The sequence below is a fragment of the Trichosurus vulpecula genome, chromosome 3 (assembly GCF_011100635.1).
Source record: "Trichosurus vulpecula isolate mTriVul1 chromosome 3, mTriVul1.pri, whole genome shotgun sequence".
NCBI lineage: Eukaryota > Metazoa > Chordata > Mammalia > Diprotodontia > Phalangeridae > Trichosurus > Trichosurus vulpecula.
The window spans coordinates 378,278,356-378,350,444 of record NC_050575.1 but is presented as its reverse complement, the minus strand read 5'-3'; the positions used below and the strand labels follow the sequence as shown (position 1 = coordinate 378,350,444).

The 72,089-nt window shown below is 41.6% G+C and overlaps 1 protein-coding gene across 1 annotated transcript; it reads right to left on the bottom strand.

Annotated features, from left to right (window-relative positions):
* Positions 1 to 36,588: 36,588 nt before the first annotated feature.
* LOC118842644 (cocaine esterase-like) lies at positions 36,589 to 70,644 on the bottom strand. Its single transcript, XM_036750053.1, has 9 exons — positions 70,575 to 70,644; positions 66,866 to 67,070; positions 60,784 to 60,922; positions 56,061 to 56,194; positions 50,625 to 50,778; positions 41,060 to 41,207; positions 39,591 to 39,713; positions 37,607 to 37,685; positions 36,589 to 36,733 (listed from the first exon to the last, which is right to left on the bottom strand). The coding sequence occupies exons 1-9, from the start codon at positions 70,642 to 70,644 to the stop codon at positions 36,589 to 36,591; spliced, it is 1,197 nt and encodes a 398-aa protein (XP_036605948.1).
* Positions 70,645 to 72,089: the final 1,445 nt, after the last annotated feature.

Genomic DNA, 72,089 nt, shown 5'->3' with positions numbered 1-72,089 from the left:
TTGCACTATCTAATTGCTTGATTATGCAAAGAAAGATATTTAAACATCTATACCTTTTGAACCAAAGGTTAAAGCTGTGCTAGGAGGCTGAAGGGTTAGCAAGGAGTCAGGAAGTAGCTCGAGGACTGTTTTTGGATTGTAGCTAGGTTAGAGACCTGGCTGGGTATACACTGAGGTGCTTATCCATAGTTAGAGTGACTTATGCTGGGGGAAGAGAGAAAGAGTAACACTGGGAGGAGATTTTGAGTATGAGAGGATGGAATAAAGCATGATGGTAGCTGGCATTTACATGGTGCTTTAAGGAGTGCAAGGCACTTTATAAACATGATCTCATTTGAGCCTCAAAGCAATGCTGGGAGGTATAAGGTATTATTATTAACCACATTTTACAGATGAGGAAACTGGGGTAGACAGAGGACACATGCCTTCTCAGGGTCACACAGCTACTGGCTGAGGACCAGATACGAGATCAATTCTTCCTGATTCCAAGCCCATCACTTTATCCACTGCTCCACCAGTTCCCTTCATGTGAGTGTATGGGAGAGAGTGTGGAAGGAACAGTTCTGGTTATGGTTGCTGCAGCAGCACAGAGAGCTGAGAATTATTCAGCCTGACCACCAAAATCCTCCTGGATCCAGCTACCCTATGGCACTTTCCAGTCCAGCTGCCTGCTAGAATTTCCTGTTGTATAACTCTCCGACTCCTGCCTCGGAGATTTTGGCAGGTGTTTCTCCATACTCAGAGAGTGTTCCCTTCTCACCCTTCTCGGCAGAGACTTTAACTTTTTTGAAGAGTACAGCTTGGATTCTCCCTTGTACCTGGGACCATCCCTGCTCCCCCTACCTGTTGATGCTCTGTCTCTGCCTCTACCTCTTTGTCTGCCTGTCTGTCTGTGTCTCTATCTCTGTATCTGTGTGCCTCTGTCTTGATCAATCTTACTTTGCGTATATTTTGTATTTACTTTCATATATACTGTGTCATCCCAATCCCCTTAGAACAGGGAGTATTTCATTCTCTTCCTTCATTCTTTTCTGTCTTCCTTCTTTTTTCCTTTCTTCTTTTTCATTTATTTTTTTCTTTCATTCTCTGCCTTTCTTTGCTTCCTTCTTTCCTTCCTTCCTTCCGTCCTTCCTTCCTTCCTTCCTTTCTTCCTTCCTTCCTACCTTTCTTCCTTCCTTCCTTTTTCTCTTCCTTCTTTCCTCTCTTCCTTCCTCTTCTTGTTTCTCTTTTTTCTTGCTTTCTTCATCTTTTTCTTTCTTTCTCCTCTTCCTTCCTTCTTTCTTTTTTGTTTCTCTTTCTTATTTCTTCCTCTCTTTCTCCTTATTCTTTCTGTCCTTTTTCTTCTTTATTTCTTTATTCCTCTCTTTTTTCTCTTCTTGATTTCCTCTTCCTTCCTTTATCCCTCCTCCTTCCTCCCTCCCTCCTCCTCCTCCTCCCCCTCCTTCTCCTCCTCCTTCTTGTTTTTCTTGTTGTTGTTGTTGTTCTTCTTCTTCTTCTTCTTCTTCTTCTTCTTCTCTCTCTCTCTCTCTCTCTCTCTCTCTCTCTCTCTCTCTCTCTCTCTCTCTCCCTCTCTCTCTCCCTCCCTCTCTCTCATTGTATTCCCAGCTCCTAGCTCAATGCCCTGCATGTAGTGGATTGTTCAATAAATATTTCTTGCAGTGAAGTGCATTAAATTGTATGGGGGCAAATGACAACAAACTTCTTCCTGCCTAGGATTTGACGATTGGTATTGAGCAGGTCAAAGAAGAGGAAGGGAACTTCCCTGAAGGTGTTTGAGTTCCTCTGTACAGGTGCCCAAACCAGAGTGGAAAAGTTGGCCAAAACCATCCATCCCCATCTAATAGGATATGTTATAGTGAGCACTGCTGGTTTCATATTTATTCTCTTCATGTATTATATAAATACTTATTAATTTCTCCATTAGGACACGAACTCCTGGAAAATCAGGTTCGCTTCATTCTTTGTATTTGCATTCTAGCTCCTGGCATAGTATCTACCACATAGTAGATGTTTAATACATGTTTTTGTTTGTTCAATATCTATAATGGCAACCACACTGGCATACCCAGGATGGCGGCTAGTGCAGGTTCTTTTATCTGCTTTACTAAGGAAAACAATTTAAAAGGAGTAAATGATCTTCTTTAATTACATAGAAAAAATACAAAGAGAAATAAAGACCAACAGACAGTGCTCTACTGCCTGAATCATAACTTTACACCCACCACTGAATGGAGAGAGCTTTTACCTCTGAGGAGTCTGGGCGGGTGGTGGTGGTGGTGGTGGTGGTGGTGGTTCTGAACATAGAGCCCCTCAGAGTCTTGACCAGAGAATCACAACATTGTTCTCATAATAAAGCCCCCAAAGCAAAGGCTCACCTCTCACAATATATACTCTTTGAGATAATAGGCTCAGAGCCAGAAGACATCACAACTTGACTCAGTGCCTAATTAGCTTATTAACAAAATGTGTGTAAGCCTTCCTACAATCAAGCAAGCTTCCCTTAATGGGATCCACATGAGGCCTCTTGATGGGCAGGGAAGATCTTACTCCCTCCATTAACATTACAATATCCTACTCCTTCCCCCCTCCATTAGACTGTAAGCTCCTTGAGGGAAAATGCATCTCACCCAATTTTGTATGTCTTCCACCATCCATCATAATCCTCCGCACATAGTTGACATGATACACCTTTGGAGTATTTTGCCACACCACTGAGAAGTAACAGGCAGTCCCAGAGAAAGAGGGCTGGTCTTGAAGTCAAGGTAGACCTGGGTTTATAACCCTACTCTCTCATGTACTAGGTGGGGGCACATCTCCATTCATCCTGATCTATATCTTGACACTGGACCCAGATGGCTCTGGAGGAGAGAGTGAGGCTGGTGACTTTGCACAGCCCTGCCTCACTTAAATCCAATTTACTTGCAAGTCATGGCATCACCATCCTGATGTCATGGTTCTCTTTGAGAATGAAGGACAAACAATGACAACTGAATAAGATTCTTGTTTCGTTAGAGGTTGGACTCATGATCTCTGTGGACCCTTCCAATTCTGCAATTCTATGACCTTGCCATTCTTAGGAGCTGCCAATGTGATGTCTTAAGTAAACAAATGATATGGCTCTCAGAACCTTCCCTGGGTTGTTTGCTTTCCATTGACATCATGCCAAGAATTGGCCCCAGGGCAGTAGGAGCCTGTTTCAATAGCTGTTTCAGGAACTGGGACTGTATGCCCTTAAATAAAGGCAGCTTAACCAGTTTCTTCCAAGCTGAAATGTAGCTAGAACTTCATCTGGATGGAAAGAGAAAAGAGGCCTTTCCAGGAGACTTCAGTTTCTGTGGTACAGCAGGTGAATGGGCACTGGACTTAGAATGAGAAGACCTGAGTTCAAATGCTTACTCAGACACTTGGTTGGTTGGCTGCTGTCCTTTGTTCTCAAAGAGGATCAAAATGACTTTACTATGTTGAAGTCAAAGTACAGTGTGTCTGTCTGTGGCTGAGCAGACCAACATGAGCTCAGAAGGCTCTACCACATGTCAGGCACAAGTAATCTGTATGAACATTTGGAGTGGAGATGTCTCTAAATCTGTGTATTTCACATTGCTTTTGAACTACTGCAATTCTGCTTCACTCATAGAGCACAGGGTCTTCTTTGACATGGCATGCCATGCTGGGCAGTCCTTCGCTAGTGTCTATCATGTCATGCAATCAATTCCAAAGTTCTTAAGAGAGACCTTGAGAGTGTCATTGTATCACTTTTTCTGACCTCCATGTGAGCACTTGCCTTCCATGAGTTCTCCAAAAAAATAGTCTTAGGAAGACAAACATTTGCCTTTTGGACAACATTGCCAGCTAGCTATATGACTCTGGGCATGTCACTTAACCTCTGTCTACCCTCACAGGGTTAGTGTGATGATCAAATGTGGTAATAGAAGTAAAACACACAGTATAGTGGTTGGTACATAGTAGGCACTATATATATATATGCTAGTTATTGTTATTGTTAACTATAGTTAATAAACGTCCATTCAAACAGGATACAAAAGATAGAGCCTTCTTCACAGATAAGCATTGTTATTCTATTTTCCCAGTTAACTACAATATTCTTGCAATGATGATGTTGCTTAATTCGGGAGATAGTGAGGCCAGATTCAGATGTTATATTCAAGAGTGAAGGACTTGGAGCCTAAAAATCTGAGATGGAGCCTCAGAACAATCTCTTCTCAGCTGTGTGACTTAGGGGGAAGCACACTTTTGGGATCCTTGAGTCCTTTTTGGTTCAATGAGTAGGTTGAATCAGACATGATTTTTTTCTTTTTAAGCAATTGAATTCACACACCTCATAAGTGTGTGAGGCTGGATTTGAACACAGGTCCTCCTGACTCCATGGCTGGTGCCTATCCACTGTGCCACCTAGCTGCCCCTTTAAGCTTTTGTCTAGCTTGGATACTCTTCAGTGCTCCCAATAACTCTAGGAGATCAGTGGTGCATTTTTATTACTTCTGCTGAATTCATAAGGAAAAAGACATGCCAACAGACAAAGGGACTTTGCTGATGCTATATAGCTGGTGGGAGACAAGTCAAGTATTTATGAAGGGCACACCATACACCAGGCACTCAAGCACTGGGGGTGCAAAGAGAGGTAAAAATCTGTCCTCATGGAGTTCATAATCTAATGAAGGGAGACAAGGTACAAACACCTATGGATAAGCAACATATATACAAGGCAAATTGGAGATGATCAATAACAAGAAGGCACCAGCATTAAGGAGCCCTCAGCAAACGCTCCTTGCAAAAGGAGAGATTTTAGCTGAGACTTGAAGGAGGCCAGGAGGTGCAGATGAGGAGGGAGAGGGTTCCAGGTATGGGGGCAGCCAGAGAATATGCCCAGAGCCAAGAGATGGAGTGTCTTGTTCCAGGAACTCCAAGAAGGCTGTTGTCACTGGATCAAAGAGCACAGGAGAGAGACAGTAAAGTGGAAGAAAAGGTAGGTGGGTCTGAATTGTGAAGGTCTTTAAAAGCCAGACAAGGGGTTTAATACTTGATCATAGAAGTAAAGGGAATCACTAGAGTTTAAAACTTAAGAGGTGATATCATCAGATTTGAGTGGAGGATGGGCTGGAGTGAGAAGAAAACTGGGGCAAGGGAAACTGGACCAGAGGCTATTTTAAAGGGCCAGATGTGAGGTGACCCAGCCACCTAGCTACTATTATACTCTATGTCACCTGTAACCTGCCTTGATTGTCTGAACCCCATATCCACTATGTCTTTTTTTAACCAGCAGCTTCTTAGTGACAAAAGATTTTAACAGCTCAATATTTGAATTTTGTTAATGAAGAGAATGTTCTGCTACCATATATCCCTGTATCCCAGGGATCTGCCAGAGTCAACTTGTACCAGAGCTGGTTGTGAAATTTTCATCTTGAGCATTTACACCTCAGAATTGATATGTACTACACATTAGCATTCGGGTCATTGCTTTGTTGATTTCTAAACTTAAGAAAGTGAGTGAGAAAATGTGAATGATATAACTTAAAAGTATGTCTTGTAGGTTTTTCGGAGAGGTGATTGTTAAATATTGACCAGCACACTCCTGCATGTATCCTGTTAGTAAAATGTATTGTTATTGTGAACTATCTTGGTAGCATAACCAACCAGAATAGAAGAAGCATTTCCTTTGATTTTGCTATTTTTTCCCTTGTAAAAGAAACCCTGTAGAAGAACCATAGTGAGTTCAGGCTCAGAGATACACTTGTCTCTTTGCTGCTCCTTTGCAAGTAAAGAGTCCCTTTACTTGTTGGATTTTCATGGAGTTTTGTTTTTGGGACCTTCAGGGTACCACATGGTCTCCTCACAAAGATGCTTGCCAATTGATAAAGCAGCACAGAGATATCTGACATTTTCTTCAGTCCCTGGCAGCAGCTTAGTATACTAAGAAGAGCCTTAGATTTGGAGTCAGAGGACCTGGTGCATTTTTAACTAAGGTGGGACTTTCTTACTGTTTTAGAATGATAAATTAATTAAGTCTCTTCAATTGAGCCTTATTAGGTGCAAAGCCCCAGGCCCAAATCCCTAATTACTAGGTGTTAAGCCTATGTGGGCATGAAGCCCTCAGGGTCCTAAGGGGAGTTGCTGAGATCAGAGCCAATAGTAGGAGCTTAAGTTCTGGTCACTCAGATGATGTTTGATGATGGCTAAAGAGTGTATAAAAATAGAAAACAGAGCTATTTTCTTGGTGGCTCTGAGGAGGAGTGGCACATGACTCTGGGTCAGCCGTTGTTATGGCTCCCCAGCTCTTGAACTCAGATGTTGATTTCTTGGTAATTATGAATTGTGTTTGGTCTGTTTATAATGTATGTTTGTAATTTGTTTGTATTTGCTCTGAAGTTCAGGGTGCTGGCTTTTCCCCCTAAACTAAGTGAATAATATTTGTATATCAGATTTAAATAAGATTGTTAACCCCTTAACGTTGCTTTCATTAGTAAAGCAGATCAAAATAACCTGTGCTGGCAGCGTTCTTGTTGGGCTTGTGTTGGTCTTTCACCCCCACAGCAGCTGCTAGCTGAATTGTTGCAATATCTGGCTGCAAGTTGTCTATGTCACCTTGGACAAGTCTTCCACCTTCTCTGTTCCTTGGTGTTCATTCTTGATCAATGATTTCTAATATCCCTTCCAGATCTAAATCAATCCTTCAGTCAATCATTAAGCATTAATTCTTTCCCTACCAAGTTCCCTAGACATACGATGATAGAAAATGAAACTATCTCCACTGCAATTCTAAGAAATGTAATAGGTGTTTTTTCCCTCTAGGAACAGGATGGACTGGCTGCTCTCATCAGATTCCCACTCTCTCAGAGTTGGAAGGTCCCTTTCAAATGAGATGATATTGGTAAGTGTTTCCCCTGTATGGTGGTTGACACATAGTAGGCCCTATGTTAATGATATTTTTCCTTCTGGATATCATTTACATTCTTCTCCCATAGCAGTAATGAGTAGGAGTCAAAGTATTTCCCTGAAAACTGCACTATACTTAAGTCCAGAGCAAGGAACTACTCAAAGCAAAAGATTGGGTGTAATTGGTCTGTAACAACTATAAAAGCAGTTATGCTTAGAGATCACAACTCCACCCGTGCTTTTTCAGGCTGTGATTCCTTCATCTTCTGAGGCAAGGTCTTGGTCCAGAACTCCTTAACCCTCTTCAGGCTCTTTCCCACAAACGACTGCAAGTTTAGTGGCATTTACTCTTCCTTCTGGTCATAGACTGGCCAATGAATAAGGTCTGCACCGTTTGGGTCCCTGGGAGGAAAAACCAAACATTTAGAACCTGAAAGGGGCCACTGCATTGACAAGTTTAGCAATCCACCATCAGCTCAGCCTGAGAGCCAAGGAAGGGGCCCCAAGGGATGGATCAGCTGACAGTGGTAGCACCCATAGAGAGACTTGTTCACCCATCCTTAAGCAGTTTGGCCTTCATCTTTCATGTTGCACCTTTCTAATGTACACATGGTGGAAGGTCCAAAGAGTGAAAGCACTCACATAGGGAATAAGTAGCCAAATTAGGATTTAATTTCATATCATTAAACTTTATTTCACTGGAGCTGCTAGCTGCTGCAGTGGATGAAGCTAGACCTGGAGTCAGAAAGACTTGAACTCAAATACAACCTTAGACACTAGCTCGGTGACCCTGTTTTCCTCTGTTTCTCTGTATATAGAATGAGCTGGAGAAGGAAATGTCAAACCACTCCAGCATCTCTTCCAAGAAAATTCCAGATGAGGTCACAAAGAATCAAACACAATAACATTGGACTCTGAATCCAAGGCTCTTGCCACTACCAGCAGACCTAATGCTTCCCAAGGGGGACGAGATGTCACTGACGCTTCAGAGTGATGGTGTGGGTCAAGAGAGTTGCTGATCTTTTTTGTTTTCCATTCAAGATGCTCATGTGTAGGGTGAGTCTGCCAGAGAAACAACCTCCTCCCCCCGCCAACCCCAGCCATGATCTTGGGGAAGGGCTACAATGTTCAGCAGACCTTGCCTCTAGGTTGAATTAACTTTTTCCCCCTGAACAAATTTCAATCAAGTAACTTCTATGTAAGGGGGAAATCTTTATATTCCTAGGAATAGGCACTACCCCACAGGGAAACCATTGGGAGGGAAAGGGCCTGGGGCTTTGCACGTAATAAGGCTCAGTCGAAGATACTTAATTAATTTATTATTCTAAAACAGTAAGAAAATCCCACCTTAGTTACCATTGCACCAGGTCCTCTGACTGCAAATCTAAGTCACCCGTGACTTGCAAAGTTTGCCCAGTAGCTCATTATCCTATGACTCAAGAGTTTTTCCTCTTCTGTTCCCTTACCCAAAACTAGGAAGAGAAAAAAAAATACTTGATTAAGGTCAAAATGCAGACCCAAAAGCCTCCTTTCTTCTATTCCCCAGTCCCAAACACCCAGTCAATCCTGCTCTGGCCACTGAGCTCATCTTCCTTCAATAGTTTCCTTCATGTCTCTCCCCTCCTAGAAGACCTCCCAGGGCTTGTGTTGGCCTACTCTGTCTGACTTCATAACTTAATCTCTCCCCAAAAAACAAAGTGGTGCAGTTAGATTGGAAATCAAGAAGACCTGAGTTCTAATCCAGCCTCAGACACTGACTAGAGGAGTGACCCTGGGCAAGTCACTTAACCTCTGTCTGCCTTTGGTTTCTTTATTTTAAAAATGGAGATAATAATAAGAACTGCACCCCAGGGTTGTTGGGAGAGTAAAAAAAAGAGAGATCGTATTTACAGAGCACTATATAAAACTTATAAAAGTATTACATAAATAACAGTTATCATTATTATATTTATATTATTATATACTTAACATAAAATATATATTATAATAAGTTAATTAGGTATACAATTATATGTATTGTATTATAATTGTATAATAGTACATATTATTATATGTAATTATAATAATGGCATGATTATTATAAAAGTTATTTCTAGTAATAATTATTATAGATATAATTTATAATAATAGTTATTATTATTCTTAGCTACAACAGCATGGCACAAGCTCTGGTAGCTCTAAAGGCTTTGCATATGGCGCCTACTCCAGACAGTGCCTGCCATTCTACCCCTGCCTGAGAGAGTGCAGACAGGCTCAGCAGCAGCAGCTGGCCCATAAGGTAATGATTTTACTTGCCATGGCCAGTCATGGCACAGGTAAATGGATAAACTTGCCTTCCAGGCCTGCCAGGACAGGAGCAGGGAGGTGAAAACAAGGATAAAAGAGATCTAAAAGCACCAATTTGGGACCATCTACAAACATTAATTCCAAAGATTGCTAAATGTGAGACATTGTCTGACAATCAGCAAATGGATGCACTGCTGCAGAAAATGCATCAAGAATAACTAGAGAAAAGGGAGGGAGGGAGGAAAAAAGAGAAGGGAGAGAGGGAGGGAGCAAAGAAAAGAGCAAGGGAGGGAGGGAAAGGCAGACGGGGAGAGAAAAGGTAGAAAAGGAGGGAGGGAGAGAAGGCTTCTGGCACCTTGGACAGATCCTCCGTGCAGGCTTTATGGAAGCACAAACAAGGACAAAAATCACCCAGGGTGAGATGCTGTGACAGGTTAGGGTCTAAATCAGAGGAGCGGATAAGGGCATTGCTGAGGTCACCAGTCCACTGACATATGGAAATATGTTTTTTTGCATTTGTACCTTATCTTCCCTTCTGAGGAATAAATGCCAGGAAGTCACAGACTATGTCTTATTTATGTTTGTGCCTTCCCCAGAGATGAACAGAGGGCTCTGCATGTTGGATGTGCTTCATCATGTAACCTAATTAAACAGAATAGCTGATTCAATGTCCTGATTCAGTTCACCTGAACAATCAAGGGGACTTCCAAAGCTGACACCTTAATCTCCAGTCACTCAGTGGAACAGTTATTGTTTATAGTTATTCATTGCCTCCTCTATCCCTAGCACTATGCCAAGGGTTGGAGATACAAATACAAAGAACAAAAAAAAAAAAAACAAAAACCCTTCCCAGGCAGCTGGGCCCCTATTCAGTGCCCCCTAATGGAACCTGGTAGGGCAGAAGGAACACTGGATTTGGGGTTAAACCTGCTAACTCTGTGATATTTGATAAGGCCATTCCTCTCTCTGAACTTCAGTTTCCTCTTCTGTACAAAAGACACAATCCTTCTCTTCCTCTCACCCCCATCCACAGCTTCCTGCTCCATCCTGTCTCCCTTGCTTACGAGATGCTCCAAAGATGAAATGCAGCTCATCACTATGGTCTGCCTTCACAAAATCCGGTTTGACGTCCTTAAGGATGCTTGGGCAGTGCTGAAATTCATAAAAGTAGACTGGAGAGCAGGACTTAGGCAAACATAAGAAATAGCCATGGTTATTGACACACTGAACACAGAGCAAGGCCACATGCCAGGGGCCCCTGGCCTGATTAACTCCTTTGGGTTGGGGGCTGATGGTAGCTGGCCATTAAGAAACAAGCTCCTAGAGGGCAGCCCCTTAACAAATACTGTCTGAGAGTTATGCTTTGAGGCAGGACAGGTATTGCATTCCAGTGTAACAGGACCTGGAGTGTAATCCTGGCCCTGCTATTGACCAATGACAAGACCTTGGGGGAAGCTTTTTACTTCTCTGATGTTGATTTTCCAACTGGCAGGTGGAGAAAATAATGTCTGGCCTGAGGTGTAGGAAGGGAATAAGCATTTGTTGTTCAGGTGTTTGTCAGTTGTTTTTGACTCTATGCGATCTCATTTGGGGTTTACTTGGCAGAAATACTAGAGAGGTTTGCAATTTCCCTCTCTGGCTCCTTTTACAAATGAGGAAACTGAGGCAAAGAGAGTGAAGTGACTTGCCCAAGGTCACACAGCTAGTAAGTGTCTGATGCTAGATTTGAAGAGGAGTAATCCTGATTCTAGTCCCAGCACTCTATCTAGTGTGCCACCTCACTGCCCTATTAATAAGCATTTATAGAGCACCTACTTTGTGCCAGACATTTGCTAAGTGCTTTATAAATATTATCTCATTGGAGCCTCACAACAACTCTGTGACAGAGGTTCTATTATTATTATTATTATTCCCATTTTATAGTTGAGGAAACTGCAACAAACAGAGGTTAGTGACTTCCTCAGGATCACACAGCTAGGAGGTATCTGAGTCTGGATTTGAACTCAGGTATTTCTGATACCAGGTCCAATGTTCTATCCACTGGGAAGAGAGTATCGAATAATGGATGTGAAGTGTTTTAGAAAAACAGCAGGGGTTCTTGGATTTATTTTTAGTTGAGCACTTTGATGACTCAATTTCAGCATCATTGGTTTTCTGTGATATGTGTTTTATTTTATACATTTAAAAACGTTACTCTGGAAGGAATCTTTACCTATCCCTGGACTGCCAAAGGAGTCTATGATACATACCCACAAAAATGTTGACAACATTTGATTATAGAAATGTGCATTATTATTGATTTTTATTGTTTTTATTTGAAGAGCCTGGTCATTTAGTTCATGCCAGCTGTGGTTAAGAGGAAAGAAGAAGGATGGTTGAATGGTAGGTTTAACCAATCTGGAGGCGTGTGTGTGTGATGCACACACATTGCCCCTTGAGATGAGACATTCTTCCACTGATTCTGAAAATGGTCCATGCCATACTCACCATGTTGACATTTGGCCAATTTGAGGGAAGGAATAACAAACATTAAATTCCCCCAAATTTCAGTGAATTGAGCTTGATATTCTCCAAGGTCCTCGGTATCTCTTAAATACACTTCCATCATCAAATGCCCAAGCTCAGGAGGAATACCTTATAGGAGAACCAGGAAGAGAGAGAGAGTAACGGAAAAATGAACTTACTTGGCAGTGGATTGTTTGGGGATGTTTGTTAATTGTAGGGAATGAGCAAGGGAGTTGCATGGCACAGTAGATAAAGTGCTGGCCCTAGAGTCTGGAGGACCTGGGTTCAGATCTACCGTCTGACATATATTAGCTATGTGATCCTGGGAAAGTTACTTAACCTTGTTTGCCTCAGTTCCTCATCTGTAAAATGAGCTTGAGAAGGAAAGGGCAAATCATTCCAGTACCTTTGCCAAGAAAACCCCAAAAGGGGTCACAAAGAGTTAGACACAACTCATCCACTCAACACCCGGAAGGAATAAGCCTACTCTTCATAGGTCCCAGGTCTCATTAGATCCCATTACCACCTTCCCACCAGGGCCTGCTCTTCCTGGGTTAAATTCCTCAAGAATAGACTAGACAACAAGTTGTTGGGCCTGGAGTAGAAGGGATGTGGGACTCAAGGAAAGGACAGAGCTACACAGGATCTCTAGGGTCCTTTCCCGTCTGTGACCATGAAAGAAGAAAGTTAGAAGGTGGAAGAACTTTCATTGGCTCTCTCCTAGACTGTTTCAATGGCCTCCTGATTGGTCCCTGGACCTGAGATCTCTACCCACTCCAATCTATCCTCCACTCATCTTCCAAAGTGATTTTCCAAGCACAGATCTGACCATTTTACTCCCTTGCCCCAACTAAGTAAATCCTAGTGGATGCCATGACTCCTAGGATTAAATACAAACTCTTCTGTTTGTTATTTAGAGCTTTTAACAACATGGCCCCATCCAGTCTTCTTCTACATTATTACTTCCTCCCACTCTGTGGTCTAGGTGTCAATCTTCAGGCTCCTCTCACTTCCCATTTCATCTCCCATCTCAGTGCCTTTGCAATGCTGAGACTCAGCTCAGACAACGTCTTCTATCCCTTTCTTGGCTCCTCCCTCCTCCAGCTGCTAGGGCATTACCCCTCCCCCAAGATTTGCTTTGTGTGGGTTTTCCATCTATCTCTGGATGAGCAGGTTATCTCCTCATAGAATGTAAGTTCCTGGAGGGCAGGCACTATTTCGCTTTGTCCTTGTGCCAAAACTGGTGCCTGATATGTAGTAGGTGCTTATTAAAAAAAAAGCATGATTAACTGGTATCTCACCAAAAGTGGACTTAACATTGATGATTGAATATTTTCTTTATCCATTTTTTCCTTTAATCCAGGAATGCCCATTCCCTGTTTAGAGAAAAATAGCACACTGTGAATAGTCTTATGAACGTAATGAAATTTATGTATTTTTAAACAAATTTCATTCAAGGAAGGTATTTTACTGTTTAAAGAGGAACTGGTACCATAGATTTGTTTAGGGATCATTTAATAACACCAAATACACACTAACAATGCTCAAGGTATTTTGCAAAATGGCCAGCAAAATGGTGGGTAATGCCCAGTACACAATAAACAGTGGTCATGATTAATTCATAATGACTAGTGCCTTTAGACAATGATTGATGCTTCCTATAATATATTATGCTAGAAATGATGCAGGTAGAATTCTATTTTTCTGACTAGGGTAAATAGACTGACAAATGGTCGTCAATATTATGCCATAGTTGAAATTAATTTCAATCCAGTGGCCTTTAGATATGATGACCTGAAATCTGTAGGACAGAGGCCTGGTCTCACATCAGGAGGCCCAGGGTTTAGTCCTAGATGTGACTTGGGTTAAATAAGTTCCTTAATGGGAGCCTCAGTTTTATACTTTCCAATATGGGGATAAACATGTTAGTGTCATGAACATCAAAGCAGGTACTATAAATAAAGATTTGTGTAAACTTTAAAGTGCTGTGTTCACGTCAGCTAGTATTATTCACTCTTCATTAAAAATAAAGAGACTTGAGGCAGTTAGATGACATAGTGAATAGAGCATAGGACCTGGAGCCAGGAGGACCTGAGTTCAAATCTGTCTTCATATACTAACTAGCTACATGGCCCTAGGCAAGTCACTTAACCCCAATTGCCTCCAAAAACTAAAAAAAAGAAAAACAAATAGAGACTTGTAGAGGATGTTTTTTTAACCAAAGAGAATGAGACCTTCCTTGGCCTTCTCTTCCTAAACATCTGAGCAGATTTGTAATGAAATGACTCATCCATAGAGGAAATAACCAAAGATGGAATCATTGCTCATTCTTCCAAGGATGCCTGTTCAGGGTAACTTCTGATTTTAGAAAAGGCAAATTTACAGATGACACAAAGTCAGGAGGGCTAGCTACCATATGGATCAGAGTCAGGATCCAAAAAAGGAATTGTTGAGCTAGAATGTTTGACTGAACACAGTCATTAGGATCAAACTTAATGGAGACAAAGTCTTGCAAATCTCAAGGTGAGAAAGGCACAGTTAAACAGCAATTTATTTGGAAAAAGATCTAGGGATTATGGTGAACCACATGGTCATAATGAGTCAACAGTGTATTATGGCCACCTAAAAAGTGACCTGATGTTGAACAGCATTAAGAGAGGGACAGATTCCAGAATAAGAAGGTGAGAGTCCCTTTGTGCTCTGCCCCTGGGAGGCTACAGTTATGCCTTCCACATCATGACTTTCCTCATCATTATTTTAATATATTTCGAGTAGGTGTAAGAAATTATAATGGGAATTTTTGGGAGTTTTGCTGAAGCAGCAGATGACAGGTGAAGAGCAGCAGATGATATAGAAAAAGTTTAGAAGTTCAGGAATGTATAAAATATATAGGATTATGCAATGTCAACATATTCATGTTTTATACCATAATAATTCAATCTTTTTCTCTGATATGAAAGGTGAGACAAAAAAATTTACATGGATTTTCCAGATGGTGAGGGTGCTGCACCCCCAATTCTGGAATGACTGTATATCTGGAATCTTTTGTTCAGTTCTAGGTACCACATTTGAGGCAGAAAATCGAGAAGCAGAAAAGGGACTCATGGTTTTGCCAAATAGAGATTGGTTGAAGGAATGTGTTTTGCTGGCCAAAGAAAAAAATTAGGGCAGAGCCAGACATGATAGTTTTCTTTAATGGTCTGGTGGATGGTTACTTGGAAAAGGCATTAGCTAGGAACAACAGGTAGAAGTTGAAAAAGAAGTAAATTTCCACTAGATGTCTTGATGCTCTGTCCAACCTTGAGAGCTGCCCAAAAATGGAAGAAGCTGCCTCAGGAGGCGGTAGGTTTTCCCTCCTTTGGGGTCTTCAAGAACAGGCTGGATTTCCATTTGTCTAGCAAGTTATAGAAGGGATTCTCCTTCTACTCTGGGTTAGACTCCGTGGCCACCATGGTCCTGACCAACTTGGAAAGTTTGTAAGAGAAGCAGAAACCTTCGTGATCAGAAAGAAGCTGGCACAGAATAAGAAATCCTAGAATCTCACCACAGTAATAATCCAGCCAAATTCATGGTTGTTGACACTGATGATGGAAGGGACATGGTGGAACTCTCCTGCAGCCAGAAGCTCTTCAGGATGTTTGGGGAAGAATTGCCCACCAAAAAAAAGAAGCAGGAAGAAAAATAAAGGCAAGTCTGTTTTCACAATTTCCCTTCTATGTATCACTTTCTCATCATTCTCATTGTTAACAAACTGTTTTAGACACTTTTTTTCACTTGCCTGGACTCCTTTTTTTTTCTTTTTCAGAGGCAATGAGGTTAAGTGACTCACCCAGGGTCAAACATCTAGTAAGTGGCTGAGGCCAGATTTGAGGTCAGGTCCTCCTGATTCTAGGGCTGGCGGCAAGTGGCGCCAGAACAAGAGACCCTGAGGCAGATGGTTTGGGAGAACAGAGGCTCTGAAAGAGTGAGTCTCCCATGGAGAGGCCCTGACAAAAACGGAGCTGTGGTTGGCAAACACAGTCGACTAAGGTAAGGGAGACAATCTTTTTTCCTTTCAATTTTCTTTTCTAAGTATCACCAGGCTCATATAGGGATTAAAGAGATGGGACAAATACAATCAGGGGAAAGAGACCAAGAATATCATATGAAAGTTCTGAAGAGGCTAGTAAGGGAAAGAGGTGTCTTAATAACATCTGGAAGTGAAGGGCACATTTCCCCTACAGCTGAGGATCTGCCCCAGGTCATCTTAAAAAGCACAGTCTCCAAGACCCCAATAAAGCATGGCAATTGGCCTCTGTCACATTCCTGAGGGCCTAGCAATTTGTGTAAAGAATCCAAAAAATCCTCTCTGTGTCTCTGTGTCTGTGTTCTGTATCTGGGTTTCTGTGTGGAGTTTATAATCTGACACTCTGTAATACCCATTATCTCTGTCTTGCTCTCCCTCCCTGACTCCAGTCTCTTCAGAGAAGCAGGAGGGCAGGGGAGAGAGAAAGAGAGAGAAAAAATGTTTTCTTGTTTAGGTTTTGTTATGGAAAAGGCAAGTTGGAGAAGTATCAGGTCAAAATTAGAAAGGAATAAGGTTTGGAAACCTTGGGGAAGTAGCTGGAAAAATGCTCTTTCTTTCTCCCTCCATTCCAATTCTGGCCAAATTTGGAATGTGAAAAGAGATAAGAAGGAAAGTGGAAAACATTTCCCTTGAATTTAAGTGAAATGTGTTACTCCTAACTTGGAGTCAGAATTTGTTATACTATTTGGCACTGAGGCAAATTGGGAAAATGCATAGATCTCAAAAAGAGACACTTTGAGTCTCCCAGTAAAAGGAGAAGGGACAAGGCACCACTGGATCCTTTCCAGAGTCCCACTCACCTTGACAGGAGGATTCAAAGTTCTCACTCTCAAAAAGTTTTTAGGGAGTGAACACAAAAGTGAAATCTACTTGAGTAAAAGTTATAATTATGTTATCTTACTAGGCAATCTAATATTATTTTTATCTAGAACTAGAGAATGTACAGAGAAACTATACAACCTGCTTAAGACTCATGTTAAGATGTTCGCTTTGTTTTAAAGGATTCTAAGAGCAGCAGTATTTTTTAAATAAATTCTTATTTGTTTAATTAATATTTTTAGTTTTCAGCATTGATTTTCTTTTTTTTTAAATTTATTTATTTGTTTAATATATTTAGTTTTCAGCATTAATTTTCACAAGAGTTTGAATTACAAATTTTCTCCCCATTTCTACTCTCCCCCCACTCCAAGATGGCATACACTCTGATTGCCTCATTTCCCAGTCAGTGCTCCCTTCTGTCACCCCACTCCCCCCATCCCCCTTTCCCTAAATTTCTTGGAGGGCAAGATAGATTTCTATGCCCCATTCCTTATATATCTTATTTCTCAGCTGCATGCAAAAACTTTTTTTTGAAAATCTGCTTTGAAAACTTTGAGTTCCAAATTCTCTCCCCTCTTCCCTTCCCAACCATCCTCCCTAAGAAGATAAGCAATTCAGCATAGGCCACATGTGTATCACTATGCAAAACTCTTTCACAATACTCATGTTGTGAAAGACTAACTATATTTGGCTCCTTCCTATCCTATCCTATCCCCCTTTATTCAATTTTCTCCCTTGACACTATCCCTTTTCTAAAGTGTTTGCTTTTACTTACCTCCTCCCCCATCAGCCCTCCCTTCTATCATCTCCACTTTTTAGCTCCTTCCTTATTCTTTCCTGTGGGGTAAGATACCCAATTGAGTGTGTATGGCATTCCCTCCTCAGGTCAAATCTGATGAGAGCAAGACACACTCATTTCCCCCTCACCTGCCCCCTCTTCCTTCCTACAGAAATGCTTTTTCTTGCCACTTCTATGGGAGATAATTTACCCCATTCTATCTCTCCCTTTCTCCCTCTCTCAGTATATTCCTCTCTCATCCCCTAATTTGTTTTTATTTTTTAGATATCATCCCTTCATATTCAACTCACCCTGTGCCCTCTGTCTCTCTGTATATGTATATTTCATCTACCTTAATGTTGAGGTCTCAAGAATTATACACATCATCCTTCCAAATAGGAATGTAAACAAAACAGTTCAACTTTAGTAAGTCCCTTAAGATTTCTCTTTCTTGTTTACTTTTTCATGCTTCTCTTGATTCTTGTGTTTGAAAGTCAAATTTTCTATTCACCTCTGGTCTTTTCACTGAGAAAACTTGAATGTCCTCTATTTTATTGAAAATCCATATTTTGCCTTGGAGCATGATACTCAGTTTTGCTGGGTAGGTGATTCTCGGTTTTAATCCTAGCTCATTGACATCCAGAATATCATATTCCAAGCCCTTCAATCCCTTAATGTAGAGGCTGCTAGATCTTGTGTTATCCTTATTGTGTTTCCACAGTACTCATATTGTTTCTTTCTGGTTCCTTGCAGTATTTTCTCCTTGATTTGGAGCTCTAGAATTTGGTGACAATATTCCCAGGAGTTTTCTTTCTGAGGTCTTTTTCAGGAGGCAATAAGTGGATTCTTTCAATTTCTATTTTACCCTCTGGATCTAGAATATCAGCGCAGTTCTCCTTGATAATTTCTTGAAAGATGATATCTAGGGTCTTTTTGATCATGGCTTTCAGGTAGTCCAATACTTTTTACATTTTCTCTGCTGGATCTATTTTCCAGGTTAGTGGTTTTTACAATGAGATATTTCACATTGTCTTCCATTTTTTCATTCCTTTGGTTCTGTTTTGTAACATCTTGATTTCTCATAAAGTCACTAGCTTCCACTTGCTCCAATCTCATTTTTAAGGTAGTATTTTCTTCAGTGGTCTTTTGGATCTCCTTTTCCATTTGGCTAATTCTGCCTTTCCAGGCATTCTTCTCCTCATTGGCTTCTTAGAGCTCTTTTGCCATTTGAGTTAGTCTATTTTTTAAGGTGTTGTTTTCTTCAGTACTTTTTTCAGTATTTTTTGTGTCTCCTTTAGCAAGTCATTGACTTGTTTTTCATGGTTTTCTCACATCACTCTCATTTCTCTTCCCACTTTTTCCTCTACTTCTCTAACTTGCTTTTCTAAATCCTTTTTGAGCTCTTTTCTGGCCTGAGACCAGTTCATGTTTTTCTTGGAGGCTTTTGTGTAGGCTGTTTGAATTTGTTGGTTTCTTCTGGCTGTGTGTTTTGGTCTTTTTTGTCACCAAAGAAAGATTCCAAAGTTTGAGTCTGAATCTGAGTCCGTTTTCGCTGCCTGGTCATGTTCCCTTGACCCTTGAGTTTTTGTCAGGGTATGACTGTTTGTAGAGTATAGAGTACTTTGTCCAAAGTTTGAGGGGCTGCGCTGTTGTTTTCAGAGCTTTTTCTACACAGCAATGTCTGCCACACTAGCACTCTTCCTCCCCCAAGAACCACCAACCTAGATCGCGACTCCGATCTAAGCAAGCTCTGCACTCCTGCTCTGATCCAGCAGTTCTAGAATTTGTTTAGAGCCATTTTATGGGTGTTTGGAGGGTCCTGGGGGAGAGCTTTAAGCAGGTCCCTGCTTTCCAGCCACCATTTTGGCTCCACCCCAGAGCAGCAGTATTTTTCCTGTGATCAGTCTCCTACTGTTACCAATGTGAGATTCTATTACAACACCTTTTTGACTAGGAAACTTTGTGATATCTATGAATTCTGCAGTAACTAGAACCTTTGTTTATTGTGGAATTTTTGTTACTTAAGGACTTTATCACTAACTTAGTAAAGCTTTATAAACAACGGTAGAAATGCATGCCAGCCTCTTTGGGCTCACTTTGTAAATATTCCTTAAGCAATGTGAGAATGTTATTTTGTTATTTGATTTGTATCATGCTTATCTAAAGTTTTGTTGAAATTAATGATGCTAGAAAGAGAAATGGTTTATGCTTTATTTTATAAATGCCATCAAAAAGATACGGTATTGCTAAAAGGTTAGGATTCTATATGCATTGTGCTGAGATCACTCTTGTAGGAGAATGGGGGGAAAGCTGGTTCCTACAAGAAGGGGAGAAGAAGAAGAAGAAGAAGAAGAAGAAGAAGAAGAAGAAGAAGAAGAAGAAGAAGAAGAAGAAGCAGCAGCTGAGATGCAGTGCTGGAGATGGCTGAACAGATACTAAGGGCCAGAGGATTTCGCTGACAATGTTCCCTGCCAGACAGCTGTATAAGAAAGATCTTTTTGGATCTTAAAGAGACAACTGCATTTTTATTTCTTTTTGACTTTCTGTATCTATACTCAGAAAGGGGACTGCCCCCTTTTATTTGTCAATGCATCGATCCATCCTTCCCATACTTAGTTAAAATGGGATTACTATGTACAAGCTTGTTTCCCATATCCCTATTTCTTCGTTTCTACAAACTTACGGCACGAGATGTAAGTGATTTAGAAGTTATCATCCACCTAATTGAACACAGCAAAGCCCCAGGAATTGATCCTGAAGGCATTACCAACGAGTCATTGCAACTTCTAAAACAAGTCAACCAGTTAAGCAATATTGTTGCCCTTTTTATTCCACTTTCCTCCCTTGCTTGCCTTCCTAACACTGTTGTGTCTCATAGGTCCCTGTCATCTATGAGTCATTATTTGACTCATCATTAGCTTAAGCTCCATCATAAAAGAATAGGGGATATGTAGAGGGCCAGCTCTAGGAAAGTCCATTCTGGGATAAAATAGAAGACAGGCTTTTACCGAAGCCTCTTCTTGCCCTTGAGCTGATAACTCAGGTTGTGGGCTCTCCTAACCCCCTTTGCACACACATGTGCTAAACACCATCTGTGGGCTGTTAACACAGTATTGTTATGGCAAAAGGGAACAAAGCACGAGGAAGTCATGCAATTGACAAAATGTTTCGCACAAGAACTTGTTGATCTGCTTGCCTAAAAAGTATATAAGCCCTTTCCCTCGGTTCAACAGATGAAGCTGTGCTATACTCTCCCACCTGGCCCGTGTCTTCTTTTCACTCTCCATGGCTTTCAGCCATCTCTGGCCATTCTGTACCATAGCTGCTGGTGGCAGTCATTCAGTTGTGTCCAACTCTTCTTGACCCCATTGACCATAGCACACCAATACTATCCATGGGGCTATTTTTTTGGCAAAGATACTGGAGTGATTCACCATTTTCTTCTCCAGTAGATTAAGGCAAACATAGGTTAAGTGATTTGCCCAGGGTCATACAGCTATGTGTCTGAGACTGGATTTGAAGTCAGGTCTTCCTGACTCCAGGCCAGGTTTTCAATTCAATGAGACCTCCTCAGAGGTTTACCCATCTATAAAATGGGAATAATGATTCTTCCTCTCCCTGCCTCAGAGATTGTTATGAGAAAGGCATTTTATGAACCAGTAAGAAAATAAGAAGGGAGTACTTTGTAGACATAAGACACAGCCAGAGAACATACTCAGAAGAGAATATAAGGAACATTTAGAAGACTGAGGACAGATGAGTTTGGCTGGACCACAGAGTGCATGCAGGGAAGTAACAGGAGTTGAGGTAAGAAAGGCATGGAGGCCCCAAAGTGTTCAGTATCTGAATTCTGCACTTGAGTTTTGTTAAAAGTCAGGAATCCTTTCTTCTCCCATCTCCTTGGCATCAGCAAAGCCAAAGTGAAACTCGATCTCACAGATGCTTTGGTAAAGGATGTTCCTAAGATTGGAGATTTAGATCTGTAAGGTATTTTAGAAGACCCTCTGGTCCAACCACTTGTTGCAACAATTTGGCTAGCAGCTGCTGTGGGGGTGAAAAACCAACACAAGCCCAACAACAAGAATGCTGCAAGCACAGGTTCTTTTGATCTGCATTACTAAGGAAAGTAGTGTTAAGGGGTTAACAATCTTATTTCAATCCAACGTACAAATTTCATTCACTTAGTTCAGGGGAAAAGGCAGCACCCTGAACTTCAGAGCAAATACAAACAAATTACAAACATACATTTATAAACAGACCAAATACAATTCATAGTTACCAACATCTGAGTTCAGCTGGGAGGCCCTTAGAGCGGCTGCCCAGAGTCCTGTGCCTCCAGGAGTGAAAGCCTCTAAGAGAACACCAACCTCTGGGTTTATTTATATTCTTCAGGGTCAAAGGTGAGTCACACATGCGACTCACTCATGTGACCTGAAAGCATCACAAAAATTCAACTTACGCCCACGTGGGCTAAAAGCCTCTGATGTCACAAACATGTCACTCCAACCCATGTAAATTAGGCTTTCCCTTGAGGCAAAGAGGTCGTCAAGGATTCCTAATTTAATCAAGAAAACAAAGCCCAAACTCTTCATGGGTATTTGACTAAGTGCTAAAAGCCCTTCTTGATTGCCAATTTAGCACCTCACTGTCCAGATGAGGAAACTGGTTGAATCAGGATGAAAGCATAATAGCTTTGAGAATGAAGGAAGGAAAGTCAACATGGCTAATGCAGAGAGTCGTTAGATGTAGGGGCAGGTGGGTGGCACAGTGAGCAGAGCATCAGGCCTGGAGTCAGAAAGACTCACCTTCCTGAGTTCAAATCTGGCTTAGATACTAGCCACACGACCCTGGGCAAGACCCCATTTGCCTCAGTTTCTTAATGAGCTGGAGAAGGAAATGACAAAATACTCCAGTATATTTGCCAAAAAATCTACAAATGAGGTTATAAAGAGTTGGACACAACTTAAAAATGACTGAACAATTAGATGCAATTAGAGCTGGTTTAACATTTAATCTGGCTTTACACTTATTGCTAAGTGAGTACAGGCAAAGAACTCCAATTCTTTGAGCAAGTTCCATGATGTAGTGAATAAAGACCCTGGTCCTAAGGCCTGGGGTCAGAGATCTTTCTTGATACTTGTGAACTGTGTAACATTTGGAAAAGCCACTTAACCCTTCAGGGGCTCAGTTTCTCCCTTTGTAAAATATCCAGTCAGTGCATCAATCCACACACTCTCCTAGGCTCTGGGGAAGCAAAGGAAAAAGCAAATAGCCCCCCACCCTCCAGTTGGTTCCTTTCAAAGTTCTAATTACCAAGTCTGTATGGTTTGGTCTTCTTTGTCACTAAAGAAAGATTCAAAAGTCTGAGTCTGAGTCTGAGTCCGTTTTTGCCTGGCAATGTTTCCAGCCAACTACTTGACCTTAGAGTTTTTCATCACAGTAAGATTGCTTGTGGAGTATAGAGTACTTTGTCCAAAGCTTGAGGGGATGCGCTGTTGTTTTCAGAGCTATTTCTACACAGCAAACTCTGCCACACCAGTGCTCCTCCTCCCCCAAGAACAAACCCAGACCTTGACTCAGATCTTGAGCAGGCTCTGCACTCCTGCTCTGAACCACCACTTAATTCTTCCCACCAGGTGGGCCTGGGGCCAGAAGCAACTGCAGCTGTAGTTCGGTAGCTGCATCACCTCTGCTGCCCCCCGGGTGGTGGCCAAACTGCGAACTCATTTCATTCTGTCCCCACAACTTTTCCCACTAACCTTCTCTGTTGTCTTTGGTGTTTGTGGGTTTAGAAGACTGGTTACTACCACAGCTTACTGATTCAGGGTGCTAGGGCCTGTTCCACCCAGCTCCCAGTCTGGTTGGTCTGAGCAGCCCACGCTGGGATCTGCTCCACTCCCAAGTCCGTGAGATAGACCTTATCCCGTGACCATCCAGGCTGTCCTGGGCTGGAGCCCTGCTTCCCTCTGCTATTCCATGGGTTTTGCAGCTTTAGAATTTGTTCAGAGCCATTTTTATAGGTTTTTGGAGGGACCTGGGAGGGGTGCTCAACTGGTAAGAAAAGGATAGAGGAAGGTGCTTACATGGGTGGATGAGAAGTTGTATCTCCCACATTGCTCCATGAATCAGGTGCTTGTGGAGGAGAAAACCTCAGGGCCCCTACAGGAGATTTGGAAAGGGGATTTCAGGAAAACATTGACAGCATTGTCAATCCCCTTTATACTGATTTGAGTCCCTTGGAGCTGTCCAGACTCAGTGGTCCTGATGAGGTCATCTGCATGATGCCCTGTGAACAAAGTGGAGAGAAATCCTCAGGGACAGGGGGCAGAACTGATATTCAAGTGCTGCATCTACACCACCACCATTGTTTTCATTAGATGGTAATCCAAGCCTTCTCCTATTTCTGCTGTGATTCTCTTCATTTCCCTTAAAGATCTCCAGCAATAAGGAAGTTACTCCAGAGAAGGATCATTTGCACTTTTAGACAGCTCTGGCACTGACTCAGGCGCTGTTCAGCTTTGGGGATCCAGAGTCTCAAGATCAAAGCCGCTGCTTCCCAACAATCCCAGCCCTAGCCCAGCTTATGAAAGCACAGAGCTAAAAATCAGTGCCATATAGTTTACCAGTATGATACAACTGAACAAAGAATTGATGAGCACCCACTATGGGCAATGCTCTCAGCTCTGAATTGAGGATAAAGTGGTATGAATTTGCATTCTCCTAGAGAACAATGACCTGTGCACCAATAACTAGGAATACAAGGGAGAGGTATAAAGAGAGTTCCTGGCAAAAAGCTAGGAAAAGAAATGAGGAGGGTCAGGAAAATTTCTGCAACAAGTGGCAGTGCCCAAGCTGGGTCTTTAATGAAGAGTCTTCAATAAAACTAGACTGGGAAAAGTGTTTCTGGGCATGGGTAAGACAGCAAAGTAGGGTGACAGAAGATGGGAGGAGAAGATCGAAAGTAGTTATATTGGGCTACAGTGTGTGTCAGGAAGACTCATCTTCCTGAGTTCAAATCCATCCACAGATACATACTATCTGTGTGATCATGCACAAGTCATTTCACCTGTTGCACCCAGGTTTCTTACCTATAAAATGATCTGGAGAAGGAAATGACAAACCAATTCCAATATCTTTGCCAAGAAAAACCAAATGGGGTCACCTAGAGTCCAGCACGATGAAAGACAACTGAACAACACATCAAATATAAATAGAGTAGTAGTTGATAAGACTGGATGCACAGAGTACAGGATTTGATCTCAGAGGACAGGGCTTCAAATCACAACTCTCCCAATTACTGCCTGTGTGAACTTGGCACAATTCCCTCGGCATAGACCAATATCTTATACCATATACCAAAATAAAGTCAAAATGGGTTCATGATTTAGGAATAAAGGCTGATGCTATAAGCAATTTGGGAGAACAAGGAATAGTTTACCTATTAGATTTATGGGAAAGGAAAGAATTCATGATACAACAAGAGATAGCATTACAAAATGCAATATGGATAATTTTGATTGTGTTAAATTGAAGTTTTTGTACAAAAAAGCCAATGCAATAAAGATTAGGAGGGAAGCAGAAAACTGGGAGAAAATCTTTACAGCCAGTGTCTCCGACAAAGGCCTCATCTCTAAAATATACAGGGAACTGAGCGAATTTTATAGGAATACAAGCCATTCCCCATTTGAGAAATGGTCAAAGGATATGAACAGGAGGTTTCAGAGGAAGAAATGAAAGATATCTATAGGCATATGGAAAATGCTCTAAATCACTATTGATTAGAGGAATGCAAATCAAAACAACTCTTAGGAACTACATCTCTCCTGTCATATTGGCTAACATGACAAAAACAGGAAAATGATAAATGCTGGAGAGGATGTGTGAAAATTGGAACACTGTTACATTGCAGGTGGAGTTGTGAACTGATCCAGCCATTCTGGAGAACAATTTGTAACTATGCCCAAAGGGGTATAAAAACGTTCATACCCTTTGACCCAGCAATACCACTTCTAGGGCTGTGTCCCAAAGAGCTCAAACAAGTGGGAAAGGGGCCGTGTATAGAAAAATATTTATAGCAGCTCTTTTTGTTGTAGCAAAGAATTGGAAATCAAGGGGATGCCTATCAATTGGGAAATGGCTGAACAAGTTGTGGTATATGAATGTAATGGGATACTATTGTGCTATAAGAAATGGGGAAAATACAAACTTCAAAATAACCTGGAAAAACCTACATGATATAATGATGAGTGAATGGAGCAGAACCAAGAGAACATTATACACATCCACAGATAAATTGATTCTGTGGTGACTAACCTTGACAGACTTGGCTCTTCTCAGTAACACAAGGTTCAAAGACAACACCAAAGGACTAATGATGGAGGGAGCTATCTACATCCAGAGAAAGAACGAACTATGGAGTCTGAATGTAGACTGAGGCAAATTATATGCTCTCCTTTCTTTTCTCTCTTTTCTGGTTTTATTTCTTCTTTCTCATGATTCGTTCTGTTGGTCATACTTCTTCTCTACAAATTGACTATTGTGTGAATAACTTTAATGTGAAGTTATATGTAGAAGATATATAGGATGCCATGCTGTCTTGGCGGGGGGGGAGAAAATCTGGAACTCAGAATCATGTGGAACTCAGTGTTGTAAACTAAAAATAAAAATCTTAATTAATAAAACAACAACTCTGAGGTGCCATCTCACACCTATTAGATTGACTAATATGACAGAAAAGAAAATGATAAATATTGGAGAAGATGTGGGGAAATTGGAACACTAGTGCAGTTTGTGGAGTTGTGGACTCATCCAACCATTCTGGAGAGTATTTTGGAACTCTGCCCAAAGGGCAATCAAACTGTTCATACCCTATGATCCAGCAATACCACTGCTAAGTCTGTATCTCAAAGAGATCATTAAACAGGGAAAAGGACACCATTGTATTGGCAACCAAAAATGGGCTCCTTAGCACTTAGTCAACAAGTGCCCTTGACTAGTTTGGCTTTTTCCCCTGAACTGAATGCTGTTTGTATGTTGGACTGGAGTAAGCTTGTCGGCCCCTTCACCTTGCTTCCCTTGCTTAAGCTGATGGAAAGAACCTGTGCTTTCCCGGTCAACCCCTTCACCTTGCTTAAGCAGATTGAAAGAACCTGTGCTTTCCCCGGCGTACCTTACACCCCCGCAAAAGCCGGATGGTTAAAAGCAGCTCCTGTTGGAGCCAGAGGCTGCTATAGCTATAGCCACAGCCGAAGCAGGAGCTGCCAGTAGCAGAGCTGACCTACGGGAGGAAGCTGAACAAAGACTTCAGGCCAGTGGGTAATCTTTTTACCATAGAGGGGGAAGCATGATTTTGCTTTACGCAATCATGCTTCTCTGTAGCCTCCTGGTTACTCTTTCAAGGCGTACTTATTGGGCCTGGAAGCTTTTGATCAATATATCAAAATGGGGTTGCTGGTTCATGGGTTGGTTACTGTGGAGCCTAAATATATGTTTTGATTCTTCTGCCTTCTACTTTGAGAGTTTCTTATATCCGGCGGTTCCGAACCTTTCAGACATGTTTATGATCCTCTTTGAGATTATAAACTCTGCCCTCCTAATACACCTTTACAAAAAATGTTTATAACAGCTCTTTTTGTGGTGCCAAAGAATTGGAAATTGACAGCATGCCCATCAAGTGGGGAATGGCTGAACAAGTTGTAGTATGAATGTAATAGAATGCTATTGTGCTATAAGAAATGCTGAGCAGGTGGATTTTAGAAAAACCTGGAAAGGTTTAGATGAACAGATGCTGAGTGAAATGAGGAGAACCAGGAGAATATTGTACACACTAACAGCAACATTGATGATCAATTATGATTGACTTAGCTCTTCTCAACAATACAATTATCCAAGACAATTCCAAGAGATTCATGATGGAAAATTCTATCCACATCCCAAAAAAGAACTATGGAGTCTGAATTAAGATTGAACCATATTATTTTCACTTTTTGTGTCTTTTCCCTATTGTTTTGTTTCTTCTTTAATAACATGACTGTACTGTACTGTAAAGTATATACTGTACTTGTATAACCTATATCCAATTGCTTGTTGTCTTAGGAACAAGGAATGGGAGGAAGTGGGTGGACAAAAAAATTGAAACTCAAAATCTTATAAAAATCATTGTTGAAAACTATCTTTACAGGCAATTTGAAAAAATATATTTTAAGACAGGGAGAAAAAGAAAATAAATAAATAAGTTGTGCCACAATTTCTCATGCAAATGGTGAGCTCCTGTTTACAGTCTGTAAAAAGATCCTATCCCACTCTTATATACTTACTTGAAAATGACTCTACTTTCCCTCTCCCCACCCCCCACCAGCGGGCAATAGAAGAGATTTTGTGCATAACACACATGGAGAGGGCATCAGTTTCTCAGCAGCAAATCTAGTTTCACCCGCAGAAATCAAATTAGCAATAATACTTCACCCCCAGCCCACCCACCCAATCAGTCTGTTGGGGGAATAATAGAAAAAAACAATGCTCAAGTCCCATATCTCCAGTGGGAAAATCAAATGACTCCTCCGATGTCCCCCAGAAATCATCCCCTACTCGAGGACAGCCTGGCAGAGCTGCTCACCTGGGACTTGAATCAGGAAGCCCAGGACCCCCAAAGTCAGGACCTTGGGCAGCAGGGAAGTCTCCCACATCTTTCCCTCTGCACAGCCTTCTGGTTATGCCTAATCAGGTTCCAGACCTGGCCTTTGACACAAAATGAACTGGATCAAAGGGCACTCCAGAGGAACTGGGAGCTACTTAATGGACTTCCTCCACATGACTTGTCTTAGGGGTACTTGGAAAAAAAAATAATCGCATTGAATCTCTAAAGGCTAAAGACAGATCTGAAAATCCTTCCATCCAGCAGGGATATGCTGGTAAATGTGTAATAGCAAGCTCCCTGGAAACCAAAAACAAACAGACAAATGTATCCATGACATGCTCTTAAATTTAATCTTTATGAGTAACGTTTTTCCAACACTTTCCTGAGTCTAGACAATGAATAAAAGATAGATCGAGCCCTGAATTACAGGATTTTCTGATTCCAGAGGTGCAAATTTGACAATTGGTTCACAAGAGCCAGTTTGAGCTGCCCCCACCACTTCAACTGAAGTGTCAAGGGTCGAAATTCAAATTACAGAACCTAGCCTCTCCATCCCACTTCTTGGAGTTTTCTATGACCATTCACCCTTGAAGGTCTTCAGCAGTTTTTCAGTTGTATCTGACCCTCCATGACTCCTTCTGGGGTTTTCTTGGCAAAGACACCAGAGTGCTTTGCCATTTCCTTCTTCAGCTCATTTTAGAAATGAGGAGACTCAAGCCAACAGATCTAAGTGACTTGGCCAGGATCACACAACTAGGAAGTGTCTGAGGCTGGATTTGAACTCAGGAAGATGAGTCTCCTTGACTGCAAGCATGACACTCTGTCCCCTGTGCCACATTGCTGCCCCTTGAACCTCTAATTGTCCTGTATTCTTGCTCTTACAGAAGTCTGAATCCCCTCAGAATAGGCTGTCTCCCCAGGACTCTATGGGGTACTCTAAGCATCTTACTCCATATCATGCCTCTCTTGAACTAAGAAGATTATTATTATTATTATAAAAATAATTGTGATGATGTAGACTAACATTTACATAGCCCTTTAAGTTTTGAAAAGCACTTTGCATACATTATCTAATTAAATCCTCACAACAATGATGGGAGACAGAGCAATTATTATACTCAGTTTACAGTTGAGAAAACTGAGGCAGGAAGATGTTAATTGACTTGCCCAAGGTCACACAGCTAGTTAGTTGTCTGAGGCTGGGTTGGAATGCAGGTCTTCCAGTCCCCAGGTCCATTACTTTGACTGCTCCTGTCTGCTGCTTCCATGAAGTCCCTCTGCCACCAGCACTGAGCTGCCTTTCCTTTAAAGTTCATTTGCTCCCGGGAAATCACCCGATCCAGATGCCAGTAGTGGCTGTCTATGCTATCCTCTGGCACTTATATCCCTCTTCCTCTTTTCTCAAGCAGACCAATCTCTGGCTCAAAGAGTTCCTTTCTATCCCAACCCCTGCCCTTATGCTTGGAGACTATTCCTACAAAAACTGGACCCTCTCAGCTAATCAAACTTTACATCTATGATAATCTGCACCTTCATTTCACCTCTGCCACACAGGTCATATCCATGACTGCAGCTAGATTGTACAGTGGGTAGAGCAATCAGCCTGGAGTCAAGAAGACCCAAGTTCAAATCTGGCCTCAGACACCTACAAGATCCATGATACTGGGGAGGCATTTAGCCTCTGTCTGCCTCAGTTTCCTCCTCTGTAAAATGAGTATAATATTAGTGCCTACCATTCAGGGTTATTGTGAGGAACAAATGAGATAATCTGTGTTATATACTTTGCAAACCCTAACACACTCTATGAATGCTAGCTTTTATTATTGATCTCAACATTCAACCTCCATGACCTGGAACTCTGAAATTCATCATTCTAGAACATTTAAAAGCACCTACTATGTGCCAAGTACCAAGTTAGCTCTTGACAAATATCTCATTTGATCTTCACAGCAATGCCGGGCGAGACCTGGTTGAAAACCAATGGAAAACCTACTTGCCATTGTTGATTTGGATAAAGACACCCTCTACTCCCCATGCGTTATGGGTAACATGAATGAAATAATCCTCCAAATAAGTTATAATAAGAGAAATACAAGCTAAAACAACCCTGAGGTATCACTCACAACCAGAAAGCTGACAGAGATAACAAAACGTGAGAATATTCGTTGTTCAAGTAGTTGTGTAAAGACTGACATATTAATGCATTGCTGATGGAGCTGCGAATTGGGCCAACAGTTTCAGGAAATGATTTGAAATTAATAGTTATAAAAGCTAATAATAGCTAGCATTTGTTTAGTGATTTAAGGTTTAAAAAGTGTTTTACAAATTTCATCTCATTTGATCCTCACCAGAAGTCTGGGAGGTAGGTGTTTTTATTATTCCCATTTACAAATGAGGAAATTGAGGCAAACAGAAATTAAGCCACTTGCCCAGGGTCACACAGCTAATAAGTATCTGGAGGCTGGATTTGAATTCAGTACTTTTGACTCCAGGTCCAGCATTCTATCCATTGCACTGCCCAGCAGATTAATTATGCAAAGAAAGTGACTTCCCCATCCATTCCTTTTGAACCAAAGGTCAAAGCTGTACTATGAGGCTGAAGGTTAGCAGGAAGTCTGGAAGTAGCTCGAGGACTGTTTTTGGATTGTAGCTAGATTAGAGATCTATCTGGGTGTAGACTGAGCTGTTTGTCAACAGTTAGAATAACTGACCATGGCTGAAGAGAGAAAGAACAGTACTGGGAGGAGATTGTGCATTCAGTATGAGAGGATGTAATAAGTGATGATAGCTAGTATTTATATAGTGCTTTAAGATGTGCAAGGCACTTTATAAATAACTTTATAAATATGATCCCATTTGAGCCTCACAACAATGCTGGCAGGTACTAGGTATTATTATTAACCCCATTTTACAAATGAGGAAACTGGGGCAGACAGAGGTCACATGCCTTCCCAGGGTCACACCCCTATTGGCTGAGGACCAGATATGAGATCAGGTCTTCCTGACTCCAAGCTGAGCACTTTATCCACTGCTCCCCCAGTTCCCCTTTAATGAGTGTATAAGAGAGAGTGTGGAAGGAACTTGTCTGCTTCTGGTTGTCTGCAGCAGCATGGAGAACTGAGATGGACTCAGCCTGATTACTGAAGTTCTCCAGGATCCAGCTGCCCTATGGCACTTTACAGCCCAGCTGCCTGTTAGAATTTCCTGTTATATGACCCTCTGTCTCCTGCCTGGGAGATTTTGACAGGTGTTTCTCCATGCTGGGAGGGTGTCCCTTTCTCACCTTTCTTGCCAGAGACATTAACTTTTTTGGAAGTACAATTCGGGTTCCACCTTGTATCAGGGAATGTCCCTGCTGCCCCAACCTGTTGATGCTGTGTCTTTCTGCCTCTATCTCTTTGTCTGTCTCTGCCTCTATCTCTTTGTCTGTCTGTCTGTTTGTCTGTGTCCCTACCTCTCTCTGTATCTGTGTGCCTCTGTCTCCATCAATTTTACTTTCCATATATTTTATATTTCTTTTTATATGTACTGTGTCCTCCCAATCCCTTTAGGACAGGGAGTCTTTTTCTTCACTCGTTCATTCATTCATTTGTTCTTCTCTCCCTCCCTCCCTCCCTTCCTTCCTTCCTTTCTTCCCTTCTTTCTTCCTTTCTCTCTCTCTCTTCCTTCCTTCCTTTTTCTCTTTCTTCTTTCCTTGCTTGCGTGTTTCCTTCTTTACTTCTTTCCTTTTCTTTGTCTTCTTCTCTATCTTACATTCTCCCTCTCTTTCATTCTCTTGCTGTTTCCCTTTTTCTTGCATCCTTCATCTTCCCTTTTGTGTCTTTCTTCATTTTTTCCTCTCTTTTTCTTTCTCTTCTCATTTCTTTTTCTTTCTCTCTTTTTTCTTTCTCTTTCTCTCCCTTTCTTTATTCTTTCTATCCTTTTTCCTTTTTCTTTCTTTATTCCTCTTTCTTTTTTCTCTTCTTGTTTTCCACTTCCTTCCTCCCTAGCTTCCTCCTTCCCTCTTTCTTTTCTCTCTCTTTCTATCTTTCTTTCTTTCATCCTTCCTTCCTTTCTCCCTTCCTTTCTCCTTTTCTTTCTCTTTCTTTCTTTCTTTTTCTCTTTCTCTCTCTGTTTCTCTGTGTCTGTCTGTCTGCCTCTCTCTCTCTCTCTCTCTCTCTCTCTCTGTCATTGTATCCCCGGATCCTAGCTCATTGCCCTACATGCAGTGAATTGTTTAATAAGTATATGTTGCAGCGAATTGCATTAAGTTGTACATTAGGTGTACAGGGGCACACATCGACAAGCTTCTTCCTGGCTGGGATTTCAGGACTTGTTATTGAGCAGGACAAAGAAGAGGAAGGCAACTTCCCTGAACATGTTTGAGTTCCATTTTACAGGTGCCCAAAACCAGTGTAGAAAAGTTCACCAAATCCATCTAGCCCCATCTAATATCACATATTATAGTGAACCCTGATGCTATGGTATTTACTCTCTTCTTATACTTATATTGATACTTACTAATTTCTCTATTAGGACACAAAAGTCTGGAAAATCAGGATTGCTTCATTCTTTGTATTTGAATCCCTGCTTTTGGCACAGTATCTAACACATAGTAGGTCCTTATTAAATGTTTGTCATTTGTTCAGTATCCTACTCTACCCCCCATTAGACTGTAAACTCCTTGAGGGAAAATACATCTTACCTAAATATGCCTTCCACCTTCCATCATAATCCTTTGCACATAGTTGACATGATACACCTTTGGAGTATTGTGCCACAGCACTGAGAAGCAACAGCCAGTGCCATAGAAAGAGGACTCATCTTGAAGTCAAAGTAGACCTGGGTTTATAACCCTGCTCTATCATATATGAGGTGGGGGGCAGCTCCAGTCATCGGGATCTCCATCTTGCCACTGGACCCAGATGGCTTTGGAGGAAAAAGTAAGTAAGGTCGGTGACCTTGCACAGCCCTGCCTCACTTAAATCCAATTCACTCGCAAGTCATGGCATCACCATCCTGACGTCACGGTTCCCTTAGAGAATGAAGGACAAACAATGACAATAACAACAACAGAACACAATTCTTGTTTAGTTGTTGGTTAGACTCATGGCCTTTGTACACCCTTCCAATCTTTCAGTTCTATGACCCTGCCACTCTTAGGAGATACCAACGTGACATTTTAAACAAACAAATGGTATGGCTCCTAGAACCTTCCTTGAGTTGTTTGCTTTCCGTTGACATCATACCAAGAATTGGCCCCAGGGCAGTAGGAACTTGTTTCAATAGCTGTTCCAGGAGCTGGAACCTGTATGCCCTTAAATAAAGGCAACTTAACCAGCTTCCTCCGAGCTGGAATGCAGATAGAACTACATCTAGATGGAAAGAGTAAAGGAGCCCTTCTAAGAGACTTCAAGTTCTATGTACAGTAGTTGATTAAGCATTGGACTCGGAATCAGGAAAACCTGCATTCAAATCCTGACTCAGGCCCTTGGTGGGTTAGTTGTTGTCTTTTGTTCTCAAAGGGGACAAAAGTGACATCACTAGATTGGAATCAAGGTACAATATGTCTATCTGGCTGAGCAGACCAACATGAGCTCATAAGGCTCTACCACAGGTCAGGCACAAGTAGCCCATATGAACATTTGCAGTGGAGATATCTCTAAATCAGGGGATTTCACATTTCTTTTGAGCTGCCGCAATTCTGCTTCACTCTTAGAGCACAGCATCTTCTTTGATGCAGCATGTCATGCTGTGTGGTCCTTTGCCAGTGTCCATCATGTCATGCAATCACTTCCAAAATTCTTCTATCACTTTTTCTGACCTCCATGTGAGCACTTGCCTCGCATGAGTGCTCTAAAAATAGTTTTGGGCAAGCAAACATTTAGCATTTTAACAATGTGGCCAGCTAAATGTATGACTCTGGGAATGTCACTTAACCTCTGTCTACCTCAGTTGCTTCATCCCTAAAATGGGGATGATAATAATAACATCTTCCTCAAAGGGTTAGTGTGATGATAAAGTGAGATAATAGAAGTAAAGCACATAGTATAGTGGTTGGCACATAGCAGGAACTATATAAAGTTATTATTATGATTAATTATAGTTAATAAACATCTGTCCAAACAGGATACAAAACATAGAGCCTTCTTCACAGAAAAATATTGTTATTCTGTGTTTTCAGCTAATTACAATAATCTAGTATGATTGAGGATGTTGTTTAAGTGAGAAGACAGTGAAGCTTAATTTAGATGACACATTCAAGTGTGAAGGACTTGGACCCTAAAGACCTTAGATGGATCCCAAGTACAGCCTCTTCTTAGCTGTGTAACTTAGGGTGAAGCACACTTTCTAGGTCCTTGAGTTCTTTTATGTGTAATGTATTGGGTGTATGCGATGTGCTTTTTTTTTTCTTTTTAAGTAATTGAATTAAGTGACTTGCCTAGGGTCACACAGCTAGTAAGCATCTGAAGATAGATTTGAACTCAGGTCCTCTTGACCCCATGGCTGGTACCTATCCACTGTGCCACCCAACTGCCACTGGGTCATATATTCTTTAAACTCTTCTACAGCTTAGATATTCTCCACCGCACACAATAACTCTAGGAGGTCAGTGGTGCACTTTTATTATTCCTACTGAGCTCATAAGGAAAAAGACATGCCAACAGACAAAGGGACTTGGCTGACACCACATAGCTGGCAGGTGACAAGTCAAATATTTATGAAGGGCACACCATGCACCAGGCACTGAAGCACTGGGGATGCAAAGAGAGGTAAAAACCGGTCCTTGTGGAGCTCATAATCTAATGAAGGGAGACAGGGTGCTAACACCTATGGATAAGCAACATACATACAAGGCAAATTGGGGATGATCAATAACAAGAAGGCACCAGCATTGAGGGGCCCTTAGCAAAGACTCCTTGCAAAAGAGGAGATTTTAACTGAGACCTGAAGGAAGCCAGGGGGTGCAGATGAGGAGGGAGAGGGTTCCAGGCATTGGGGCAGCCAGAGAAAATGCCCAGAGCCCAGAGATGGAGTGTCTTGTTCCAGGAACTCCAAGGAGGCCAGTGTGACTGGATCAAAGTGCACAGGAGAGGGAGTAAAGTGGAGAAGAGGTGGGAGGGTACGAATTGTGAAGGTCTTTAAAAGCCAGACAAAGGGTTTAATGTTGGATCCTAGAAGTAAATGGAATCACTAGAGTTTACCACATAAGGGGCAAAATGGTCAGATTTGAGTGGAGGATGTGCTAGAATGGGAAGAAAACTGAGGCAAGGGAAACTAGACTACAGGTTATTTTAAAGGACCTGATGTGAAGTGACCCAGCCACCTAGCTACCCTTACACTCTATGTCACCTGTGTCCTGCTTTAATTGTCTGAATCCTATGTCTCATTTTCTTCCCCAGAATCTTAGTAACAAAAACGTTTTAACAGTTCAGTATTTGAATTTTCTTAATGAAGAGAATATTTTTACTACTTTTTATCCCTGTATCCCAGGGACATGCTAGAGCCAACTGGTACTAGAGTTGGTTGTTAAATTTTTAGCATGAGCATTTAAACCTCAGAAGCAACATTTACTACAAATTATCATTTGGGTCATTGTTTTGTTGATTTCTAAACTTGAAAAGAGTTGAAAAATGTGAATGCTATAGCTTAAAAGTGGGTCTTGTGGGTTTTTCAGAGAGCTGATTGTTAAACATTGACCAGCACAGTCCTGCATGTATACTGTTAATAAAATATATTGTTATCATGAAATATCTTGTTAGCATAACCTATCAGAATAGAGGAAGCATTTCTTTTGATTTTTTTCCTAATTTTTTTCCACATGAAAGAAACCCTGTAGAAGAACCATAGTGAGTTTGGGCTCAGAGATACTAATTGTCTCTATGCTGCTCCTTTGCAAGTAAAGAATCACGTGACTTTCTAGATTTTTGTGAAATTTTGTTTTTGGAACCCTTAGTTTTGTTTTTGGTCTCCTCGCAGAAATGTTGTCTGGAAAATGCTTGCTAATTAATAAAGACGGACAGAGACAGCTGACATTTTCCCCAGTCCCTGGCAGCAGCTTAGTGTACTAGGAAGAGCCTTAGATTAAGAGTCAGAGGACCTGGATGCTTGGTTTGTGCATCGCCTTGGACAAGTCCTTCCTCTTCTCTGGGCCTAGGTGTTCATTCTTGTTCAATGATTTCTAATATCCTTCGATCATCAAGCATTAATTCTTTCCCCACAAAGTGCCCTAAGGATACACTGACAGAAAATGCAACAATATCCACCATAATTCTATGAAACAAACTAGGAAGTTTTTCCTCTAGAGACTCATCAGATTCCTACTGCTCAGAATTGGAAGTTCCCTTTCAAATGAGATGACATTTGTAAAAGTGTTTCCCCTGCACGGTGTCTGACACATAGTAGGCACCACATCAATGCTTTTTTCCTTCTCAATATCATTTAAATTCTTCTCCTATGGCAGTAATGAATAGGAGTCAAAGTATTTCACTCAAAACCGCATTATACATTAGTTGAGACCAAAGAACTACTCAAAGCAAATGATTGGGTGTTATTGGTCTATAGTTGTAACAACAGTTATGCTTAGAGATCACAACTCCTCCCGGGCTTTTTCAGGCTGTGATTCCTTCACCTTTTGAGGCAAGGTCTTGGTCCAGACTCCCACTTATCCCTCCTCAGGCTCTTTCCCACAGACAACCGCAAATTCAGCTGCAGGTACTCTTCCTTCTGGTCATAGACTGGCCATTGAAAAAGGTCTGCACCATTTGGGTTCCTAGGAGGAAAAATGAAACAATTAGACCAGGAAATGGCCACTGCATTGACAAGTTTAGCAAGCCACCCTCAGCTCCACCTGAGAGACAAAGAAGGGCCCCAAGCTGACAGTAGTAGCAGCCATAGGGAGTCTTGCTCACCAATTCTTGACCAGTTTTGTCTTCATCGTTCATGTTGCACCTTTCTAACGTGCCCAAAGTGGAAGGTTCAAAGAGTAAAAGCACTCACATAGGGAATAGGTAACCAAATCAGGATTTAGACTCATGTCATTAGACTCCATTTCATTGGAGCAGCTAGGTGGTACAGCGGATAAAGCCAGATCTGGAGTCAGGAAGACTCAAAATCAAATCCAGTGTCAGACACTTACTAGCTCTGTGACCCTGGGCAAGTCACTTAACCATGTTTTCCTCTCTTTTGCTATATATAGAATGAGCTGGAGAAGGGAGTGGTGGTCACTTCTCTGCCAAGAAAACTCCAGATGGGTCACAAGGAATCAAACACCACAACATTGGACTCCAAATCCAAGGCTCTTGCCACTATGACCTGACCTAATGCTTCTGAAGGGAGAATAGAAGTCACTGACACCTTGAGGGTGGTGGTGTTGGCCAAGACAGCTGCTGATCTTTCTTGTTTTCCTTTCAAGATGCCTATGTGTGGGGTGAGTCTGCCAGAGCAATGCCTCCCCCAGACCTGTCCATGAACTTGGGGAAGAGCTACAATATTCACCAGACCTTGCTTCTAGGTTGAATTAACTTTTTTTCCTGAACAAATTTCAATCAGGGAACTGCTATGTAAGTGGGAAACCTTTATGTGCCAAGGAACAGGCACTACCCCACAGGGAAACCACTGGAAAACCAAGGTGCATCCTTCTCACCCATGACGTGCAAAGTTTGCCCAGTAGCTCATTATCCTGAGGCTCAGGAGTTTTTCCTCTTCTGTTCCCTCTCCTAAAACTAGGAACAGAAAAACGAACATCTTGGTTAAGGTTAAAATGCAGACCCAAAGCCTCCTTTCCTCTAGTCCCCAGCCTCAACCACCCAGTCAGTCCTGCTCTGGCCACTGACCTTATCTTCCTCCAATACTTTCCTTCTTGTCACTCCCCTCCCAAAGGACCTCCCAGAGCTTCTGTTGGCCTACTGTGTCTGACTCCATAACTGAATCTCTCCCTCCAAAACAAAGTTGTGCAGCTGGACTGGAAATCAGGAAGACCTGACCTAATCCAGCCTCAGAAGCTGACCCTGGGCAAGTCACTTAACCTCTGTCTGCCTTTTGTTCTTTGTTTGAAAAAATGGGAATAATAATAATACCTGTAGGGCTATTGGGAGGGTAAAAAAAAAGTGATACTATTTACAGAATGCTTTACACAACTTATAAACATGTTACATAAATTCTAGCAATTATTATTATATTATATTTGTATTGATATATATTTATAGCAGATAATATAATAAAGTACTAGACATAAAAACTACATATCGTTTTACAATTGCCTAATAGCTTTTTTTGGATGGGGGAAGGCAGCTCATTTGAGGTTAAGTGACTTGCCTAAGGTCACATAGCTAGTAAGTATGTCAAGTACCTGAGGCTGGATTTAAACTTAGGTCCTCCTGACTCCTGGGCTGGTGCTGTACTCACTGTGCCACCAAGCTGCCCCATCATAGCACATTTTCTTATATGTAATTATAATAATGGCATGATTATTATAAATGTCATTTATGATAATAATTATTATTATTCTAAGCCACAACAGCATAGCACAAGCCCTTGTACCTGTAAAGGCTTTGCCTATGGCCCCTGCCCCAGACAGTGCCTGCCATTCAAGACTCCCGCCTGAGGCACTATAGATGGGTTCAGTAGCAGCACCTGGCCCATAAGGTCATGATGTCATTTTCCTTGGCACATCATGAAACAAATAAAGGTATAAACTGGCCTTCCAGTTCTGCCAGGACAGGAGCAAGGAGGTGAAAATAGGGAGAGATGTCCAAAAACATAGATTTGGGGCCATTACATCAACTCCAAAGATTGCTAAATGTGAGACTTTTGTCCAACGATCAACAAATGGATGCACTGTTGGAGAAAATGAATCCAGAATAACTGGAGAAGAAGGAGGGATAGAGAGAAGGAGGGAGAGAGGGAGGGAGGGAAGGCTTCCAGTACACTGGACAGATCCTCTGTGCAGGACTCATGGAAGCACAAGGACAAGAATCACCCAGGATGAGATGTTGTGATAGGGTAGGGTCTACATCAGAGGAGGGAATGAGGACATTACTGAGGTCCCCGGATCACTGACATATGGAAATGTGTTTGTTGTGTTCCTGCCTCATCTTCCCTTCTGGGGAGTAAACTCCAGGAAGTCAGAGACTGTGTCTTATTTACATTTGTCTATTGCCCAGAGTAGAACAGAGGGCTCTGCCTGTTGGATGTGCTTCATCATGTAAACTGAATTGAACAGGACAGCTGATTCAATCCTCTGATTCAGTTGACCTGAATAGTCAAAGGGACTTCCAAGGCTGATACCTTAATCTCCAATCACTCAATGAACCATGTAAATACTAATTACCTCCTCTACTCCTGGAACTATTGCAAAGATTGGAGATTTAAATACAAAGAAAACAAAAGAAAAAACAAAAAACCCTGTCGGACAGTGGGGCACCTATTCAGGGCCTCCTGGGTGAACCTGGTGGGGCAGAAGGAACACTGGGCTTGGGCTTAGACCCTCTAACTCTGTGATATTAGTTAAGTCTATTCCTTTATCTGAACTTCAGTTTCCATTTCTGTAACACAGCTATGATAACTCTCCCTCCATTCCCTCCACCCCAAACCATAGCTTCCCACTCCCTCCTGTCTCTCTTGCTTACATGGTGCCCCAAAGACAAAACGCAGCTCATCACTATGGTCTGCCTTCACGAAATCTGGTCTGACATCCTTAAGGACGCTTGGGCGGTGCTGAAATTCGTAAAAGTAGACTGGAGAGCTGGAACCTACGCAAACATAAGAAATACTTGTGGTTAGGGACACATCGAACACATGGCAGGGCCACATGCCAGGGGCCCCTGCCCTGACTCCCTCTTTTGGGGTGGGGAGTGATGGTAGCTGGCCAATAACAGGCAAGCTCCTGAAGGGCAGCCCCTTAATACTGTCCCAGAGCAATGCTGTGAGGCAGGACGAATGCTGGGTCTGGTGTAACAGGAACTGGGTTGGAATCTTGGCCTGGCTGCTGACTGACTACAAGGCATTGGGGGAATCCTTTTACTTCTCTAATGCTGGAAAAAATAATATCTGGCCTGTCTACAGCCATCTGAGATGGGGAAAAGGAATTAGTGTTACTCATTCAGTTGTTTTTCAGTTATTTTTGACTCTATTTGAACTCATTTGTGGTTTACTTGGCAGAGGTACTGGAGAGGTTTGTTATTTCTCTCTCCAGTTCATTTTACATATGAGGAAACTGAGGCAAAGAGAGTTAAGTGACTTGCCCAAGGTCACACAGCTAGTAAGTGTCTGAGGCCAGATTTGAATGCAGGAAGAGTTGTCTTCCTGACTCCAGGTCTAGCACTCTACCAATTGTGCTACCAATTTATGGAGCCTCTACTTTGTGCCAGACACTTGCTAAGTGCTTTACAAATATCATCTCATTGGAGCTTCCCACCAACTCTTTGACAGAGGTGCTACTATCATTTTCACTTTACAGTAGGGTAAACTGAGGCAAACAGAAGTTAAATGACTTGCTCAGGATCACACAGCTAGAAGGCTTTTGAGTCTTGATTCGAACTCAGGTCTTCCTGACTCTGGGTCTGATGTTCTTCCAATGGGAAGAAGTTACTGAATAATGGATGTAAATTGTTCTTTAACACTTGTTCTAAAACAATAAAACACTCTAGCAGGGGTTCTTGGATTTATTTTTAGTTGAGCCTTTTGACAACTCCATTTCAATGTAATTGGTTTTCTGTTTTATGTATTTTATTTTATACATTGAAAAAACATTACTCTGAAAGAAATCTGTAACTTTCCTTGGACTGCCAAAGGGGTCCATGACACATACCCACAAAAATGTTGAGAACATCTGATTATAGAAATGTGGGTTATTATTAATTCTTATTAATAATATTTCTAGAGAATGGTCACTTAGTTGGTGCCTAGTGGAGTTAGGTGGGGGTAGGAGAAAAGAAGAAGGAAGGTTTAATGAAGGGATTTAACTAATCTGGAGGCTATGATAGCAAAGCCAGAAGCAGGATCCTCCTTCTACATAAGTGTATGGGCGACATACACGCATTGCCTCAGAGATGAGAAATTTTACAATGATTCTGAAAAGGGTCCATGCCATACTCACTGTGTTGATATCTGGACACTTTGAGGGAAGGAATAACAATGACCAAATCCCCCAACATTTCCTGGAATTGAGCTCGATATTCTTCACGGTCCTCGATATCTCTTAAATACTCTTCCTTCATCAATTGCATAAACTCAGGAGGAAAACCCTATAGGAGACTCAGGAAGAGAGAGAGTAGCAGATAAATGAACTTACCTGGCAGTTGTTTTTTGGGGCATGTTTGTTGTTTGAGTATAAATAATGAGCAAGGGAGCCGGGTGTCACAGTTCATAGAGTGCTGGCCTTAGAATCAGGAGGACCTGGGTTCACATCTGACCTCTGACATGTATTAGCCATACTTGGGCAAGTTGCTGAATCTTGTTTGCCTCAGTCCCTCATCTGTATAATTAGCTTGAGAAGGAAATGGCAAATCACCCTAGTATCTTTGCCAAGAACACCCCCAAAAGTGGTCAGGAAGAGTCAGTCATGGCTAATCAACTAAACACGCAGAAGGAATAACCCCACTCAAGTTTGCCTGATATTCATGGGTCTTGGGTCTCATTAGATCCCTTTACCACCACCCCACCAGGGCCTGCTCTCTCTGGGTTAAATTCTTCATGAAAATACTAGAAAACTATTTGTTGGGCCTGGGGTAGAATGGATGTAGGGCTCAAGGAAAGGACAGAGCTGCATGGAGTCTCTAGGGTCCCTTCCCCCTCTGTGACTATGAAAGAAGTCAGAAGGTAGAAGGACCTTCATTGGCTTTCTTCTGTTTCAATGGCCTCCTGATTGGTCCCTGGGCCTAAGATCTCCCCCGATCCATTCATCTTCCAAAGTGATTTTTCTAAGCACAGATCTGACCATTTTACTCCCTTGCCCCAACTGAGTAAATTCTAGTGGATGCCCAGTACTTCCAGGATTAAATACAAACTCTTCTGTTTGATATTTAGAGCTTTTAACAACATGGCCCCATCCAGTCTTCTTCTACATTGTTACCTCCTCCCACTCTGTGGTCCAGGTGCCAACTTTCTGGCTCCTCCTACTTTCTATTCCATCTCTCATCACCATGCACCAGTATTGACAAGACTCAGCTCACACTGTCCCTTCTACAGAACATCTTTCTTGGCTCCTCCCTCCTGCAGCTGCTAGGGCCTTAATGCTCCCTCAAGGTTGGCTTTGTATATATTTTCCATATATCTCTGGATGTACAGTTTATTTCCCTCATAGAATATAAGTTCCATAAGGCAGTGACTATTTCACTTTGTCCCTGTATGTGCACATTTAGGGTTGTCTAAATAAAAATGGTAAGGTAAACCAGTGCCTGCTATGTGTAAGTGCTTACAAAAATAAGCTTGAACTTCTGAGAGACAGAATGGCCAGTAAATGGCTCTCACCCCTCCCTCACTGACCCAGAGAATTCCTCAGGAAAAGAGCTGGAAGAGAGGAGAGGGAACTGGGGCTTCAGTGGTCTAGCAGTGAGAGTTCCTGAGTGCCAGAGTGGTGGAGCAAGCAGGACTCAACACCAGGAGCCCAGACAAACCTTTGCACAGCCAGGGGAAGTGGCAGACACCAACACAAGCAACAGCTGACACCATTGCTGGAGAGCTCGGGTGCTGGCGAGCAGCCCCAGGGGAAGAGGAGACTTGAAGCAGCCAGACGACCCCTCCCCAACACCTCAGGAAACCAAAGGGCATAATACACAAAACCAGTAACTAGGCTCACAATTCCCAGAACAAGAAACATGGGAAAGAGATCCCTGAGCACCCAAACAAGAAATCCACTGTAAAGTCAGGAAAAAGCTAACCAACATGAAGAACATGAAAAAACTGAGGACTAGTGATTCTTTTTATGGAGACAGGGAAGATGAAAATAACAACTCAGAAAAGGACAGCATTGACACTATACCCACATCTGATACCTCAAAAGGGAATGTGAACTGGTCTCAAATGCAAAGACCATTCCTGGAAGATCTAAAGGAGGATTTTAAAAACCAAATTAGGGATAAAAGAAAAAAGTGTAAAAAAATGCAAAAAAAAACACTGATGAAATCAAGTCTTTAAAAAATAAGACTGTCCAAATGGCTACTGAGATTCAGAATCTAAATAGAGAAAATAACACCCTGAGAGGTTAAAATTAACCAATTAGAAAAGGAGACTCAAAAGCGAAATGAAGATAGGCATTCATTAAAAATTAGAATTGAGCAAGTGGAAGCTAATGACTCTATGAGTCATCAAGAAGTAGTCAAACAAAATGTAAAGAATGAAAAAAGAGAAGAAAATGTGAAATATCTGATTGGAAAAAGAACTGACCTGGAAAACAGATCCAGGTTGAGACAGCTTATGAATTATTGGTCTACCAGAAATCCATGATAAAAAAAAAAGAGCCTGGACAATATCTTCGAAGAAATCACAAAGACAATTGCCCTGTGGTCCTAGAACCAGAAGGGAAAATACTCACTGAAAGAACCCACTGATCACCCCGCTGAAAGAGATGCAAATTGAAAACTCCAAGAAATATTATAGGCAAATTTCAGAATTACAAAGTCAAGGAGAAAATACTGCAAGCAGCCAAAATGAAATAATTCATATATAGTGGAACTACGGTCAGGAACATGCAGGATCTTTCAGCTTCTAAATTAAATGACAGGAGAAATTGGAATATGATATTCCGAAGGGCAATGGAGCTTGGACTACAACCAGGATCAACTGCCCAGAAAAACTGAGCATAATTTTTCAGGCAAGGTGATGGACATTCAACGAAATAAGGGAATTCCAGGGGGCAGAGCCAAGATGGGGGATGGAAAGCATGGACCAGCATGAGCTCCCTGCCGAGTCCCTCCAAAAATCTATAAAAAATGGCTCTGAACCAATTCTAGAATTACAGAACCCACAAAACAGCAGAGGGAAGCAGGGCTCCAGCCCAGGACAGCCTGGATGGTCTCTGGGTGAGGTCTATCCCACACAGAGCTGGGAGCTGGGAGTTGGGAGCTGGGAGCTGGGAGCAGAGTGGAACAGAGCCCAGTGCTAGCAGCGCGGACCAACCAGACCAGGAGCCAGGCGGAGAGGCCCTAGCACCCTGAATCAGTGAGCTGAGGCAGTTACCAGACTTCTCAACCCACAAACACCAAAGACTGCGGAGAAGGTTAGTGGGAAAAGCTGCAGGAGTGGAAGGAGTTCACGGTTCGGCTTCCAGCCCCGGGGGCAGCGGAGGTGGGGCAGCTACAGCTGTTGCTGCTTCTGGCCCCAGGCCCACCTGGTGGGAGGAATTAAGTGGCGGATCAGAGCAGTAGTACACAGCCTGCTGAAGATCTAAGCCCAGTCTGGACTGGGGGTCCTTGGGGAAGGAGGAGTGCTGGTGTGACAGAGCTGGCACCTCCCCCGCAAACGTGGAACATAAAACTCTTTAGTCTACAAACAGTCATACCCCACTGAAAAACTCAAGGGTCAAGTTAGTTGGTTGGCAATATGGCCAGGCAGCAAAAACGCATCCAGATTCAGTCTCAGACTTTGAATTCTTTCTTTGGTAACAAAGAAGACCAAAACATACAGACAGAAGAAGTTAATAAAGTCAAAGAGCCTACAACAGAAACCTCCAAGAAAAACATGAACTGGTTCCAGGCCATAGAAGAGCTCAAAAAGCATTTGCAAAAGCAAGTTAGAGAAGTAGAGGAAAAATTGGGAAGAGAAATGAGAAGGATGAGAGAAAACCATGAAAAACAATGACTTGCTAAAGGAGACCCAAAAAAATACTGAAAAATACACTGAAGAAAACAACACCTTAAAAAATAGACTAACTCAAATGGCAAAAGAGCTCCAAAAAGCCAATGAGGAGAAGAATGCCTTGAAAGGCAGAATTAGTCAAATGGAAAAGGAGGTCCAAAAGACCACTGAAGAAAATACTACTTTAAAAATTAGATTGGAGCAAGTGGAAGCTAGTGACTTTATGAGAAATCAAGATATTATAAAACAGAACCAAAGGAATGAAAAAAATGGAAGACAATGTGAAATATCTCCTTGGAAAAACCACTGACCTGGAAAATAGATCCAGGAGAGATCATTTAAAAATTATTGGACTACCTGAAAGCCATGATCAAAAAAGAGCCTAGATATCATCTTTCAAGAAATTATCAAGGAGAACTGCCCTGATATTCTAGAGCCACAGGGCAAAATTGAAATTGAAAGAATCCATCGATCGCCTCCTCAAATAGACCCCAAAAATAAATCTCTTAGGATTATTGTCGCCAAATTCCAGAGCTCTCAGATCAAGAGGAAAATACTGTAAGTAGCCAGAAATAAACAATTTGAGTATTGTGGAAACACAATCAGAATAACCCAAGATCTGGCAGCTTCTACATTAAGAGATTGAAGGGCTTGGAATATGATATTCCGGAGGTCAATGGAGCTAGGATTAAAACCTAGAATCACCTACCCAGCAAAACTGAGTATCATGCTCCAAGGCAAAATATGGATTTTCAATAAAATAGAGGACTTTCAAGCTTTCTCAGTGAAAAGACCAGAACTGAATAGAAAATTTGACTTTCAAACGCAAGAACCAAGAGAAGCATGAAAAGGTAATCAAGAAACAGAAACTGCAAGGGACTTAATAAGTTGAACTGTTTTGTTTACATTCCTACATGGAAAGGTGACATGTATGATTCATGAGACCTCAGTATTAGGGTAGCTGAAGGGAATATGCATATATATATATATATATATATATATACATATATATATGTATATATATACACACATATATGTTTATGTATATATACAAGTGAATGTGTATGTATGTATATATCTATGTGTGTGTGTGTGTGTGTGTGTGTGTGTGTGTGTATAACAGGGAGAGAGCAGACACAGGGTGAGTTGAATATGAAGGGAAGATATGAAGATATCCAAATTAAGGGATGAGAGAGGAACATACTGAGAGAGGGAGATAGGGAGAGATATAATGGGGTGGATTATCTCTCATGAAGGTGGCAAGAGGAAGCAGTTCTGTGGGAGGAGGGGAGAGGGCAGATGAGGGGGGAATGAGTGAACCTTGCTGTCACCAGATTTGGCCTGAGGAGGGAATACCATACATACCCAATTGGGTATCTTACCCCACGGGAAAGAAGAGGGAGGAAGATAAAAAAGGGGGGGATGATGGAGGGGAGGGCAGATGGGGGTGGAGGTAATCCAAAACAAACACTTTGGAAAGGGGACAGGGTCAAGGGAGAAAATTCAATAAAGGGGAATGGGTTGGGAAAGAGCAAAATTTAGTTAGTCTTTAACAACATGAGTATTGTGGAATGGTTATACATAATGATACACGTGTGGCCTATGTTGAATTGCTTGACTTCTTAGGGAGGGTGGGTGAGAAGGGAAGAGGGGAGAGAATTTGGAACTCGAAGTTTTAAAAACAGATGTTCAAAAACAAAAAAAAAATATTTGCATGCAACTAGAAAATAAGATACACAGGCAATGGGGCCAGAAATTTATCTTGCCCTACAAGAAAGGAAGGGAAAAGGGGATGGGAGTGGAGTGGGATAATAGAGGGGAGGGCTGACTGGGGAACAGGGCAACTAGAATATATGCCATCTTGGAGGTGGGGGGGGTAGAAATGGGGAGAAAATTTGAAATTCAAACTCTTGTGAAAATCAATGCTGAAAACTAAATATGTTAAATAAATAAATTTAAATTAAAAAAGAAAAAAAAAGAAATAAGGGAATCCCAGACCTTCCTGATGAAAAGGCCAGAACTCAATGGAAAATTTGATCTTGAAATACAAAACTCCAGAGAGACATAAAAAGGTAAACAGTGAAGAACTCCAACAAACCGTGTTAATCAGTAAGGGCAAATTGTTTACGTCTTAATATAGAATTATTTCATTTATATATGTTATGTATATGTATGACAATTGTACAGTTATTATGACAACTGAAAGGGATAAATATAGACTGTGGGTATCAGTATAAAATAACTGATATAATGATAAAAACATAATTAAGAGGGGCGGAGCCAAGATGGCAGCTGGTAAGCACGGACTAGAGTGAGCTCCGTACCCGAGTCCCTCCAAAAAACTATAAAAATGGCTCTGAACCAATTCTAGAACAGCAGAACCCACAGAACAGCAGAGGGAAGCAGGGCTCCAGCCCAGGACAGCCTGGATGGTCTCTGGGTGAGGTCTATTCCACACAGAGCTGGGAGCTGGGAGCTGGGAGCTGGGAGCTGGGAATGGAGTGGAGCAGAGCCCAGCCTGAACGGCATGGACGATCCAGACCAGAAGCCGGGCGGAGGGGGCCCTAGCACCCTGAATATGTGAGCTGCGGCAGATAGCAGACCCCTCGACCCACAAACACCAAAGACTGCGGAGAAGGTTAGTGGGAAAAGCTGCAGGAGTGGAAGGAGTTCGCGGTTCGGCTTCCAGCCCCGGGGGCAGCGGAGGTGGGGCAGCTACAGCTGTTGTTACTTCTGGCTCCAGGCCCACCTGGTGGGAAGAATTAAGTGGCGGATCAGAGCAGTAGTGCACAGCCTGCTGAAGATCTAAGCCCAGTCTGGACTGGGGGTCCTTGGGGAAGGAGGAGTGCTGGTGTGACAGAGCTGGCACCTCCCCCCCAAACGTAGAACATAGAACTCGTTAGTCTACAAGCAGTCATACCCCACTGAAAAACTCAAGGGTCAAGTTAGTTGGTTGGGAATATGGCCAGGCAGCGAAAACGCGCCCAGATTCAGTCTCAGACTTTGGATTCTTTCTTTGGTGACAAAGAAGACCAAAACATACAGCCTAAAGAAGACAACAAAGTCATAGAGCCTACAACCAAAGCCTCCAAGAAAAACATGAACTGGCCCCAGGCCATAGAAGAACTCAAAAAGGATTTGGAAAAGCAAGTTAGAGAGGTAGAGGAAAAATTGGGAAGAGAAATGAGAAGGATGAGAGGAAACCATGAAAAACAAGTCAATGACTTGCTAAAGGAGACCCAAAAAAATACTGAAAAATACACTTGAAGAAAACAACACCTTACAAAATAGACTAACTCAAATGGCAAAAGAGCTCCAAAAAGCCAATGAGGAGAAGAATGCCTTGAAAGGCAGAATTAGTCAAATGGAAAAGGAGGTCCACAAGACCACTGAAGAAAATACTACTTTAAAAATTAGATTGGAGCAAGTGAAAGCTAGTGACTTTATGAGAAATCAGGATATTATAAAACAGACCCAGAGGAATGAAAAAATGGAAGACAATGTGAAATATCTCCTTGGAAAAACCACTGACCTGGAAAATAGGTCCAGGAGAGATAATTTAAAAATTATTGGACTACCTGAAAGCCATGATCAAAAAAGAGCCTAGATACCATCTTTCAGGAAATTATCAAGGAGAACTGCCCTGATATTCTAGAGCCACAGGACAAAATTAGAAATTGAAAGAATCCATCGATCGCCTCCTCAAATAGATCCCAAAAAGAAATCTCCTAGGAATATTGTTGCAAATTCCAGAGCTCCCAGATCAAGGAGAAAATACTGCAAGCAGCCAGAAAGAAACAATTTGAGTATTGTGGAAACCCAATCAGAATAACCCAAGATCTGGCAGCTTCTACATTAAGAGATCGAAGGGCTTGGAATGCGATATTCCGGAGGTCAATGGAGCTAGGATTAAAACCTAGAATCACCTACCCAGCAAAACTGAGTATCATGCTCCAAGGCAAAATATGGATTTTCAATAAAATAGAGGACTTTCAAGCTTTCTCAGTGAAAAGACCAGAACTGAATAGAAAATTTGACTTTCAAACACAAGAATCAAGAGAAGCATGAAAAGGTAATCAAGAAACGGAAATTGCAAGGGACTTACTAAAGTTGAACTGTTTTGTTTACATTCCTACATGGAAAGATGATGAGTATGATTCATGAGACCTCAGTATTAGGGTAGCTGAAGGGAATATGCATATATATATATATATATATATATATATATATATATATATATATATATATATATATATATATAAGTGAATGTGTATGTACATATATATCTATGTGTATATGTATGTATGTGTATGTATGTGTATATATATATATGTGTTTGTGTGTGTATATATATATATGTAAAAGAGAGCCAGCAGACACAGGGTGAGTTGAAGATGAAGGGAAGATATCTAAAAGAAATAAAATGAAATTAAGGGATGAGAGAGTAACATACTGAGAGAGGGAGATAGGGAGAGATAGAATGGGGTGGATTATCTTGCATAAAGGTGGCAAGAGGAAGCAGTTCTATGGGAGGAGGGGAGAGGGCAGGTGAGGGGGGAATGAGTGAACCTTGCTCTCATCAGATTTGGCCTGAGGGGGAATACCATACATACTCAGTTGGGTATCTTACCCCACAGGAAAGAAGAGGGAGGAAGATAAAAATAAATAAATAAATAAAAGGCGGGGGGATGATGGAGGGGAGGGCAGATGGGGGTGGAGGTAATCAAAACAAACACTTTGGAAAGGGGACAGGGTCAAGGGAGAAAATTCAATAAAGCGGGGATGGGTTGGGAAGGAGCCAAAATGTAGTTAGCCTTTCACAACATGAGTATTGTCGAAGGGTTATACATAATAATACATGTGTGGCCTAGGTTGAATTGCTCAACTTCTTAGGGAGGGTGGGTGGGAAGGGAAGAGGAAAGAGAATTTGGAACTGAAATTTTTAAAATCAGATGTTCAAAAACAAAAAAAAAAGTTTTTATATGCAACTAAAAAATAAGATACACAGGCAATGGGGCATAGAAATTTATCTTGCCCTACAAGAAAGGAAGGGAAAAGGGGATGAGAGGGGAGGGGGGTGATAGAGGGGAGGGCTGACTGGGGAACAGGGCAACCAGAATATAAGCCATCTTGGAGTGGGGGGGAGGGTAGAAATGGGGAGAAAATTTGTAATTCAAAATGTTGTGAAAATCAATGTTGAAAACCAAATATGTTAAATAAATAAATTGCATTTAAAGAAAAAAAAAACAATGCAAGGGTCTAAGACAACTTCAAAAAACTCGTGATGGAAAAGGCTATCTACATCCAAAGAAAGAAATATAGAGTCTGAATGCAGATTGAAGAAAACTATTGCTCTCCCTTTTTAATTTTATTTTATTTTAGTTTATTCTTGGTTTTGTTTCATCTTTCTCATGGTTCATTTCATTGTTTATAATTCTTTACAACTTGATTATTGGGAAAAGAAGTTTAATGTGAAAGTATATGTAGAGCCTATATCAGATCACATGCTGTCTTGCGGGGAGGAGCGGGGAGGAAAGAGGGTGAGAATATTTAGAACATAAAAACTTGTGGAAATGAGTGTCATAAACTAAAAACTAAAATAATTAATTAACTTTTAGAAAATGGAAACCCATCTTCTATCTCTCTTAAAGTAAGAGGGAGAAGGGCCTAGATAATCACTGGGACTATGCCTGTGGAATGTAGTGGCATATCGAAATGAAAGGGAAGGGCAGGTGCCATCCTTAGAGAAAGAAGTCAACCCCACCCCAATGGTTCTGAGAGAGGGAGGAAGAAAAATTCAAGTCCTTGTGACTACTTTTGGCTACAAGAGGTCTCCTTCACGATGGGGTCATTTCTTTACCACCTACATGTGAGGAAACACTTGTTCCCCCGGCGGACTCCCCAAAGATGGTCACAAGGCTAGGATCTCCTCCGAAGTGGGCAATGTTCTTCTGGATCCACCTCAGGGCAGCCACCTGATCCAGGAAACCCCAGTTGCCAGGTGCATGCTCATCCCCAGTGCTGAAAGCCAGATATTAGACAAGGTTGGAGGATTCTGAAGAAGAGGACCAAATTCATATAATTATACATTTTAAAGACCAGCTCTTCCACCTGGATAATGTAGTAAATAGACTGCTGGACATAGACCTGGCTAGTTCATCTACTAGCTGTGTGACCATCTGCCTCAGTTATCTCATCTGTAAAATGGGAATAATAATGGCATGTATCTCTGAGTTGTTCCAAGGATGAAATGAGACACTATTTATAAAATGCTTTGTAAACCTTAAAGGACCATATAAATGCTAGTTGTTGTTCTTCTGTTACAGATGTAAAGTGGTGAGATAGATCTTGAATTCTCCCACCCGAACAACTCCCAGTTCAGGCCTCTCTAGTGGCTCACTGTACCTTGCAGGGAGAACCTCCGCCATGCTGCTTTCTTCCTTTCCAGCTTACTCCCTGATCGCTTCCACCTCCTCACCAGCTGCCTTGTCCCCACTCTCCCTCCCCCCACCTTTTTCTTACCTCTCCTTTCTTTTTTGTCTTCTATGAAAATGTCAAAGCGAGTCAAGAAACATTTGCTGAGCACATACAATGTGCCACACACTGTACCAAGCTCTGAGCATGCAGAGAATGGTAAACATAGCACCTGGCCTGGAGGAGTTTACAGTTAAATGGGAGAGACAGCATGAAAACAGCTGTGCTCAAACCAGATCTATACAGGATAGAGCGGGGATGATCCCAGAGGGAAGTCCCTGGCAGTAAGAGAGATAGGGAGAGGCTTCTTTCAGAAGGTAGGATTAGCACCAAGTCCTGAAGGAAGCCAGAAGGAGAAGTGAAAATGAACAGATTCAACGGAGTATCTTACTCAAGGATCAGGAAGGAGGCAGAGAATGTGGAGGAGCCTGAGTAGACTAGAGAGGTAGGAGGAGGCCAGCCTCCTCTCCATAAACTCTGCAATCCAGCAACATGGTCCTCCCTGCTGTCCTCACACACAACTCTCTACCTCCCAAGTCCTAATTTCATTGGCAATCTCCATGACTGGAATTGCTTGAAGGAATCTGAGACAACTATAATCCCACCTTCTTCAGGAGGTCTCACTTTTCCTCCTCCTCTTACCCCCAACACCCCTCACTGCCAAGGCCTTCTAGAATAAGGAACCCAGGTTGAGGTTTTATGGAAAATTGGTTCTGGGGAAACTAGGAGAAGTGTGATCTTTATTACCATGTGAGGCATCAAGTAGACAAAAATGAAAGCAACACACACACACACACACACACAAACACATGCACAGTATATGACAACTTGCATTGACAGACAGAGATTCAGGGTACTTACATGAGGGAGACTTGTAAAGCAACAGGATCTTGGTGGGACTACACACTCACAGTGGGGTCTGAGCAGGTCAGTTTTACGCCTTAAAGGGAGGGTTAGTTGGGACAATCAGCACCACATGTGAGAAAGAGCATTCTTAATGAGACCTGGAAGTGGTGAGGAAATCCCCCAGAATCTTTTATTGATGTGGGAATCATGTAGTCCAAGAGTGGGTGCCAGCTCACAGACATGCAGTCAGCTGGGAATCCATTCAGGAGCTGAGGCTACTCACAGGATCACGGTAAGTCAGGGCATGTGAAAGTACTGGCTGTCTGTTTGCATTGGTAACTAAGGTGGGACTTTCTTACTGTTTTAGAATGATAAATTAAGTCTCTTTGATTGAGTCTTACTAAGTACTAAGGCCCACACTCTTTTACTACTATGTGCAAAGCCCCAGGCTGGTTAGCAAACTAGTTAGCTAGTTTAAGGGAGGCAGGAAGCCCCCAGGGCCCTAAGGGGAGTTGCTAAGATCAGAGCCAATAGTAGGAGCCTAAGTTCTGGTCCCTCAAATGACATCTGATGACAGCTAAAGAGTGTAAAAAAAGAGAGAACAGAGATATTTGCTTGAGGCTCTCACTCCTGGAAGAATGTTGGTGTGGGACTCTGGGCAGCCACTGTCAACCCAGATGTTGATGGTTTCTTGCTAACTATGAATTGTATTTGGTCTGTTTATAATGTATGTTTGTAATTTGTTTGGTTTTGCTCTGAAGTTCAGGGTGCTGGCTTTTTCCCCTGAACTAAGTGAACGATATTCGTATGTTGCATTGAGATGAAATTGTTAACCCCCTAACATTGCTTTCCTTAGTAAAGCAGATCAAAAGAACATGTGCTGGCAGCATTCTTGTTGTTGGGCTTGTGTTAGTCTTTCTCCCCCACAGCAGGTGCTAGCTGAATTGTTGCTACACTGTTATTGCTTGAATGTTTTGTGGTCCTTAGGCCCACTTACCCTGTGACTCCCTATTGCAGTCCTATTACTTATAACAACAACCTGACATAATGTATTTCAAAACTCCACAATTGTCACACCTTCACTCTAAGATAACTTCTCCTTTATACTTGTATATATTTTCTATCTAGATGGCTGTTTACAAGTTGTCTCCCATTAGAATTGAACTCCCTGAAGGTAGGAATTGACTTTCTTTTGTGTCCTGAGCACTTAGCACTGTGATTGTCATATAGTAGGTGCTTAAAAGATGCTTATTAATTGACTGATTGACTGAATAAGGGGGTGTTGGTCTGACCCATGCTGTAGGAAGATCACTGACAGCTGAGTGGAGGGTACATTGTAGTAAGGAGGGAACAGACAAGGAGGCCAACCAAGCAGGCAATATTAGTACCAATATAAGGTGGGGAAAGTTTGCGCTAGAGTTGTGGTAGTGTCAGAGGAGAGAAGTGGGTGTATATGAGAGACATAGCAAGGATAGAATCAATAAAACCTGGCAACAGATGGGATAGAAGAGAAAAGAAAGTGAGTAGAAGTCATGACCCCTAGATCACAAGCCCAGGGGACTGGGAGGATGATGGTGATTTTAACAAATAATAGGGACATTATGTCAAGCTTGGTGGGAACGAGGAAGAGTTCAGTTTGGGGAATTTTGAGTTGATAATATACATATATAATGTACATTTTGAGATAGTTGAAGATGAGATACTGTAGGTCTGGTCAGGTGATTGGAAGCCAGACAGGAAAGAGTGAAGAGTGTAAGAGATATCTAGTCATAAAAGGGAGGAGATATATGAGATGATATCTAGGGAGAGACAGATGGGTGGATGGATGGATGCATCCAGTGAGGCTTTTTGAGAACAGGGGAGAGGCATGGGCATTTTTGTAGGTAGTATGGAAGCAGCCAGGGTGGAGAAGGGTTGGGGTGGAGAAGGGGGAAATGGGAGACGGGGGGAAAGAAGGGGTGGGAGGAAAGAGGAGAGAGGAGAAAGAAGAGAGAAGAGAGAGTATAAAGAATAGTGAAAGTGAGAATAATAGAAAGGACAATCTTCTGGAAAAGACTGGATGGAAAGGGACCATTTGTGTGTATAGAAAGCTTAGCGATAGTGAAGAAAAGTTCCATCTCTTTATGAAAGACAGGGGTAAAGGAGAAGACAGTAACAGAAGCCATGTGATCAATATGAGATAAGGAGGAGGACATATGAGGGAACTCAGTGGATGGACTTGTATTTTCCAGCAATATATAGAGCAAGGTTCTGATTTGAGATGGTGAGGAGAGGTGGAGCCATGAAAAGTTGGAGGAGTGATACAAAGGTTTAGCAAAACCAGTCTGGTGAGTGAGATAGTGAATTGATCACAGAAGTGCAGTAAAATTGGATTACCACAGTAAGGACCCAGTTAAGATTATGTAACATTAATTTGAATGGATCCTGGCAACACAGTTTCACCATTTTCTCTAGCTTCATTCTGCTGTATGCAAAGAAGAGCAAAAGAAGTGGATGATGGGAGTCATCCCAGGCTGAGCTTTGGCAGGGAAACATGTCATATCGTAAGGGGTCAGTGTAGAGATGAAGTGATTCATTAAGGGGTTGAGATGAGGAAGGGAAGATAGGATGACTAGGCAGGGGTGATGGCTTGGAAATGAACTGAGGGGTGTGGGGACTGAGGTCAAGGTGAGGATGAAGAACAGGATCAGGCATTACAAGGCAGAGAATCTATTGGAATGATAAGAGATCATAAAAACATAGAGGAATTTCAAAGTTATTGAACATAGAACATTGGAACATTCAGGAGGGAGAGTAAAATCAAGGTTGTTACCATCTCTGTATGTGGCTGAGTTTATGAGAAATGAATACACAGAGGAACTGGGGAGTTAGAATATTTAAGGGACTATCAAGATGAATGTTTAAGTCCCTTGGCATGAATGTGGGAGGTGGGAGAGAAAGATTGTAAAGAAGGCACTGAGCTCATTGAGAAAGCAAGAAGAGCTTCCCAGAGGATTGTAAGAAACAGCTACTAGAACTTTGATTGGGTGATAAATATGGATTGAATGAATCTCAAAGGAGGAAAAGTTGCTGAGTGATGGTGGTAGAGGGAGAATCTGGAAGTAGCAGTGGGAAACAAGGCATATTTTGGCTTCCCTGTGATGGAAGCACGAGTGAAAAGCCAAATGGTACAGGAAACAGTCACCAGGAAAGCTGAGTCATCAGGAAAAACTCAGGATTTGGTGAGTAAAAGTAGAGAGACAGGGTAAGGAAGGAAAGGATTAAAGATGAAAACAAGTTTGTTGTCTAAGGAGCTGACGTTCCAGAGAGCATAGTGAAAGGGGTAGGTAGCTTTAGAGTAAGATTTTACAGAAAATTGGTACTTAGAAAACTAACGTAATCATAAGCTTTATTACTAGGCAGTACAGCAAGCTGGGTTTAGGTTAACAGAGTAGGACCACCTTCTTTTCTTATTCTGTAACCCCAGAACATAGTACAGCACCTTGTGCTTAATAAATGGTTTATCTATCTGCCTGTCTGCTAGCCTATCCATCCATCCATCCCCTATCCATCCATCCATCTATCCATCCATCCATCCATCTATCCAGCCATCTATGTATCCATCCATCCATCTATCTATCTATCTATCTATCTATCTATCTATCTATCTATCTATCTATCTATGTATCTATCTGTCCATCTGTCTGTCTCTCTGTCTGTCTCTATGTCTGTATCTCTGTATATCTATCTATTTCTATCTAGAATATGAGATCAAGGGAGAAGTGAATTTATTGATCATAAGAAGCAGGGCCATAGTTTTAAATTGGGTCTTCTAAGCTAGGACTTTTTCTACTATGCCATGATGAGTTTGTGGGGAAGGGAACGAAGGCAAGAGATGTCATCTAATCAGGAATTTATGTTTATTATCATTCAGCCACTCAGAGTTCTTGGAACTCATAAGGGAAAGAAACTTGTACTCACATTTTACTGAGGTCAAATCTTACCTGAAGAATCCAAGCACGCCCAGCCTGTACTGGATGATGACCACAACCACATTCTGGGAGGCAGACAATATGGAACCATCATACATGGAGGCACTGCCCAAGACTAGAGCACCACCATGGATCCACATCATCACCTGCAGGAATCAGACATGGTTTGTTCATTGGAACAAATCCAACCAACCATGGTTCTGCTGGTTTCTTGCTCAACAGAAAAAATATTGTATGTTATTTTCTTGTGACCTAGGATAAAGTAGCTCTAAATGTGAGTGAATTCACTTATTAGGTACTGTTTATCAAGAGTGACAGGATATGCTTCAGAGCTACTCTCTAGTAAGAGCTCACTTGACTGGTCCCAGAGGGAGTTCACATCCTCCTTGGAATCTTCCTGGCAGAATCAGCCCCCTGAGGTCATCCTGCTGCCAAAGACACATGGAACAAAACAATGTCTTCTAAAGGATCATTGTTCCCTTCAGAACAGGGAAAGGAAAAAAGAATCCCTTGTAAGGGCATAGATCCAAACAGACAATTGAGAATTCATCCTGGACATTAGGCTCCCTGAGTCACATCATGTTGAGGATGTCTCAACTATGGCCCAGAGAACCTTTCTATGTAATAGTAACTGCTCTCTCAAAGCCAAGACAGACTGCTAGAATAGATTACCAGCACTAGGCTATGCTTTCTATTAGTTCTATTAGTTCTATTAGAATAAAACAAGCAATTTTGTAACTGTGTTGGCAAGCAAAATGGGCTCCTTAGCACTTAGTTCAACCAAGTATCCTTGAATAGTTTGGCTTTTGTCCCCTTTGAGTAATTCAGTGTATTTCATTGAGCCTTAATAGGTGCTAAGCCCCAGGCTCAAACCCCTATTAGGTGTAAAACCTTAGTGGGTGTGGATTGGCAACTAAGGTGGGGCCCTAGGTGGGGCTAACTCCAGGGAGGGCCTAGTTTACATGTCTGGGAGAGCAGAGGCTCTTAGACCATGTGGGTTTAAGTCGCCTCTTTGTGATGATTTTAGGTCACATGGGTGAGTCGCATGTGTGACTCACCCCTGATGCTGAAAAAGATATAAAACCAGGGGTTGGCTGTCTGTTCCTTGGAGCTCCTCCTTACAGCAGTGGTGGCACGTGACTCTGGGCCAGCCCTTGTTCTGAGCACCTGGGCTCAACCTAAATGTTGGTAACTATGAATCTGTATTGGGTCTATCTGTTGATGTTTGTACTTTGTTTGTAATTTGCTCTGAAGTTCAAGGTGCTGGCTTTTTCCCCTAAACTAAGTGAATGGTATTTGTATGCTGAATTAAAGTAAGCTTGTCAACCCCTTCACCTTGCTTTCCTTAGTTAAGCAGATCAAAAGAACCTGTGCTATTGGCAGCTTTCTGGGTGCTGGCTGTGGGTGGAACTTACACCCCCACAGAAGCTGCTAGCCGGATTGTTGAAACAGTAACATAGTATAATTAAAAAGATGATTGAACATGAAAATGCAAATCTACTATGTACAGGTAACTATTTCTTATAAACATACAAACAAATTGTCAAAATAAATTCTTTTTTTTTCTTTTGGTTCTTATAGGTTACTCACTTTATAGGGAGAAGTTTCAACTGACTAAAACCCATCTTTAACAGACTTACCCCATCTCCTGCCCATAAACTTGTGTTTAATACTTTCCATTGTATTTGCATTGTGGAGATGGGGTGGGGCAGGGAGGGGTGTCATTTCAATATTATATCACTGACACCAAGCAGGATTACCCAACTCCAGCATAGCAGACCATAGTAATTTTCAGCTAAGGCTAAACGGTGGAGGGAACATGCCATCAGAAACCACAACCAGTAAGAGGTAAAAATCAAATCGTATTCTTAAAACATGATGTTATTATTGAGTTCTTTCCAAAACTGCGTGACCCTGTATGAAGGTTTCTTGGCAAAGATACTTGGGTGATTTGCTATTTTCTTTTCCAGTGGATTAAGGCAAACAGGTGAAGTGATTTACCCAGACTGACTGAGTTAGTGAGTGCCTGAGGTCACATCTGAACTTGGGTCTTCCTCTGTGCAGGGCCACTGCTCTATCCACTGAGCCAACTTGCTCAGTGCATAGAACATAGTTCTATCTGTCAAATGTTAGCGGAGGAAGAGATTTTACAATCTCTATGGCTAAAATTAAAAGAGAAAGACCTATCGTTACTGCTCAGATAACACCATGGTGTATTGAAAGCATGGTTCCTTTTGCCCATGCATTGGGATGCTGCATGCCTGGGAACTGCAGAGAGCTGAAGGGGCTTTTGCTCACATGGGATGATTCTTTCCCTTCTATGGAATGTAGCAAGTGATTGGTTGGAATTCTGTGGGGGACTTGTTTGGGTGTCAGGAAGTAGACAGATTGCTGCTCTGTGAGCACATGAAATGGACCAAATCCTGGGCACTGAGAAAGCCAGAGTATGGACTGGCTGTGGTGAGGGCACATTTGCTGTGAGTACCTGGGGACATGGAGACAGCAGGGAGCCCTTCGTACAAGGGAACTTGCCTTGGACCTCCTTCCCTTGTGGGATCATCTTGGTAGTTATGACTGTGTAGTGGGGAATTCTATCTCAGGCAATATCTTGGATCATAGGTTTTAAAGCTGAAAGGGAATTTAGAGACTGACTGGTGCAAACCCCCTTTTTACAGATGAGGAAACTGAGGCCCAGAGAAGTTAAGTGACTTGCAGAAGGTAATGTACTTAGTAAGTGGCAGAGCTGGGATTTTCCTTCAGGAATTTTAACTCTAATCCTATATTTTCTTCCCTACACTATATGGTTTGGTTACTACTACTGGCATATACCCTCCACCCCAGCATTCAAACCATAAACCCTTAGGGTACAAACAATGAAAAAAATTGTAATATCAGATTTTTCTGGTATAGCCAGTCTGAATCCATGCCTGCTGTCCTTTGCCCAAACAAGCTCAGTTTCTCTTGGACAAAAGTTCTCTGCCCCATGGAACCAGGCAATCTCAAATCTCCCCCAGCTCACTCCTTCCTTCCAGGTACCCCTTAGTCTCCTGGAAGCAATGGAAATTCATTCCATGTTTCTCTTTGCAGGGCCAGAATAGCTGGTATTTCCTCCAGTTTTCTCATCTTGCAAGCCCTAGGGTATTCCAAACTCAAAACTCCTTTTGTGAAAAGAACTCTGATAATCCTATATTTAGGAGTGTGTTCTGATGCTGTGGTATATTGATTCATTTAATACATTTATTGAGTGCCTACTATGTGCAAAACTCTGTACGGGTATTTTGAATAAGAGTAGGTCCCTACTCTCAAATATGTTCACTCAACCAGAGGGCAATTATAAGATATGGATGCAAAAATATAATATAGACTTTTGTAGTCTGTGCTGGGGCATCTAGATGTCATTGAGGATGGAGCGCTGGGCTTACAGTCAAGGAGACTCACCTTTCTCAGTCAAATCCAGCTTCAGACACTTACTAGCTGTGTGACCCTGGGCAAGTCACTTAACCGTAGTTGCCTCATTTTCGTTATCTGTAATATGAGCCTGAGAAAAAGTGGCAATGCACTCCAGTATCTTCGCCAAGAAAACCCCACATGGGGTCATGAAGAGACAGGTACAACTAAAAATGGCTGAACAATAACATAGTCTGTATTAAGTACCATAAGTAATATGATAAATGCAATAAGGGAGATACAAAACAACATTAAACAAGCTCAGAGGAGACAGAAAACACACCTCTCCTTGTATGCTCATCACTAAGGTGAAGGGCTCCAGATTTGTAGAAATGTTTGTTGAGTTGAGTGGTGGTTTCTTGGGGTTCAGAGAAGGTTTCATGGGCAGATGACATTTGAGCAGTTTGGGTCATTATAGTTTATTATAAGAAAGGAAGCATGACGTAGATGATAGAGGGCTAGCCTTGGAGTGAGAAGGACTGGACTCAAGTCCTGCCTGGGACACATGCATGTGAACATGAAGTTCCTTAGCATCTAACTACTCCAGATAAGCCAAGACTCTAAGTTACAAAAGAGGTGCCTGTCCTCATCAACAGAGAGAGTTTCTACACAGTCAAATTCCCTACAGCAATGAGATGATAGGTATGCACAAGATCAATAAATGTTTGGAAAGTCACACTTTATCAATGTTTTGCTCTGTTCCTTTAACAATAATAATGTGTAGCAGAAATTGATATCATTCCAGATCATGGAACCACCCCCCTGAATTATTTCAGTCATTTTCAGTCATGTGCAAATCTCCATGATCCCATTTGGAGTTCTCTTGGCAGAGATACTGGAGTGGTTGGCCATTTCCTTCTCCTGCTCATTTTACAGATGAGGAAACTGAGGCAAACAGGGTGGAGTGACTTGCCCAGGGTCACATAGCTAGTAAATGTCTGAGGCCAGATTTAAACTCAGGAAAATGATTCTTCTTGACACTGGACCTAGTACTCTACTTACTGTGCCACCTAGATGCCCTGAAGTGATAAGGAGACAGATTTCACCCTATTGGAGGAAACATTGCTAACAATGTGAGTTGTTATCCAAGAGTAGAGTGGGATTGCCTTGAGAAGTAGTGAGCTCCCTGACCTGGACAACTTCATGGGAGGGTAGATGACTTGTCAGACATATTTAGAGAGGATGAGTATTCCCATGCTGGTGGGAAGAGGTGACCTCCAAGGTGCCACCCAGTTCTGATGCCCTAGGATTCTCATCCCTCTGTGGAAGATACAGATATCTGACTTACTGGCAATCTGGCCCTCTCCTTTGCATGGGCAGGAACATAGATATTCAGGTACAAACAGTCTTCAGAATTGGCAGTAATAGGGATGTTCAATTTCATGGCCCTTATTATTTTTTCTAGGAGATTGATATCCTGCAAACACCTGGAAGCCACAAGAGATGAAAAATCTGAATAGGATCACATAGGGATAATAATACTAACTGAGTGCTTTGAGGTTTTCAAAACACTTTACACACATGATCTTATTTGACCCTTACAATATCCTTGAGAGGTCTGTGCTGTTTCTATCCCTATTGCACAGATGAGGAAACTGAGGCAGGCAAAGCTGCAGTGACTTGTCAACATTTCACAATTTCCTGTAGAATATTTTCTCTTTTTCATTATATGTTGAAATGTTTGAGTTTGTTTCTGATTGTTTAGTTGGAAACCATATACTCTTTAAATTTTAAAAAAAACTTGGAAACCAAATAGACGTTACTAAAAGGTGAACAGCCGAACATACTACAGTGTGTGAATGACATAGAATGTGGGTGCAGTGTAAGTGGATGAATGTGAGGAAGTCAGAAAACCTGCTGCAGATCAATGTGGGTTGATCTCGACCAGGACAGACCATGACTAGGAGCATTTTTAACAAGAGCAGCTCTGCGGGTCACTGTGTCAGGGGATTGTTTTGTTCCAGAGGAGCATTATGGTGCAGGGTAGGAGGCAGGTCAGGATATGGAATGGGCAATAAGTATGGTCCCCAAAGCAAAAAGCATCAAACTGCTTAAAAAAAAAAGGGGGTCAGATTCAATGACCTCCAACTTTCTGTGCCTATCAGTCCATGAGATCTGGCTTTGTTATTTATCAGCTTTGTGACTTTGGGTGAGTCACCTAATGTCTATTTAGTTTCCTCTGACCCTTCCTGACATTGTATGGGTTATTCCTGGCAGAGATACTGCAGTGCTTTGCCATTTCCTTCTCCAGCTGATTTTACAGATAAGAAAATGGGGGCCGAACAAGGTTAATTGACTCACCCAGGGTCACACAGCTGGTAAGTGTCTGAGGTCAGATTTGAACTCAAGACTTTCTGACAGCAGTCCTGATATTCTGTCCTCTTAGCCACTGTAATAGCAATTTAGATTTGAAGATCTTTCCCACCCATTAATGGGCCATGTGACCTGCTTACATCACAGGAAGCCTAAGTCACATGTGGTGGGAGGAGCTTGCTGAGAAGAAAAGGAAGCCGTGTCACAGGAAACATTGAGAAAGCCATTACGGCTGTTAATAATGACAGTTAGAGCTGAGGTAAAGAGAGTTGACCTGTGAGAGCTGTACTGTGAGTTTTTGGGAAGGCCCCAGCACAGGGTGGAGAGGTTTTGGGATGGAGAGGCTCCATGCTGTGATATTACGTATTGAATTCTTTGTGGCTGTGATGGAATGGGCAGATGGGCTTATGGGATATGGTTCTCTGGTGTCCGAATAAATGGTTTACTTCTACCTTCTATGTGGAGAGTTGTGTATATTTTGTGATACAGAACCACATAGGTGTTTTGACAATTATCATCCATATTGTCATTATTAATTTACTGATACATTATTTGGTGATGAATAGGATGAGATCACAAGGTATAAGAAGACCTTTATTTGGAGGTAGAAGGACTTCAGAAGAAGAAATGGTTATATCAGGATGGGATGATATAACTTACTCTTCCCTGGCAAGGGAGTGGTCTAACAGCACTGGTTTGTGTGAGGACTAGAAACAGAAGCTACAGAGAGGAGAAACTAGAGATTTGGAAATATGTCTGAAAGAAGTTACAGTTAAGCCAGGAAAAAAAATGCCAACAACAATGGTAGAACAAAAGATTATTGTTGGAGAATCTACTTAGTTTGTTGTAAACTCAGTTAGAAGGCAGAGGGAGCCAAGGAGGTCAAGAGTGCATTTCAATTCGGCCCAGGTTGAGTCTAGCAGCCAATCTGGTTACCATGGTGACAGGGAGAGAGAATCTAGAGAGGATGATACAACGTCAAAAGCTGAGGCATTAGATGATACTTTGTCACATGGTGGTCCTTACACAGAGAATGAGGCGTTGTTAGATCCTCAGCCAGGAGTGCACCCCATACAGCAAAGGAGGAAAGAAATGCAAAATAATAATCTAGTGTTCAGAGAGATGTTGGAGGATTTTACACAACAGGAAATCACAGATGTCTTGAGTAGGTTCACTCAGAAAATGGGAGAATCATTAAGATCTTGGATGGTGAGAATCAGTGATGAAATGGCCACAGGAGTATCTGTAGATACTGTGAAATTGTATGACATTCATAAGTATTAGTCAGAATCCTTTTGTACAGCAGGTTTTTAGAGATTATCGTTTGCTAAGAGGTAACCAAGCAACCAATTTGTTAGCTTTAGCTGCAGCTGGTTGTAGGAGAGAATATCCTGCTGATTCTATGTGGCCTGCTGCAGATAGACCCTGGTATTCACTTAGGGACTGTATGAGAAAGTTAAAGGAGTAGATAATGAAGACTGATATTATGATGGGAAACACACATACATTCTGTGAAACTCTCTTGGGAGTTTCTCATAGAAATTTGATTAGTAAATGGCACCCCCAAAGTTTAATTCGGACTCTGCTAATTGCAGAAGTAGGGAACCCTCTTTCAGAGGTGCTAGATAAGACTTCACAAATAAGTGACTTAGGAGAGTGGGGAAAAGATAAATTTCCTTGAAAGAGAAGGGTAAATAGCCAGCAGATTCAAAGTCGGAATAGAGTGATAAGAAATGCTTACTACTCTGTTGATAGCAGGGGTAGATTTTAGAAGAATAAATAGTATTCCATCTAATGAGCTATACAAAATGTACAATGATAAGGAGCTTAATAACACAGAGAATAGAGAAGCAAGAACTACCCCTACAAATCCTACAGATTTCGAACCTTTGTATCCAAGTGAGTCACACATGCACAAGAGGCTAGCAAAATTAAATGGAAATGGTATGTTCAGAATAGATCGAACACAGGCAAAAGTGGAATTTCTGCACTACATGAATCTATAGAAAATATAGACACTGATAGAAATGACAAACCCCTTGAACCAAGGCAACAGTTGGTACAATCCTTGGCAAAATGGAATGACAGATATGATGGGCTGACTGAAGAATAGAAAAAACATGCATGGTTTACTGATGGGACAGCAGAATATTTGGGCCATAAAAGACACTAGAAAGCAATAACCTATAACCCATGGAAAGTACTGGGATAGGTGGAAGTACTCAATATGCTGAACGTACAGCAGTACATCAAGCTACTAAAACAGAGAAGGGAGGACAGTGCTATATATTCACTGATTTGTGGACAGTAGCTAATAGCTTAGCTATATGGGTGCCAATGTGGAAAAGTCAAAATTGGGAAATTCATGGTAAACATGTTTGGGGTAAAGAATTATGGGAACATATATTGGTTACCTCTTTTTCATGTAGACACTCATGTGGCCCTCACTATACCAGAATATGAGTACAATGCACATGCTGATCAATTAGCAAAGATTGTTACCAAACATATTGACCCCACTCCAACACCAACTGATGATCCAGTACTAGCAAAATAGGTCCACCAAATGGCTGGACATTTAGGAGTCTAGGCCACACCAGTGGGCACAAGATTAAGGTATTAGTGTGTCTCATGCATTGTTAAAGCAAGTAACAGAAGAATGTCATATATGTCAACTGGGAAAAGAACCAACTGTTCCTTGGGCAGTAACTGGAGAAATAGCAAGAGGAAAAGTTGCAGCCCAGATTTGGCACATAGATTATATTGGACCACTACCACAAGATAAAGGATGCAAATTTATATGTACTTGTGTTGGCATCTGTTCAGGTGTACTAGTGGCTTTCCCTTATAAGAATGCAGCCCAGAAAAAACACCTGTAAAACTCTAGATATTATAAGTATATATTATGAAACTCCAATGCAGATTCAAAGTGACAATGCGTCACATTTCAAAGGTAATGAGATGAAGAGATATTATATATGAAACAATATAGAGTGGGTATATCATATTCCATATTACCCACAAGCATCTGGGTTGATAGAAAGAATGGATGGATTGTTAAAAGAACAGTTTAAGAAAGTTAAGTTCTAATAATTCGTATCAATGTTGGATGGATAATTTGTTTACTGCTTTATGTAATTTGAATGCTAGACCATTAGGAGGATGTACACCTTTAGTCAGAATGATGACCCCAAATCTGCAAATTAGAAAAGAGCAAATACGTAAGATCCAAAATATTGAGTACTGGACTGTGAGGGAAGATGTGCCACCACTGTATCCAGGATTACCTGGTTTGGCAGGATATGATTTACATGGTTTAGAGGACTTTTGGGGGGATAAAAAAGAGATAAGAAAAACCTCTATTTGGGATATGTATGAGAATCCCTAAGAATCATTTTAGATGGATATTACCTAAACCAGGATTAGCAGCTCAGGGAATACATGTATTGGCTACAGTGATAGATTCTAGTTATCAAAGAAAAATTATTGTAACACTCCAGTATTTGGGCGAAGAACTTACACAGTTTGGTAAAAATGATAGAATCATTCAAGTCATTATTATTCTTTGTGAAACAACACCCCTTGGGAAAACTGACCCTCTTTCCACAATAACTATCAGAGGAAAGGAAGGATATGCCTCTACTGATAGAATAAAATTGGGAGTGAAAGTATGGTTAAAGTATGGGTAATGCTGGATGATGTTCCAAAGGCTGCAGAAATTATAGCACATGGGAAAGGTAATACTGTAACAGTGGTTTACCCAGGAAAAATGATTATGAAACTGTATCCTTGAATTATCTATGCCATCATGAATATGATAGTCTCTGTTTCTTTTTGAATTTTTGACTGTCAAATTTGTTTGTGAGATTTGTTTCCTACAGCCTTAGTACCATCCACCTGCAGATGCCTGATCAGTTAAACCAGATGTCACCTCTGATGTGTTCAGATGTCACCTCTGGACCTGTCCATGATTGTGATGTGTCATCCCTGGACCTGGCACCAGCTGAGTTCTAGATGCCAGCTTGCTAAAGAATTGACCTCTCAAATAGAACTTTTTATCTCTTGGGGCAGGGACAGTTTTAAGTCCAATTTCAGCAGGAAGAAGGTATGGAGGACAAGACCTTCACCCCTTACTGCAAGATTTAAGCCACATTTATTCAAGGGAATAATGCTGAACATTGTTTTATATACTTATCTTGGATTATCCCTGTTACATTGTGATGTAAAGTTCTGTTGACACCAGTTATCCCAGAATTCCCATTGCCCTATGTAATGGATAAGAAAGATCTTGGGGCCAAAACTATTAGAAATTTAGATGTGAAGATCTTTCCCGCCCATTAATAGACCATATGACCTGCTTGCATCACAGGAAGCCTAAGAAGCTTGCTGAGAGGAAAAGGGAGTTTCATAGGAAATGCTGAGACAGCCATTATGGCTGTTAATGATGACAGTTAGAGCTGAGGTAAAGAGAGTTGACCTGTGAGAGCTGTACTGTGAGTTTTAGGGAAGGCCTCAGCACCGGGTGGAGAGATTTTGGGATGGAGAGGCTCCATGCTGTGATATTATGTATTGAAATCTTTGCTGCTGTGATGGATTGGGCAGATGGCTTACAGGATATGGTTCTCTGGCATCTGAATAAATGGTTTACTTCTTCTACCTTCTATGTGGAGAGTCACGTATATTTTGTGATACAGAACCACATAGGCATTTTGAAAATTATCATCTATATTGTTATTATTGCCTTACTGACACAGCCACCTAGCTGCCTCCAATCTCTGTTAGTGTTTGTTTTATTATCTGTACCAATATGAGTACCAACTACTTCACAATATTTTTCTGAAGTCTGTTATTCTCTAAAGTCCAAATAAATGTGAACTATTACCATTAAGAAATCATTTGAGACCTCACAGCCCAGGGAGAAATTCTGAATATTCATTCCTTCAACAAATACTTAACAAATGTCTACCATGTACGGAGCACACTGAGACAAAATTTGGGTAAGATATGATTTTGTGTTTTACTTATCTACTAAGAAAAGGAGAGAGGAAGGTGCTTACATGGGTGGATGAGAAGTTGCATCTCTCACATTGCTCCACGAATCTGGTGGTTGTGGAGGAGAAAACCTCAGGGTCCCCACAGGGGGTTTAGCAAACGGGACTCCCAGGAAAACATTGACGTCTTTGTCAATCCCCTTGATATTGATTTGAGTCCCTTGGATCTGTCCAAACTCAGTGGTCCTGGTGAGGTCATCTGCATGATGCCCTGTGAACAAAGGGTTGAGAAATCCTCAGGGACAGGGGGCAGAACTGATATTCAAGTGCCCCACCTACACCCCATCCTCAGCACCAATTTTTCATTAGATGGGAATATAAGCCTTCTCATATCTACCATGATTCTTTTCATTTTTGTTAAAAGTCTCTGGTGATTGGGAACTTACTCCAGGGAAGGGCAATTTGCACATTTAGACAGCTCTGGCACTGACCCAGGCGTTGTTCACCTTTAGGGATCCTAAGTCATGAGATCAAAGCCACTACTCCCCAACAAACCCACTCCTAGCCCAGCTGAGGAAAGCACAGAGCCAAAAATCAGTGCCATATAGTTTAACAGTATTGTGCAACTGAACAAAGAGTTAACAAGCACCTACTATGGGCAATGCCCTCAACTCTGAATTCAGGATAAAATGACAGGAATTTACACTCTCCTAGAGAGCAGTGACCTGTGCACCAATAATTAGGACTACAAGGGAGAGGCATAAAGGAAAGTTCCTGGCAAAGAGCTAGGAAAAGATATGAAGAGGGTCAGTAAAAACTCTGCAACAAGTAGCAGTGCCAAAGCTGGGTTTTTAATGAAGAACCTTCGACAGAACTAGACTGGGGAAAGTACTTTCTGGGCATGGGAAAGACAATAGACAAAGAAAGGATACAGAAGATGGGAGGAGAAGAAAGGCAGATGGAAAGCACCTACATTGTGCTACAGTTTATGTCAGAAAGACTCATCTTCCTGAGTTCCAATCTAGCCTCAGACACTTACTTAGGTGTGTGACCCTGGAAAAGTCACTTCACCTGTCGCCCTCAGTTTCCTCATCTGTAAAATGAGCTGTAGAAGGAATGGCAAACAAACTCTAGTATCTTTGCCAAGAAAACCCAAAATTGGATCACCAAGAGTCAGGCATGATGAAAAACAACTGAATGACAACACAACAAATGTGAATAGAGTAGTAGGTGATAAGGCTGGATGCTCAGAGTGCTGGATTTGGGCTCAGAGGACAGGGCTTCAAATCACAGCTCTCCCATTTACTGCCTGTGGTAACTTGTTATAGTTCCTTTCCCTTCCCTAAGCCTGTTTCTCCTTTTGGATTAAATGGGAAAAGGATATTGAATTCAACGGTCCTTAAGATTTCTCCCAGCACCCCCTCCTAGAATCCAAGAGCTAGAGACAGCTTAACTGTCAGGGCACATAGCCACACTCTGCCTGGATTAGAAGGACAATGGTCAGGCATTCCTCTAAAAGATTAGCACTCCCCTTTTATCAAAGGAGTTCAAATGTATAGTCCAGTATAAATCCGTGGGAGTGACTTTGACATACATCTGGTGGGTTTTAGTTTCTTCTCTATAGTGGTTTGGGAGAATAAAAATAAAGTTCCTGGCAAAGAGCTAGGAAAAGATATGAGGAGGGTCAGGAAAAGCTCTGCAACAAGCAGCAGTACCAAAGCTGTGTTTTAATGTTGGATCTTCAACAGAACAAGATTGGGGAAAGTGCTTTCTGGGCATGGGAAAGACAGTAGACAAAGGAAGGTGACAGAAGATGGGAGAAGAAAGGCAGATAAAAATAAAGAAACAACCCAAAGCCTCCAGTTTCTGGGATAAGAACTCACTATTTGACAAAAATTGCTGGCAAAACTGGAAAATGGTATGGAAGAAACTAGGCATAGACCAACATGTCATACGGTATGCTAAGATAAGGTCAAAATGGGAACATGGTTTAGACATAAAGGGTGATATCATAAGCAAATTAGGAGGGCAAGAAAGAGTTTACATATCAGATCTATGGAGAAGGGAAGAATTTATGACCAAACAAGAGCTAGAGAGCATTATGAAATGCAAAATGGATCATTTTGATTGTTAAAATGGTTTTGCACAAATAAAAGTAACACATTAAGGTTGGAAATAAAGCTGAATGATGGGAAAAAAATTTAAGGCAAGTATTTCTGATTAAAGCCTCATTTCTCAAATATAGTGAGAACTGAGTCAAATTTATCAGAATACAATTCATTTCCCTGTAGCTAAATGATCAAAGGATATGAACAGGCTATCTACAGGTGAAGAAATTAAAGCTATCTAAAGTCATAAGAAAAGAGGCTCTAAATGGCTATTGATTAGAGATATGCAAATAAAAACAACTCTGAGGTACCACCCCATACCTATGAGATTGGCTAATAAGACAGAAAAGGAAAATGACAATTGTTGGAGAAGAGGCAGTGAAGCGAGGCACTAATGCACTGCTTGTGGAGTTAACTGATCAAACCATTCTGGAGAGCAATTTGGAACTCTGCCCAAGCGCAATCGAATTGCATATTCTGTGATCCAGGAATACTATTTCTAAGTCTGTATCCCAAAGAGATTATAAAAAAAGGAAAAGGATCTGCATGTACAAAAATGTTAATAGCAGCTCTTTTTGTGGTGGCAAAGAATTGGAAATTGAGGGGATGCCCATCAGTTGGGGAATGGCTGAACAAGTCGTGGCATATGAATGTAATGGAATACTATTGTGCTATTAGAAATGATGATGAGGTGGATTTTAGAAAAATCTGGAAAAGGTTTAGATAAACCGATGCTTAGTGAAGGGAGGAGAGCCAGGAGAACATTATACGTAATAACAGCAACATTGTGCAATGATCAACTATGACTGACTTAGCTCTTCTCAGCAATACCATGATCCAAGACAATTTCAGAAGACTGAAGATGGGAAACGCTATTCACAAAGAGAAAGGACGATGGAATCTAAATACAGATAGAAACATACTATTTTCACATTGGGGTTTTTTTCACTTTTTCATTTTGTTCTGTTTCCTCTTTCAAAATATGACTAATGTGGAAATATTTTTTACATGATTTCACATGTATAACCTATATGCAATTGCTTGCTGTCTTGGAAAAAAGAAAGGGAGTGGAGAAAAAAATTGAAACTCAAAAGCTTATAAAAATGAATGTTGAAAACTCTTTCTACAGGCAATTTGAAAAAAATACTATTGAAATAAAGAAGAGAGAGAGAGAGACAGAGAGAGAGAGAAAGAGCAAAAGAAAGAAAGAAAGAAAGGAAAAAGAGAAAAAAAGAAGAAAGGAAGGAAGACAGAGAGAAAGAAAAAGAAAACAATGCTGTGGCACATTTTCTCATGCAAACGCCGAGGCCTTATTTATAGTCTACTAAAAGATCCTCCCCACCAAAAGTCACTCTTATGTACCTCCTTGAAAATGACTCAGCTTTCCTTCTCTCCTGACACCCCTCCAGCTGCTGATAGAAGAGTTTTTGTACATAACACGCATGGAGAGGGCATCAATTTCTCAGTAGCAAACCTAGTTTCACCCCTTGAAATTGAATTAGCAGTAATCCTTCACCCCCAGCTCACCCACCCAATTGGTCAGTGAGAGCAACAAGAGAAAAAACAATGCAAAAATCCCATATTTCCAACGAGAAAATCAAAGGACTCCTCCCATGTTCCCCCAGAAATCATCCCCTACTCGAGGTCAGCCTGGCAGAGCTGCTCACCTGGGGCTTGAATCAGGAGGCTCAGGGCCCCCAAAGTCAGGACCTTGGGCAGCAGGGAAGTCTTCCACATCTTTCCCTCTTCACAGCCTTCTGGTTCTGCCTAATTAGATTCCTGGCCTGAACTTTAGCACAGAAAGAACTGGATCAAAGGGCACTCCAGGGTAACTGCAGCTAAGGGCTACCTAATGGACTTCCTCCTCAGAATTTTTCTTAGGGCTATTTGAAAAAAAAATTGATTTGAATATCTAAAGGCTAAAGACAGATCTGAAAATCCATCCATTCAAAGGGATGTGCTGGTAAACATATAATAAAAATATATGATAAATATAATGAATAAATGTAAATGTATAATAACAAGTTCTGTAAAAAACAAAAACAATCAAATGTATCCATGACATGCTCTTAAATTTAATCTGTATCAGTAACATTTTTTCCAACATTTTCCTAAGTCTAGACAGTGAATAAAACAATAGATGAAGTCCTGAATTGTAGGATTTTCTGATGGGTTCACAATGAGTTCACAAGAGCCACTTTGAGCTGCCCCCACCACTTCAGCTGAAGTGTCAAGGGACAAAATTTGAATTACACAATCTAACTCCTCCCTTCTATTTTCTGGAGACTTCTGTGACCTTTTTCCCGTGAAGCTCCCCAGTAGTTTTTCAGTTGTGTCTGATCCTCCATGACTCCTTTTGGGATTTTCATGGCAAAGATGCTGGAGTACTGTGCCATTTCCTTCTCCAGCTCACTTTAGAAATGAGGAGACTCAAGCCAACAGGGTGAAGTGCCTTGCCCAGAGTCACACAGCTAGGAAGTGTCTGAGGATGGATTTGTACTCGGAAGATGAGTCTCCCTGACTGCAAGCCTGGCACTCTATCCTCTCTGCCACCTAGCTTCCCCCTTGTGCTTCTAAGTGTCCTATATTCTTGCTGTCACAGAACGCTGAATTCCATCAGAATACGCTGTCTCCTCAGGACTCTATAGGGTACTCTAAACACCTTACTCCATATAATGCCTCTCTTGAACTAAGAGGATTATTATTATTATAATAATTAATTATGATGATGTCAGCTAACATTCATATAGCCCTTTAAGTTTTGCAAAGCACTTTGGATACATTATCTAATTAGATCCCCACAACAATCCTGGGTGTAGAGCAATTATTATCGTTATTTTACAGTTGAGAAAACTGAGCAGGAAGAAGTTAAATGACTTGGCCAAGGTCACTTAGCTAGTTTATTGTCTGAGGCAGGGTTGGAATGCAGCTCCTCCTGTCTCCAAGTCCAATGCTTTGACTGATTGTCTCTATTCCTTCCAGGAAGTGCCTCCAGCTCTGAGTTGCCTTGACTTTAAAGTTAATTTGCTCCAAGAAATCACCCCATCCAGATGCCAGTGGTGGCTGTCTACTCTATCTACTGGCACCTATATCACACTTCCTCTTTTTTCAAGCAGACCAATCCCCGGCTCACAGACTTCCTCTCTATCCCAGCCCCTGTCCTCATACTGGAAGACTGTTCC

Excerpts from the sequence above, each read along its gene's own strand:
- LOC118842644 (XM_036750053.1), bottom strand. The coding sequence starts at position 70,644 with ATGTGGAAGACTTCCCTGCTGCCCAAGGTCCTGACTTTGGGGGCCCTG. Across the intron at positions 67,071-70,574 it reads CCTCCTGATTCAAGCCCCAG|GGCATCATGCAGATGACCTC; the intron begins GTGAGCAGCTCT and ends CTTTGTTCACAG. Across the intron at positions 60,923-66,865 it reads GCAACTTCTCATCCACCCAT|GTGTTTGCAGGATATCAATC; the intron begins GTAAGCACCTTC and ends TGTGGCTTCCAG.